Raw genomic sequence first — 70942 nt, 5'->3', positions numbered from 1 at the left:
TCATTCCTCACTATTTTGATAACAGCACCCTGATTTGGGAGATTTGAATGATTCTTCTCCTATTGGATATAGTCTGGTCGGACTGTCAACTATTGGATATAGTAAACTATTGAATATAGTCTGGATATATCCAACTATTGGATACAGTCTGGTAGGACTGGCAAAGCATGACTATCATGCTTTCCTCTAGTCAAGGGAGTGGCACATGACCCAAACCAAACCAGCTGGATCTTGAAGAGGTCAGCGCTTTACTGAACTCTAATGTGCATATGAATCACTTGAGGGTCTTGTTACAGTGCATATTCTGAGCCAGTGGGGCCTGAAATCCTGCATTTCTAAAAAACTCCCAGATGATGCCAGTGCTGCTGTCCCACAGATCACCTTTTGAGTAGAAAGGGAGTAGGGTAAGCAAACAGTACTTTCATCTAAAACTGGATGGAATACCTTCATTCAGATGGAATAGCCTTAAAAGCTCATCAGTCTACAATTGCTCTGGATCCTGTCCTCTCTGACCTGAATGTTCAGCCTTTCCTTCCATTTCTACAAGCTTTCTATATCCTTAGAGTAAATTATATTTCATATTCAAGATGACAGAATTTATTTCTGATATTTGCAACCAAAGTACAGAAGGAGAAGAAGGAATGAGGGAAGAAGGGAGAGAGAGAGCAATTTCCCTCCAGCTTGTAACTAGGTCAAAGTACCATTGTCTCTCTATACAGCTAGCAACTAGTTTTCAGCCTTTATGTGCTGCTGATTTCAGCAAAGACATTCTGTTTTGTGAACCTCTTTGGGAGACTATTAAGGATCTTGGGCTTCTTCAAAACAGTAGAAAGCTTCTTCATCTAGCAACAACTGAAGGAAAACATTGGGGAACTATGTGCATAGATGCTTGAATATTCATCTTGTTTTGGTGTTTTGATAAAGGAAAAAATTCTGCACATCACTGTGATTTTTTGGATTGATGTCAAAGTCTCCATTAATAATTGTTCAGGTTCATCAAATTTCTGGAAGGCCATATTTGAAGGAATTGGCATTATAAATGCTATAGCTTATTAAAGGCTTCCTGGCAGGAAGGAGATATGGTTAAGGATGATCTGAGCTTGACGTCCCAAACTCACTGTTCTCACAACTCAGGTACAAAGCTGCGAGACAAAATATGAGTTTCTCAGTGTGTACCTGAGAGATTGTTACTAGTTGATAAGAACAGTTCAGAAAGCTCCTCTTTAAAAATAAAAATAAAACCAGACTTAACATCTCTGCCAGGGTTAATCTTTGAATAAAGCCCTCATATGAAGCCCTGGTTCCCAGAGATGGAATGAATGCCTGAGGACATTGGCATTATTGTGGATGAAGCCCAGCAGCTGGGAATTCCAGGAAATGTTCAGCTCTGGTTTCTCCTAGGCAAGTAATGTAACACTCTTATAGAGTTTCCATCTAGGACCATATTTGGAATGGAGCAGAATCTGTAATGGATAAAGCAAAAATATGGATGAGTTTTGCTTGTCCACACTGTTTTCATAATCAATGGTTCTTGCCCGCCCAACATTTTGCCAAGATGACTCTGTTTCCAAGGCTCCAGAAATTTTCTGACAGCAAATAATATGAGGTATTATGTTCATTTGAAATTTGGTTTGTAATAGGCTTGTTATTCCATATCACATAGTAATTTGAGTTCACTCATAAGTAGCAAAATTTGAATCTATAAGACATCATTCATTAGTACTCAGAATGATATATTTAAGGGTCTCCTCTCAAAATCATTCTTGTAAGGTTGGCAGTTCAGCCCAACCTCATCTCCTCTCTTGTAACTGTGAGGGTTTAAAAAAAGTTTATTAATTTATTTGTATTTTTGGCTGTACTGGGCCTTAGTTTTAGCACACAGGATCCCTCGTTTCAGCACAGAGGCTTAGTTGCTCCCTGGCCTGTGGGATCTTAGTTCCCAACCAGGGATGGAACCTGCATCCCCGGCATTGCAAGGCAGATTCTTAACCACTGGACCACCAGGGAAGTCCACAACTGTGAGTTTTGATCATAAGTCTTTGCTTGCAAGTAACAGTAAGTGACCCTGGCTACCTTAAACAAAAAGGGAATTATTTCAAGGCTGGGGTCGAGAACTCACTGGATTGAAAGGAAGGCTAGGTAGACAGAAACCATTTAGCTACCAAGGGAACTTCAGAATAGCAAAAAATTTATTAACAGTTTTCCCTAGATACCGCTCCTAGAGTGAATGAACACCAATCATTTTTTCTATCTTTGCATCACTGTATACAAATCCCTGACATTCCAATAGAAGAATAAGCAAGGAAGATGGTCAAACCAAAACCAGATGGATTATATTCTTTGTAGCTGAGGATGGAGAAGCTCTATACAGTCAGCAAAAACAAGACCAGGATCTGACTGTGGCTCAGATTATGAACTCCTTATTGTAAAATTCAGGCTTAAATTGAATAAAGTAGGGAAAATCAATAGGCCATTTGGGTATGACTTAAATCAAATCCTTTACGATACAGTGGAAGAGACATAGAGATTCAAGGGATTAGATCTGATAGACTGCCTGAAGAACAATGGATGGAGGTTCATAATATTATACAGGAGGTAGTGATCAAAACTATCCCCAAGAAAAAGAAATGCAAAAATGCAAAATGGCTGTCTAAGGAGGCCTTACAAATAGCTGGGAAAAGAAGAGAAGTGAAAGGCAAAGGAGAAAAGGAAAGATATACCCATCTGAATGCAGAGTTCCAAAGAATAACAAGGAGAGATAAGAAAGCCTTCCTCAGTGATCAGTGCAAAGAAATAGAGGAAAACAATAGAATGGGAAAGACTAGAGATCTCTTCAAGAAAATTAGAGATATCAAGGGAACTTTTCATGCAAAGATGGGCACAATAAAGGACAGAAACGGTAAGGACCTAACAGAAGCAGAAGAGATTAAAAAGACGTGGCAAGAATACACAGAAGAACTATACAAAAGTATCTGAATGACCTGGATAACCATGATGTTGTGATCACTCACCTAGAGCCAGACACCCTGAAGCACAAAATCAAGTGGGCCTTAGGAAGCATTCCTACAAACAAAGCTACTATAGGTGATGGAATTCCAGCTGAGCTATTTCAAATCCTAAAACATGATGCTGTGAAAGTGCTGCATTCAATATGCCAGCAAATTTGGAAAACTCAGCAGTGGCCACAGGACTGGAAAAGGTCAGTTTTCATTCATTCCAATCCTAAAGAAGGGTAATACCAAAGAATGTTCACACTACCACACAGTTGCACTCATTTCACCTAACAAGGTAATGCTCAAAATCCTTCAAGCTAGGCTTCAACAGTTTATGAGCGGAGAACTTCCAGATGTACAAGCTGGATTTATAAAAGACAGAGGAACCAGAGACCAAATTGCCAACTTCACCTGGATCACAGAAAAAGCAAAAGAATTCCAGAAAACATCTACTTTTGCTTCACTGACTACACTAAAGTCTTTGACTGTGTGGATCACAACAAACTGGAAAATTCTTAAAGAGATGGGAATACAAGATCACCTTACCTGCCTTCTGAAAAACCTGTATGCAGATCAAGAAGCAACAGTTAGAACCGGATGTGGAACAACAGACTGGTTCCAAATCAGGAAAGGGGTACGTCAAGGCTGTATATTGTCACCCTGCTTATTTAACTTATATTTAGAGTACATCATGTGAAACGCTGGGCTGGATGAAGCAAAATCTGAAATCAGGTTTGCTGGGAGAAATATCAACAACCTCAGATATGCAGATGATATCACTTTTATGGCAGAAAGCAAATAGGAACTAAAGAGCCTCTTGATGAAGGTGAAAGAGGAGAGTGAAAAAGCTGGCTTAAAACTCAACATTTAAAAAATTAAGATCATGGCATCTGGTCCCATCACTTCATGGCAAATAGATGGGGAAACGGTGACAGACTTTATTTTCTTGGGCTCCAAAATCACTGCAGACAATGCCTGCAGCCTTGAAACTAAAAGACACTTGCTCCTTGGAAGAAAAGCAATGACAAACTGAGACAATGTACTGAAAAGCAGAGACATCACTTTGCTGACAAAGGTTCATCTAGTCAAAGCTATGGTTTTTCCAGTAGTCATGTATGGATGTGAGTTGGACCATCAAGAAGGCTGAGCACTGAAAAATTGATGATTTTGAATTGTGGTTCTGGAGAAGACTCTTGAGAGTCCCTTGGATGACAAGGAGATCAGATCAGTCAATCCTAAAGGAAATCAACCCTGAATATTCATTGGAAGGACTGATGCTGAAGCTGAAGCTCCAATACTTTGGCCACCTGATGCGAAGAGCTGAATCATTGGAAAAGACCCTGATGCTAGGAAAAATTGAAAGCAGGAGGAGAAGGGAACAACAGAGGACAAGATGGTTGGATGCATCACCGACTCAATTGACATGAGTTTGCGCAAACTCTGAGAGATAGTGAAGGACAGAGAAGCCTGGCATGCTGCAGTCTATGGGATCTCAAAGAGTCGGACATGACTGAGCTACTGAACAACAATGAACAGACCATTTGCAGAAAGTACAGTGGAGGAATGACTATATGAATAGAGATAGTCCCTGCCCACAAAGGGTCACATACACTATCAAGCTGAGTGCTCCCTAGGGCAGGGCCCTGGGCCCAGGGCCCACAGCCTTCTCAAGGACTCCCCATCAGATGCTTTGTTTATATCAGCTCCTTTAATCCTCACAGCAACACTGTAGAATAAGTATGATTATGTCCCATTTGTCCAACAAAGGAACATGCTCAGACAATGAAAATGACTAGCCCTAGATTGTCTAGATATGAGGTGGCAGAGCTGAGGTTGACCTTACACTGATCATTTTTCCTACACATGCTGCCTTGGCTGCCATACATGGTTGTGCAGTTTATGCATTGTACAAAGTGCCCAGTCCAGAGGGCTTCTCAGGCGGTGTTAGTGGTAAGGAACCCGCCTGCTAATGCAGGAGACATAAGAGATGTGGGTCCCATCCCTGGGTTGGAAAGATCCCCTGGAGGAGGGAAATGGCAACCCACTGCTTGCCCGAGAATCCCACCAGGCTCCTCTCCTCTGTCCATGGGATTCTCAAGGCAAAGATAGTGGAGCAGATAGCCATTCCCTTCTCCAGGAGATCTTCCCAACCCAGGGATTGAACCCGAGTCTCTGCAGTCCATAGAGTCGCAAAATGTCAGACATGACTGACGCAATTTAGCATGCATACCCAGCCCAGAGGGCTTCCCCAATAGCTCAGTTGGTAAAGAATCTGCCTGCAATGCAGGAGACCCCAGTTCAATTCCTGGGTCAAGGAGATAGGCTACCCATTCCAGTATTCTTGGAGTTCCCTTGTGGCTCAGCTGGTAAAGAATCTGTCCACAATGTGGGAGACCTGGACTCGATCCCTGGGTTGGGAAGATCCCCTAGAGAAGGGAAAGGTTACCTACTCCAGTATTCTGGCCTGAAGAATTCCATGGACTGTATAGTTCCATGGGGTCGCAAAGAGTCAGATACAACTGAGCAACGTTCACTTTCACTTTCACTTTCCAAGTCCAGAGGACTGGGGCTAAGCTGAAATCTAACCTGTGATTCACTCAAGAAGCCTACTGCCCCTTTGTAAACCTGTGCCTATCTGGAAGAAGGGGCTCATTTTTCTAATTTGTCCATCCAAGGGAGTGTCTTTTTCACTCTATTCAGGGAACAGGGCTAGTAGAAGTCTTACCTGTTGCATCTCTTTGAAGAAGGTGTGCAGAGGGGGTCGTTAGAGGTGGCTGAATAAGGAAGAGATGGCATAGGATGAGTGGCTGTTAGCTTGACAGAGGTGGAGGAAAACATGAAACATTGCATGAGACCCAGGAGGTACTCAGAGCAGGAACTTCTACATAGGGAAAAGGACAAACAAGGGGCATTGCCTCTCCCTGGTAATTTATTCAGGCTTATGTGAGCTTCTCAGTACAATCTTGGGGCTTGATCTGAGGGGCATGCAATCTGTGGTGTTCTACTTTAGGATCTCAGTTTGAAGGCTCCACTTGAGGGGACAGGGCTCAGTTTATAAGGCATAGATGACCCATCCACCATCCTGGCCTCTCAATTTTCTGACCTCTTCAGCTTTACCTTATCCTTCAGCCATCTCAACCTCCTCCTTCCATGGTCACAGCCTAGCCCTTGTCCTCAGTGAAAAAAGGAGACTCCTCCCTGAACCTCAATTTCAAATGTACCACTCTAATCATCATTTCCTGGTCCTCTAGTTGATCTACTCTTTTACCTACCGTGCATAATAATTCTTCGATCACATCTCAACCTCTGATTCTTCCACTCCATCACCCTTTCACTGCCCCTCACTCATCTCTTGTCCTCCCTTACTTTCTTAACTAGTGTGACAGGAAGAATTTTGAGATGACCTCTGTGATCTGTACTCACCTGGTATTACTCCTATATAGTCCCCTTCCCTAGAATATAAGCAGGACTTGTGACTTGCTTCTAACTCAAACCTGGGTCTCCTGCATTGCAGGCAGATTCTTTATCATCTGAGCCACCAGGGAAGCCCTTCTAACCAACAGAATATGGCAAATATGATGGGAATTTATATATTATGGCTCCATTTTGTTACCATGTGAGGAATGTAGCTGCAGGCCTTGAAGAGATAAGCTGCTAGACTGTGAACTTCCTATTGATAGGGCCACATGGCAGGAAATTTCAAGAAGACCATAGGATCTGAAGGCCTCAGCTCTATAACCCCCCCCCCAAAAAAAACGAAATTCTACCAATAATCATGTAAGCCTGGAAGAGAATATGGAATAATACATGGCTTCATATGAGACCACACCCCTGGCCAGTATCTTGATTTCAACTTGTGAGACCCTGAACAAAGAATTCTGATAAGTTGTGTCTGGACTTCCAACACATGGAAACTGTGAGTAATAAACATGTGTTGTTTTAAGTTGCTAAGTTTGTGGCAATATGTTCTGTAGCAATAGAAAACTAATATGCCCAGCTTAGGTTTTCATTATCCATCATTGTAATCACTCCCTTGCAAACATCCTTACTATTCTAGCCCTTGTGGCTGACAGACCCTAAAGTAACCCCCAGTAATCCCCACCACCTGGTGTTCATGCCCTGTGCAATCCCTTACCCTGAGCAGAACCTCTGAGCTGCTTCTAGCCAAAAGAATATGACAAGAATGATAAGATGTCACTCCCCTAAGACTCCATCTTATCAGACTAGAGTTTAAGAGACTCTTTTTTTCTAGCTTTCAGAAGTAAGCTGCCATATTGTGAGAGGGCCAATGGAAAGGACCACATGGTGAGGAATTTGGATTCTAGCAACTGAGAGCCATCTCTGCCTGAAAGCTAGCAAGAAAATTAGGACCTCAAAGACAAAAAAAATGAACAAAAAATAATAAAATAGGACCAAAAAAACTTAAAAAAAAAAGAAATTTAAAAAAAGAACCCCCCCAAAAAGAAAAAGAAAATGTGGACCTCAGTCCTGGAGCTTCGAGGAGATGAATTCTTCCAACAAGCTGAGGGAGCTTGGAATTGGATATTTTACCTAGTCAAGCCTCTGATGTGACTGCAGCCCCAGCTGATATTGGAGCCTGATGAGACCCTGAAAGAGAAGACCCAGCTATTTGTTCCCAGATTCCTGGTGCATAGAAAATGTGAGATGATAAATGCATATAGTTTTAAACCTCTAAGTTATGGTAATGTGATATGCAGTATAGAAAACTAATACAGTCTTCCTCTTCCATCTTTATACTGACTTGACCAAATATAACCCAGGTTGGCAAGAACCTAACAGAAGCAGAAGAGTTGAATAAGAGATGCAAAGAATATACAAAATAATTATACAAAATAAACCCAAAGATTTTAATGACTCAGATAAGAATGATGATGTGGTCACTCATCTAGAGACAGACATCCTGGAGTGTGAAGTCAAGTAGGCCTTAAGGAAGCATTCCTACAAACAAAGCTACTGGAGGTGATGGAATTCCAGCTGAGGCATTTCAAATCCTAAAACATGATGCTGTGAAAGTGCCACACTCAATATGCCAGCAAATCAGGAAAACTCAGCAGTGGCCACAGGACTGGCAAATGCCAGTTTTCATTCCAATCCCAAAGAAAGGCAGTACCAAATGATGTTCAAACTACCACACAATTGCACTCATTTCATATGCTAGCAAGATAATCCTCAAAATCCTTCAACTAGGCTTCAACAGTATGTGAACCAAGAACTTCTAGATATACAAGCTGGATTTAGAAAAGGCAGAGCAACAAGAGATCAAATTGCCAACATCCATTGGATCATAGAAAAAGCAAGGGAATTAAAAAAAAAGAACACCTACTTCTGCTTCATTTATTACATTAAAGCCTTTGACTGTGTGGACCACAACAAACTGTGGAAATTCATAAAGGTATGGGAATACCAAGCCACCTTACCTGCCTCCTGAGAAACCTGTTTGCAGGTCAAGAAGCAACAGTTAGAACCAGACATGGAACAGCAGCCTGGTTCCAAATTGGGAAAGGAGTACTTCAAGGCTGTACATTGTCACCTTGGTTATTTAACATATATGCAGAGTACATCACATGAAATTCTGGGCTGGATGAAGCATAAACTGGAATCAAGATGGCTGGGGGTGGGGAGATTGCCGGGAGAAGTATTAACAACCTCAGATATGCAGATGATACCACCCTAATAGCAGAAAACAAAAAGGGGCTAAAGAGCCTCTTGATGAAGATGAAAGAGGAGAGTGAAAAAGCTGGCTTAAAACTCAACATTCAAAAAACTAAGATCATGGCATCCGGTCCCATCGCTTCATGACAAATAGATGGAGAAAAATTAGAAACAGTGACAGACTTTATTTTGCTGGGCTCCACAATCACTATGGATGATGAATGCAGCCACAAAATTAAAAGATGTTTACTTTTTCAAAGAAAAGGTATAACAAATTTATGTTGTTGTTGTTCAGTTGCTTAGTTGTGTCCAACTCTTTATGACCCCATGGACTGCAGCATGCCAGGCTTCCCTTCCTTCACTATTTCTCAGAGTTTGTTCAAACTCACATCCATTGAGTTGATGATGCCATCCAACCATCTCATCCTCTGCCATCCGTTTTTCCATGCCCTCAATCTCTCCCAGCATTGGGGTCTTTTCCAATGAGTTGGCTTTTTGCATCAGGTGGCCAAAGTATTGAAGCCTCAGCTTCAGCATCAGTCCTTCCAATGAATATTCAGGATTGATTTCCTTTAGGATTGACTGATCTGATCTCCTTGTCATCCAAGGGACTCTCAAGAGTCTTCTCCAGAACCACAATTCAAAATCATCAATTTTTCAGTGCTCAGCCTTCTTGATGGTCCAACTCACATCCATACATGACTACTGGAAAAACCATAGCTTTGACTAGATGAACCTTTGTCAGCAAAGTGATGTCTCTGCTTTTCAGTACATTGTCTCAGTTTGTCATTGCTTTTCTTCCAAGGAGCAAGTGTCTTTTAGTTTCAAGGCTGCAGGCATTGTCCGCAGTGATTTTGGAGCCCAAGAAAATAAAGTCTGTCACCGTTTCCCCATCTATTTGCCATGAAGTGATGGGACCAGATGCCATGATCTTAATTTTTTAAATGTTGAGTTTTAAGCCAGCTTTTTCACTCTCCTCTTTCACCTTCATCAAGAGGCTCTTTAGTTCCTCTTTGCTATCTGTCATGAGGGAAGTGTCATCTGCATATCTGAGGTTGTTGATATTTCTCCCTGCAATCTTGATTCCAGCCTGTGATTAATCCAGGCCAGAATTTCTCATGTACTCTTCATATAAGTTAAATAAGCAGGGTGACAATATACAGCTTTGATGTACTCCTTTCCCAATTTGGAACCAGTTTACTGTTCCATGTCCGGTTGTAACCATTGCTTCTTGTCCTACATATAGGTTTCTCAGGAAGCAGGTAAAGTGATACGGTATTCCCATATCTTTAAGAATTTTCCATAGTTTGTTGTGGTCCACACAGTCAAAGGCTTTAGTATAGTCAATGAAGCAGAAGTAGATTGTTTTTTTGGGAATTCCTTTGCTTTTTCTATGATTCAGTAGATGTTGGAAATTTGTTCTCTAGTTCTTCTGCCCTTTCTAAATCCAGCTTGTACATCTGGAAGTTCTCAGTTCATGTACTGTTGAAGCCTAGCTTGAAGGATTTTGAGCATTATCTTGCTAGCATGTGAAATGAGCATAATTGTCCAGTAGTTTGAACATTCTTTGAATTTGCCCTTCTTTGGGATTGGAATGAAAACTGAACTTTTCCAGTCCTGTGGCCACTGCTGAGTTTTCCAAATTTTTTGGCATATTGAGTGAAGCACCTTCACAGCATCATCTTTTAGGATTTGAATGCCTCAGCTGGAATTCCATCACCTCCACTAGCTTAGTTCTTAGTAATTCTTCCCTAAGGCCCACTTGACTTCACACTCCAGCATGTCTGACTCTAGGTGAGTGACCACACCATTGTGGTTTTCCAAGTCATTAAGACCTTTTTCGTACAGTTCTGTGTATTCTTGTTACCTCTTAATCTCTTCTGCTTCTGTTAGGTCCTTACCATTTCTGTCCTTTATTGTGCCCATTTTTGCATCAAATATTCCCTTGGTATCTCCAATTTTCTTGAAGACATCTCTAGTCTTTCCCATTCTATTGTTTTCCTCTATTTTTTTGCATTGTTCACTTAAGGCTTTCTTATCTCTCCTTGGTATTCTTTGGAATTCTGCGTTCAGTTGGGTATATATTTCCCTTTGAAACAGGACAGAAAGGTGCAGGGCACACCTTTTGAAAGAATGCCATAGCCCAAGGACACAACATAAACTGATTAAAATCAAATGGTCCAAGATGGCAGACAACACAACTTTGACTAGATCTTTCTCCTCAACCAGCAAGCTAAATGACACACCCAGAGGTGCCATGAAAGTTCCAAGGCACCATCATAAGACCAAAAAGTGGATGGTGGCCCAATTCCTGGAAATCTCCACCCCTTCCCCAAATAGTTGGAAAAATCCTCCCACTCATTAGTTTATGAAATTACCCAGCCCATAAAAACTTAGCAGGCCACATTTCACGGCCGTACTCACTCTCTATGGTGACCCATAGTCTGTCTATGGAGTGTGTTTCTCTCTGAATAAATCCACTTCTTACCTATCACTTTGTCTCTCATTGAATTCTTTCTGCCCTGAGACATCAAGAACCTGAGCTTCATTACTGTGGGTTTTGGTTGGGTTCGAGTCCCAACTACATAGGTTCAAGTCCCAATAAGAGGTAAACGGTTTTACCTTTCTCCTTTGCCTTTTGCCTCTCTTCTTTTCTCAGCTGTTTGTAATAACAAACCTAGACAGTGTATTAAAAAGCAGAGAAATCACTTTGCTGACAAAGGTCCATATAGTCAAAGCTTTGAGAATAGTAGTCTTGTGAGAGTTGGACCATAAAGAAGACTGAGCAGCAAAGAAATGATGTTTTTGAAATTCGGTGCTGGAAAAGACTCTTGAGAGTCCTTTGGACAGCGAGGAGATCAAGCCAGTCAATCCTAAAGAAATCAACCTTGAATATTGATTGAAAGGACTGGTGCTGAAGTTGAAGCTCCAATACTTTGGCCACCTGATACAATGAGCTAACTCATTGGAAAAGACTGTGATGCTGGGAAAGATTGAGGGCCAGAGGAGAAGGGGATGACAGAGGATGAGATGGTTGAGTGGTACATCCATGTGGTGGACATCCATGTCTACCAACTCAATGGACATGAGTTTGAGCAAACTCTAGGAGATAGCGAAGGACAGGGAAGCCTGGCATACTGCAATCTATGGGTCACAGAGTCAGCCATGACTTATCAACCGAACAACAACAACCCAGGTTAATTGTAATGCCCTACCCATTCTGCATCTGTATCAGACCAGCTGAATGTTATCGGAGGAAACCAAAACCACACAGGTCAATTGATTTCACTCTAAATTATTGGTTGCATACCTCAGATGGGCATTGGTAGCATTGCAATTCTGCTATGCTCACAGAGAGAACTATTTCATACTTTCTCTTCTTCTCCCAAATCTCCCACATCCCAGCTTCTGACCTCACCTTTAGCTGATGACCACACATCACCCTTCATTAAGAAGATAGATGTATTCAAACAGGAATTTCCTTATCTTACCACCAGATCTACTATCCTCTCTATACACAACTTCCTCTTCACAGGGAAAAACTCTCCCTCCTCATATAAGACCAGTCCCTCCACCTTTGCTTTGGACTCCTCCCACCTACTCAAGGACTGCATTCCTTCAGTCAGTCCCATCTCATGTCATCATGCATGCACCTGCTCTATCATCTACCATCTTTAAGAATCCCCCTTGAGACTTCCCTGGTGGTCCAGTGGTTAAGAATCTGCCTTCCAATGTAGGGGTCTCAGGTTTGATCCGTGGTATGATGCTAAAGCTGAAACTCCAGTACTTTGGCCACCTTATGTGAAGAGTTGACTCATTGGAAAAGACTCTGATGCTGGGAGGGATTGGGGGCAGGAGGAGAAGGGGACAACAGAGGATGAGATGGCTGGATGGCATCACTGACTCGATGGACGTGAGTCTGAGTGAACTCCGGGAGTTGGTGATGGACAGGGAGGCCTAGCGTGCTGTGATTCATGGGGTCGCAAAGAGTCAGACACGACTGAGCGACTGAACTGAACTGACTGACTGACTGGGTAACTAGATCCCACAGGTTTCAGGACAACTAAGCACCCACATGCTGCAACTAGAGAAGCCCAAGCAGCACCCCCCTCAAAAAAAAAGAGTTCCCGTTGAATTCCACAAGCTCTTCCTGCTATGCATTATTTCTGTTTCTTTCATGGCAAAACTTCTCAAGATTACACGTTGATTTCTCCACTTCACCTCCCAGTCACTTTTCAACCAACTCCTGTTTAGTTTTGCACCACTCAGTGGAAATTGCTCTTGTCAAAGTCAGGAAAGACTATGTTGTCAAATCCAACAGACAGATACTTTCCTTTTTTCACCTTACTTGTCTCCCAATAGCATCTGACACAGTTAACCAGCCCCTCCTTCTTGAAACATGTCCATTTCTTCTCATTCTCCTTTACACACTTCTAAATGTTGACATTCTCTGAGCTTATAAACCTAATTGCCCCCTTATCATCTGCACTTGAATATCTCACAGGCACCTCAAATTGACCATGTCTAAAACAAAAATCTTGATATTCCCCTGAAATCTGTTCTTCCTGCTTCCTTTCCCTACTTCAGTACAACTGAGACAGGAGATAAGGGGACAGGAAACAACCTTTAGAAGAATGACATAGCCATTGAGGATGTGATATAACCTGGTCAAAACCAACTAGGCTCAAGATGGTGGAAGATTTGACTTCCAATGGACTTTGAGCCTCACTCTACTCTGATACATTAGCATATGCTAAATGACACACCCACAGGTACCATGACAGTTTTGAGGCTGATTGTAAAAGGCAGCAAAGTGGATGATGCCCCAGGTCCTCAAAATCCCTGACTCTTCTCAAAGATAATTAGATTATTCCTCCCACTTGTTATCTTATGAAATTACCCAGCACATAAAAACTAACCACCCCCACACTTTGGGCTGCTCTCCCCTTCTGAAATGGCCCACAGTCTGTCTGTGGAGTGCGTATCTCTCTAATTAAACCTGTTTTCACTTTACTATGGCTTGCTCTTGAATTCTTTCCTGCTCAAAGCCAAGGACCCTCACTTGGCAGCCCATCCAAGGGATTCACCAGAGACCTGGGATATGACTATCCTCTTGTGCCCCATTTTTCCTACAACACAATCACCAGTTATGGAACTAGAAAGCTGAGAATCAGGAACTCCCTGGCGGTCCAGTGGTTAGGACTCTGTGCTTTCACCACTGAGGACATGGGTTCAAAATCCTGCAAGCCATGTGTTAGAGAAAAAAAAAAAAAAAAAAAGAAACTGAGAATCATCTGTTTCCCTCAACTCCTCCATACTCAGTTCTTATTATGGAGTACTATTGGGTTTATCTCTAAAATTTATCTTGAATTTGTCCACATCTCTCTGTCTCCACTATCACTAACCTATACCAAACCACCATTGTCTCTTGTCTGAACTATTATAATAGCTTCCCAATGGTCTTTCTGTGTCCACTTTTGCTTCTTTATAATTAATTCCTTCTCTGTATAAATAGGTAGAGTGGTCTTTCAAAAAAAGTAAATTACATCATTTTATCCCCCTGCATACAACAGTTTCCACTGCATTTCAAATAAAATTCAAACTTCTTACCATGACTAACAAAGCCATTGCTGGGTGATGAGCCACACCTCATCTCCTGTAGGTCTTTTTTTTTTTTTTTCTTTCCTGTAGCTCTTTTCATCTCATACTAAGTTCTGATTCCCTGGCTTTTGCTCTTGTCCCTTTTCTTGGAACCATCTTCCTTGTCCTCTGTCTTCTCCTTAAGGGCACAGCTTAAATGTTATATTCTCAGAGGTGCTTATTCCCAGGTAATGCTAGTGGTAAAGAACCTGCCTGCCAATGCAGGTAGACATAAGAATTGTGGGTTTGATCCCTAGGCTGGGAAGATCCCTTGGAGGAGGGCATGGCAACCCACTCCAGTATTCTTGCCTGGAGAATGCCACGGACAGAGATCCTGGTGGGCTGCCATCCTTGGGGTCGCAAAGAGTTGGACATGACCTATGCTTGCACGCAGAGGTGCTTTCCCTGACCACCCTATTAAAAACTGTTCCTCTCTCCACTGTTATCCTCACTCACATTGTAAATCCTGTGAAAGCAGAGCCTTTGTCTGTCTTGTTAGCTCCCCCGTGCTTAGTGCAGTGCCTAGCATTCATTCAGCACTCAATTAATATTTGGTTAATGAATGACTGGATGAATGACTGAGTGAGGCAGTTTCTCTGAGGATCTGGCTACCTCAATGTGGTAGCCATTGTTGTAGCCTACCTCAATGAGATTGGCATAAAAGACAAAATGCACTGGACAATTAAGGAGATGATTTTATTCATGTTGGTGCAATAGAGAAACTGTACAACAGGAGAAATGTTTGAAAGAACAGGGATACTGGGATACTATGGAGGCAAGTAGACAAGGGTAGATGATTTGGGAGCTTCATGAAGTGATGAGGAAGGAAAGAGACAGGTTTTATCTGAGTCATTAAAGAAAGGTGGTGTTGAGCCTTATCTTGGACAACACAGGAGCAGGGAAGTCCTTTGCTGTTAACCCTTTCTTAGAGCCCAAAAGAGAGGGAGAATTTGGGGACCATGTTGCTTTACAGAAACAAAGGGCTCAGATAAGTTTCAATATTGTTGCTGTTTATCTCAGCTTTCCAGATGACACCACCCTAATGGCAGAAAGCAGAGAGGAACTAAAAAGCCTCTTGATGAAGGTGAAAGAAGAGAGTGAAAAAGCTGGCCTAAAACTCAGTATTCTAAAAACTAAGATCATGGTATCCAGTCCCAACACTTCATGGCAAATAGAGAGAGAAAAAGTGGAAACAGTGACAGATTTTATTTTCTTGGGCTCCAAATTCACTGTGGATGGTGATTGCAGCCATGAAATTAAAAGACACTTGCTCCTTGGGAAAAAAGCTATGACAAACCTAGACAGTGTATTAAAAAGCAAAGACATTACTTTGCCAACAAAGGTCCATCTAGTCAAAGCTATGGTTTTTCCAGTAGTCATGTATGGATGTGAGAGTTGGACTATAAAGCTGAGCACTGAAGCATTGATGTTTTGGAACTGTAGTGTTGGAGAAGACTGTTGAGAGTCCCTTGGACTGCAAGGAGATGAAATCAGTCAATCCTAAAGGAAATCAGTTCTAAATATTCATTGGAAGGACTGATGCTGAAGCTGAATCTCCAATACTTTGGCCAGCTGATGACTCATTGGAAAAGACCCTGATTCTGGGAAAGACTGAGGGCAGGAGAAGAAGAGAGCAACAGAGGATGAGATGGCTGAATGGCATCACTGACTTAATGGACAGGAGTTTTAGCAAAGTCTGGGAGATAGTGAAGGACAGGGAAGCCTGGCGTGCTGCAGTCCATGTGGTTGCAAAGAGTTGGACACGACTGAGTGACTGAACAACAACAACAATCTCAGGTTCAGTATAGGAGCTTAGCCTGAAGATTTCAATGTGAAAAAATAAGTTCAGGGGTCTAGTCCATGCAGTCACTCTGTGGACCTTTATTTGGGTTCAATCTGAACAACCCAAGTGGACCACGTAGGGCTATCATCGCATGTAAATTAATATGGAGTCCTAACCCTAGAGACTCAAACTTGGGGCCTCAGTTTGGCAGATCAATTTCAGGGACCTCTATCTGGGAATTATACTCTGAAGAACTCAATTTGGAGGCATCAGCTGGTCTACCCTGTTTACTAGGCATAGTTAAAGGGGGCTTTCCTGGTGGCTCAGTTGGTAAAGAATCTGCCTGCAATCAGGAGACCTGGGTTCCATCCCTGGGATGGGAAGATCCCTTGGAGAAGAGAAAAGGTACCCACTCCAGTATTCTGGCCTGTAGAATCCCCATGGACTGAGCCTGGTGTGCTACAATCCACAGGGTTGCAAAGAGTCAGATACAACTGAGAGACTTTTACTTCACTCACTGGATGTGAGAGACTGGTACTCCATCTGGCAGTTTATTCTGATGTTACTCTGATGTACCCTGAGTTTTGTTTTGGTGGGGGTTCAGTGTGGTCTCAGTATGGGGGTCTGAAACTTTATTCTGAAACCTAAATCTCTAGTACACAGCCTGGGGAACTTCTTCAGGAAGGTTAGGCAAGATATTTGTTCTGGAGACATCATTTTGGTGGTTTGACGTAGAAACTGTTTGAGTCACCTACCTTATGGTTGCCTGTCTAGGGACTCAGGCATTGCTACCTTAGTACCAGGATCAATCTCACAATACTGATCAATCAGGAGTTCTATCTGAATCATTCATTGTTGGGTGCTCAGCATGAGAATTTGGGTTTAGAGTGCTGACTCACTGTGGCTCAGATATCAGCCCATTCTAGAGGGTTCGGCATCTCATCAGAGACACTAAGGATGGTTTGAGCCATAAATGAATAGTTTGAACCATATGTGAATGGTTTGAACCATATGTGAATGGTTTGAATATGATGAAAGCCTTTATTTATTTCAAGTAAAAACAATCCCAAGGAACTGCCCCTCTCTTCTGTTCAGATCTCATTAGCCAAAGCCTATATATCACATATCAAATAGCTGTACCCAGTTGCAAGGAAGACTTGGAAATGTCTTTTAGTGGGGCTTGCTTATGCCCACTCAGCTAAAAATATGGATTCTGTTCCAAAGAAGGAAAGGGGCAGTGTAAGTTGGAGTGTAAAGCTAGCAGTCTCGCTACACAGGTAGCAAGAATCCTGGGATTCCCAGTCTGAATCCCTGGTTCTGTGAATACAATTTTGTGTACTGATTCTGAGGGTATGAACTTAAGGACTAGATGATTGAAAGCTCATTCTGGGGAATCAGTTTCATGATCACAGCTGGGGGACGTTGGTCTACAAACCTACTCTAAAGGATTCAGTTCAATTTCTGAATCTTTGGACAGTATGATAGATTCAGCCCACATAATCCCATTCTTGACGTTCATTTTATAGGGGGTTTGGTCTGGGGGTGCTCGAGATCATAGTAGTATTTCAATATGAGAGTTCAGGGGCTTTCCGGCAGTCCAGTGGTTAAGAATCCACACTTCCACTGCAGGGGAGCTCAAGTTCAATCCCTGGTAAGGGAACTAAGATCCTGCATGCCACACTGCACAGCAAAAAAAGAAAAAAACCATTAGAGTTCAGAGCTCAGTTTAGGAGCTTGATTATTTGGATTCTACCTGAGGGCTCAGTCCAGGGTCTGTCTGATCTATATCACCAGTCTGGTGCTTCATTCTGGGCTTTGGGTTTGTTTTATGGGCCCAGAGTTTGGAGGTTCAATCTAAGGAAAGTGGCTCAATTTGGAGGATTAACCTTCAGTCATCAATTTCAGGAGTCAGTGTAGGGTTCTCATTCTGGAGTGTTAGGACTCCCTCTCGGGATATTTGTCTAGGAATTCATTTTTGGATTATGTCATGACAGCTCAGACATTGGTAGCTGTCTGGGGGCTCACTGTGGGAGCTTCCTCAGTGGGGGTCTTAAGAGGAGCCCATTCAGTGGCAGTTAGACTGGGGGCTCAGTTTTGGCAGGTAGCCCTGTGAACCTAAGCTTAAAGTTTTCAGAGTGAGAATTTCATCCGGAAGCCTTTGGGGGTCCACCAGGCTCACTCCTTCTTTCATACAAGCCTGTGAGAACTCACTCAGACTGGGCTGTTAGTCTGAGACTGAGACCTTGGAAGTTCATCTGGGAGCGTGCTGGCTCCTGATCTCAATCTATAGGCTCACTCTGAAAATGGGAGTTATGGTTCTTAAACATTGACAGCTCAGTCTGGAGCAATTAACTTCACTGTCTCATTCCTTGGAGCTTGTGTTAGTTCTGAGAAGCAGACACTAAGATGGGGTTAGTGTCACAAAAGTGAGTACACGTTTATCAGGGGGGATGCCCATGAGAGAAAAGTCACTGGAACATAATGCAGTCTGATCCAGACTAAGAAGAGAAGGAGGGAAGGTTGAGTGAAAGAGCTCTAGAGTGCTGTGCAATGTATGGGAGATTTGGCAAGACTGTCTGGGATTCCTTGAACCAGTCACCAAAGTATCCCTGCCACACTCAGTCATTGACTGAGAGTAGCTCATGGGAAGTATGGTCTCTGCACAAATGAGAGGATGGATTTAAGAACACATCAGCTGGGGCTCTTGATCAATTATGCTTCCTGAAGTTCAAAGTCTATAAGATGCATCCTCATAGCTTTCATGGGGTGCATACTGGTTGTTCTCTCTGAGGATTCCCTCTAGGGCTCATTCTGGGCATGTTATTTGGGACATTAAGTTTTCAGTCTGAGGGAATCTGTTTCAGAATATGGGATTAGTTTGTACTTTTGGTGGGGGGATATCTGTGGCCTCAGTGTGTGAGGGGTCCTTCTGGGAACTCAATCTGGGCCCACTTCCAAGGTATCACCCCCATTCTCCTTCAAGGAGCTAAGTTTGAGGTCTTAGTTCTATGGCTCTGCCTAGAGGCTCATTATGGAGAACCTGACTTTGAGGGTTTAAATGTTGACAATTCACTCTTGAGACACCTAAGGATTCAATATGGGAGCCTGATTTGTGGTTTAAGATATGACTGAGCCTCTCACCAAGTGAGTGCCAGGCTCAGGGCTCAGTCTGGGTGGCTGAGTCTGGCTGGCTTTGGGAGGCTCAGATACTGGGGGCTCAGTCTGGGATATTTTAGCCTTAAGGAGTCATGCCTAAGGTATCTCAGTGTGATGACCTTACCTGGGAATTTCTGCCTGGTGGGCTGTCTTGGAATCCTAAGTAGGGTCCTTGACTGAAAATTTTCATCTGGAAATACACTCTGCATTTATACTCTAGCAGTTCAATTTGGCAGTTCAACCTGCATTTCAGTCTTGGAGCTCTGTCTGAGGTCTCATGCTGGGGACTGAATTTTGGTTTAGGTTTTGGGAGTTCAGGTTTTACCATATCAATATGGTCATCTTCATCTGAAGGCCTAAGGTAGCCTGAAATGTTCCCTCTAGAGGGGTCTAGGAGTATTAAACCTGGGATTCATGTATTTATAAAGCATCATGTATATAATTTGGAATGTCTATGTATATGGATGCTAAAAAATTTTATTTTCACCAACTTCCATTTGAAACTTGACATTTTTTCCATAATGAATGTAGGCAACTGAACACAGTAGTATTAGCAGTACATATGACTTGTCTGACAGAATGTGGTCCACTGGAGAAGGGAATGCAAACCACTTCAGTATTCTTGCCCTGAGAACCCCATGAACAGTATGAAAAGGCAAAATGATAGGATACTGAAAGAGGAACTCCCCAGGTCAGTAGGTGCCCAGTATGCTACTGGAGATCAGTGGAGAAATAACTCCAGAAAGAATGAAGGGATGGAGCCAAAGCAAAAAGAATACCCAGCTGTGGATGTGACTGGTGATAGAAGCAAGGTCCGATGCTGTAAACAGCAATATTGCATAGGAACCTGGAATGTCAAGTCCATGAATCAAGGCAAATTGGAAGTGGTCAAACAGGAGATGGCAAGAGTGAATGTCGACATTCTAGGAATCAGCAAACTGAAATGGACTGGAATGGGTGAATTTAACTCAGATGACCATTATATCTACTACTGCGGGCAGGAATCCCTTAGAAGAAATGGAGTAGCCATCATGGTCAACAAGAGTCCGAAATGCAGTACTTGGATGCAATCTCAAAAACAACAGAATGATCTGTTTGTTTCCAAGGCAAACCATTCAATATCACAGTAATCCAAGTCTATGCCCCAACCAGTAATGCTGAAGAAGCTGAAGTTGAACGATTCTATGAAGACCTACAAGACCTTTTAGAACTAACACCCAAAAAAGATGTCCTTTTCATTATAGGGGACTGTCATGGCACTGGTGGGTGAGTCATTTAGCATGCTAATGTGTTTCAATGAGCAAATAATGAAGCTCAGGGTCTACTGGATAGTCGACTATTCTGCTCTCTTGGACCTAGTTGGTTCCAACCAGCTTATGTTGTGTCCTCAATGGCTGTCATTCTTTTAAAGGTTGTGCCCTGCTCCTTCCCTCCTGTTTCATTAGTTGTTGTTGTTCAGTCACTAAGTTGTGTCCGACTCTTTTTGACCCCATGGATGGTAGGTAGCTCACCAGTCTCCTCTGTTCTCTACTATCTCCCAGAGTTTGCTCAAATGCATATTCATTGAGCTGGTGATGCTATCTAGCCATCTCATCCTCTGCTGCCCCCTTTTCCTTTTGCTTTCAATCTTTATTAGCATCGAGGTCTTTTCCAGTGAGTCAGCTGGTCACATCAGGTGGCCAAAGTATGGGAGCTTCAACTTCAGCTCCAATGAATATTACTTCCAATGAGTATTCAGAGTTGATTTCCTTTAGTATTGACTGATTTGATCTCCCTGGAGTCCAAGAGACTCTCAAGAGTCTTCTTCAGCACCACAATTTGAAAGCATCAATTCTTCAGCACTCAGCCTTCTTCACAGTCCAACTCTCATATCCATACATGACTACTGGAAAAACCATTAGTAGATCATGGTATTTAATGCATTAATAAGGAAATATATATACTGGGAATTCCCTGACGGTCCAGTGCTTAGGACTTGGTGCTTTCACTGCTAGGTCCTAGGTTGTATCCCTGGTTGGGGAACTAAGATACTACAAGGCATGCTCAAAAAGAAAAGTATGTTACAATAAATGCTTATAGTATTTTGGTAACTGTATTTTAATATAATTGGTTTCCTCTGTAACTCTATATTTTAGTTTATGCATTTAAAAACATTATTCTGAGAAAAAGTATACTGTCTACACCAGATTGTTAGATGCTAGATGGGTTCAAAGCACAGAAAAGGTGAAATTTGTCACTTTCAGTCTCACGGCAAAGTCTCAGGGTTCATTCAGAGGCCTTGGTTTGTTGGAGCCTAGAATTGGGCTCCCTATGTGGGAATTTCTAGTGGGTCTATCATGATATTGTGATTTATAATAAAAATATATATTGGAGAGTCCCTTGGACAGCAAGAAGATTAAGCAAATCAATCCTAAAGGAAATCAACCCTGAATATTCATTGGAAGGACTGATGCTGAAGTTGAAGTTGAAGTTTGGCCACCTGGTGGGAAAAGCTGACTCATTGCAAAAGACTGTGATGCTGGAAAAGATTGAGGGCAGCAGGTGGAGGCGACAGGGGATGAAATGGTTGGATGGTGTCACTGACTCAACGGACAGGAGTTTGAACAAATTCCAGGAGATGGTGAAGGACAGAGAAGCCTGGTGTACTGCAGTCCATGGCATCCCAAAGAGTTGGACACGACTGAAGGACTAAGCAACAACATTGAGTCTTCAGTTCAGTTGCTCTTTGAGACCCCCTGACTGCAGCACACCAGGCTTCCTTGTCCATCACCAACTCCTGGAGATTGCTCAAACCATTCCTAACACAGAATTCCTAAAACCTTTGGAATTTCCTCTGAGAAGAGAGTGATGAAAGGTGTGTTTTGTTATGTTAATGAAGTGACTTTTTTGTGGAGCCAACCACACGATTAGGGTTGGCACTTTCAGTCCCTCCCCTCTACCTCTAGGAGGGGAGAGAGGCTGGAGTTTGAGTTCAGTTACCAATGACCAATCATCTAATCAATTGTACTCTGTGCTGGAACCTCCATAAAACCCCAAAGGAACAGGTTCTGAGAGCTTCTGGGTTGATGAACAAGTGAAGATTCCAGCAGAGTTTCATGCTCAGAGAGCTTGGAATCTCCTTGTTCTCTTCCATGTGGCTGTTCCTGAGTTATATCCTTTTATAATAAACCAATAATCTAGTAAGTAAAATGTTTCTTTGAGTTATGTGAGCCAGTCTAGTGAGGTGAGGGTCACTGGGACTCTGATCTGTGGGCCTGGGCCTGTGGGTCAGAAGCACAGGTGACAACCTTGAACTTGGGGATCAATGTCTGTAGTGCGTGGTGGGGGGGTGGTCGGTGGAGAGGGTGCAGAGAGAGGCAGTCTGGTGACTGAGCCCTTAACCTGTGGGATCTTCTATGATCTAGCACTATCTCCAGGCTTCCCTGGTGGCTCAGACAGTAAAGAATCTGCCTGCTGGGTTTGACCCCTGAGTCAGGAAGATACCCGGAAGAAGGGAATGGCTACCCACTCTAGTATTTTTGCCTGGGAAATCCCATGCACAGAGGAGCCTGGCGAGCTAAAGTCCATGGGATCACAAAGAATCGGACACAACTGAGGTATTTTCACTTTCTTTCTTTCCAGGTAGATAGTATTGTTGCAGAAACCAGTAATCAAGAAACCAAGCACCACATTTGGAGAGTTGGAGAACTCAGGTTTATTATGCCAATGGGCCCAGAGGAGTTAACACTCTAAGCTCTGAGCCCCAAACAAAGGGGTTACAGAGTTTTTATAGACCTACTATAGTGGGCAACACTAGCTGGTAATAGGCTGGTTTAAACTAAGGAGTTTCACACAAATAGGAACAGCAGTCAAGATGGGGAGGGGGATGCCTGACCTTTACACGGACAGGCATGATTAAGCAGGTTGGCAGGGGCTGGGCAATTGCAAAGAGCAGGACCAGGGTGAGTGAGATAAGCTCCAGTTCCTAGTACTGTAAGTCCCCACTTTCTGAGACTTTGTGACTTAAGTGATCCAGACTTTGCAAGGAGCAAGCTGAGTTACAGAGGCAGAATGAGCAGAAGGTTATGTAAAATTTTAACTTTTCCTCTTCAGTATCAGAATTGAGTTGAATTGTAGGACACCCAGCTGATGTTGAAGAATTGCTTGGTGATGTGGGAAAACCCAAGACACATACACTGCAACTGGTGACTAGAATCTTACCTACTCTCTCTATGTACGTTTGAGGCTTTGGGAAGTCACTCAAAAGTGGGAAGTCACTGGGAAGTGCTTAATCTCAGTTTTTCTGTTTGGGCCTCTTTGAACTCAATTTAAGTTGGTGAGTCTGCAGGAATGAGTCTCTAGAGCCCCGTAGGAGTTGACGCCTCCTGAGATGATCAGTCTGGGAGTGCTCATGATTATCATCATACACCACATTATTTTCTGCTTCTGTTTTTTGGTATAGTTTTCTCAGCATTAAAGGCTGTTTCTTTTAGAAACACACTCCTATCCTCATCTATACAAACTTTATCACCTGGCAAAATTCCACTCAAACTTTGAGGTATTATCTCTCATAGGCTTACCATAATCCCCAAAGCTGGATCAGGAACCCCCTCTGCTGGACTCACATAGGCCCCCGTGCTCCTTTCTCCTCTAGCACTGCACAGAGATGGACTTATCATAGAACTAGTAAAATTTAGCTTCCCTAGTGGCTTAGATGGTAAAGCGTCTGTCTGCAACGCAGGAGACCTGGGTTCGATCCCTGGGTTGGGAAGATCCCCTGGAGAAGGAAATGGCAGCTCACTCCAGTATTCTTGCCTGGAAAATCCCATGGATTGCAGAGCCTGGTAGGCTACCGTCCATGGGGTTGCAAAGAGTCGGACACTACTGAGCGACTTCACTTTCAGACTTTCAGTAAAATTTAAGCCTCATCTCCTCACACTTGCAAAGACCACATTCAAGTCTTTGGTGGTTGAGCATTGTAAATTTGAGAAGTACTTAAGACTTGTCACTGTACAACAACAATCAAAATATCATGGAATTTTACACCTCACATGTAAAAAAAAACTATATAGAAGTTTTCCCAAATTTAACAACAGTCTCAAATTTTGTATTACTAATAATGAGCTGTGAAGTAGAAATTTTCCTAAACTACCAATAACAAAATATTTTGATCAGTTGAATGGAATTTAATTCAATTGAATTCTTTTTATTCTCTCTTGAAAATGTTATAAAATAATTGTTCTTTGCTTACAGAAGGATATCAAAGTGCACCCAAAAAGAAAAAAGGCAACATTAGTAGAGAGATGAGTTAGGAAATTAATAAAAATATTTTATTTTTCTAGTTTTGAGGATGTTTTGTGGCACTTCTCCATTTTTTAAATTGGAATTTGTAAATTTTAAAATTTGTTTGATAAATCTAAATTACTTTCACTCTAAATTTGTACTATTTTTCTTAAAGACAGCTTTCAAAATTCTGTCAACCTCAGGCCTTTCAAAATCTGCATTCACCATGAGCACTGATCATAGTCTATGGTCCTGACAATCTTGCATGCCAGGCTGTAAGCTCCTTGAGAATCTGACCAAACCCTGTGACCCAGCAGCACTCAGCATAGGACCAGACACAGAAGCATCAGTACTGTTTGTTAACCTAGTCTAGCCCAGAGTTTGCATCCTTTGCTGTGAGAGGGGATCACCTATAACTCTTTTATAAAAACAATTTTATTGGAATATTATATACTATAAACTTCATCCATTTAAAAAGTACAATTAAATGGTTTTTAGTATATTTTCAGAGTTGTGCAACTATATTTGTTTGCTAGGGCTGCCATAAGAAAATACTCCAGACTGGTGGTTTTAACAACAAAACTTTATTTTCTCAAAGTTCTAGAAGCTAGAGGTTCAAGATCAAGGTGTTGCTAGGTTTGGTTTCTTATGGGGCCATTTTCCTTGGCTTGCAGATGTGTGTTCACATGGTCATCTCTCTGTGCATGCATCTGGTGTCTGTCTCTGAATCGCCTCTTTTCTTTTTTTTGGCCTCACCACACTTCTTGCAGAGTACATGAAAGAAATGCTGGGCTGGAAGAAGCACAAGCTGGAATCAAGATTGCCAGGAGAAATATCAATAACCTCAGATATGCAGATGACACCACCCTTATGGCAGAAAGTGAAGAGGATCTAAAAAGCCTCTTGATGAAAGTGAAAGAGGAGAGTGAAAAGGTTGGCTTAAAGCTCAACATTCAGAAAACGAAGATCATGGCATCTGGTCCCATCATTTCATGGGAAATAGATGGGGAAACAGTGGAAACAGTGTCAGACTTTATTTTGGGGGGCTCCAAAATCACTGCCGATGGTGACTGCAGCCATGAAATTAAAAGACACTTACTCCTTGGAAGAAAAGTTATGACCAACCTAGATAGCATATTGAAAAGCAGAGCCATTACTTTGCCAACAAAGGTCCGTCTAGTCAAGGCTATGGTTTTTCCTGTGGTCGTGTATGGATGTGAGAGTTGGACTGTGAAGAAAGCTGAGCGCTGAAGAATTGATGCTTTTGAACTGTGGTGTTGGAGATGACTCTTGAGAGTCCCTTGGACTGCAAGGAGATCCAACCAGTCCATTCTAAAGGAGATCAGCCCTGGGATTTCTTTGGAAGGACTGATGCTAAAGCTGAAACTCCAGTATTTTGGCCACCTCATGCGACGAGTTGACTCATTGGAAAAGACTGATGCTGGGAGGGATTGGGGGCCAGAGGAAAAGGGGGTGACAGAGGATGAGATGGTTGGATGGCATCACTGACTTGATAGACGTGAGTTTGAGTGGACTCCGGGAGTTGGTGATGGACAGGAAGGCCTGGCGTGCTGCAATTCATGGGGTCACAAAGAGTCGGACACGACTGAGCGACTGAACTGAGCTGAACTGAACTGACACTTCTTGTGGGGTCTTAGTTCCCCGACCACGGATCAAAACCCCCTGTGTCCCCTACAGTGGAAGCTTGGAATCCTAACTGCTGGGCCATAATCTTCTCTTCTTCTAAGGTCACCAATCATGTTGGACTAGGGTTCACTGTATGGCCTCATTTTACCTTAATCATCTCTTTAAAGACTCTGCCTCCAGATACAGTCACATTCTTGGGGGTAGGGCTTGAATATATGAATGAGAGAGGGGTGCAGGGAGGACAAAACTCAGGCCCTAACAGCAGGTGTCACCACACCTAATTTCAAAGCATTTTCATTTTCACTAAAAGAAACCCTATACTCCTTAGCAATCAGGCCCCATTTCCTCCCTTCCCCTATTCCTGCTGCTGCTGCTGCCTAGTCACTTCAGTCGTGTCCGACTCTGTGCAACCCCATAGATAGCAGCCCACCAGGCTCCTCCGTCCCTGGGATTCTCCAGGCAAGAACACTGGAGTGGGTTGCCATTTCCTTCTCCAATGCATCAAAGTGAAAAGTGAAAGTGAAGTCACTCAGTCGTGTCCGACTCCTAGCGACCCCGTGGACTGCAGCCCACCAGGCTCCTCCATCCATGGGATTTTCCAGGCTAGAGTACTGGAGTAGGGTGCCATTGCCTTCTCCGTGCCCTATTCCTAGGCAACAATTAATCTATTTTCTGTCTCTATAGATTGGCTTATTCTGTACATTTCAGATAAATGATACCATATAATATATGGGCTTTTTTTGACTAGTTGGGAGTGATGTCACTTTTCATTCCTGATTTCAGTAATTTGAATCTTCTCTTTTTTCACTTAGTCTATCTAGCTAAAATTTTGTCAATTTTGTTGATCTTTCTTAAAAACACTACTTTTGGTTTTATTGATTTTCTCTATTGTTTTTCTACTTTCTGTTACATTTATTTCCTCTCCAATTTTATTTTCTTCCTTCCTTCTGCTTGCTTTGGGATTACTCTATTCTTTTTCTAGTTTCTGAAGGTGGCGTATCAGGTTATTCATTTAAGATTTTTCTTTTTTAATAGGGATGTTTATATCTATAAGATTCCATTTAAGCATTGCTTTAGCTGCACCTCATGAATTTTGGTGTGCTGTGCCTTAGTTTCAAGTTATTTCAAGATGTCTCGTTTTCCCTTGTGATTTTTTTTTTTTTTACTCATTTGTTATTTAGAAGTGTGTTAAAATACACATATTTGTGAATTCCACAAACGCCTTTCTGTTATTGAATTCTAATTTCACCCCACTGTGGTTGAAGAACCATCTTTATATGGTTTTAATCCTTTTAAACTTATTGAGGGCTGCTTTAGGACATAACATATGGTCTATCCTGGAACACGTTCCACTTGCACTTCAGAAAAATGTGTATTCTGCTGCCGTTGGGTGGAGTGTTCTGGATACATTATTAAATGCAGATTTGTAGGCATTGCTATCTGAGGTTGCTGTCCAAGGGCCTGAAATCTGCATCCTTAGTAAGTTCCCCACATCTTCTCTACGCAGTACCCTGTGTCCCGAATTCATGGACCTAGGGGTCCTCCACTCCTGGTTTCCTTAGATTTAATTATAGGTGAGCAACAGTGTTGGTGTCATCGATTCCTCGACAGACTTTTCTATTGCTCTTGTCTTGCTACCAGGTCAGCGGAAAGGCGAATCTGCATTCTCAGGCTCGGCTTTCGACTCCTTCTGTCTGGGCGGTACTGCGCAGGTATTGGCCCGCCTGGGCGTCACGTGGTCCGCGGCCGGATGATGGCGGACGCTGCTGAAGATTCTCGAGCGCTCTTCGGGGCGGCAGTCCGTGCGGCGCTGGAGGCCTGGCCCGCCTTGCAGGTGAGCGGAGTCGCGGCTGGGATAAAGGTTAGCGACCGGGAGAGAACAGGAGTTGGTTTAGCGAGCCGCCTGGGGCTTGGTTGGGCGGCATAAACAGCGGAATTCTGCGCCACTGCAGGCGGGCTCCCAGACTGACGTGATGGGCTTGGGTCTGTATTCGCAGATCGCTGTGGAGAACGGCTTCGGAGGTGTGTATAGCCAAGAGAAGGCTGAGTGGCTCGGGGGTGCAGTGGAGGAGTATTTCTTCCGCAATGGTGAGTGAATGTAAGGCTCTGGGACTTGTCTCTGTGGGGGCGTGAGGAGGCGGCGGCTGCCGATTCTAGTGAATCCGCACTTCTTGAGCAATTGTCGGTTGGTACCTGAGGGCGAGGTGGAATGAACGCAGGCTTTGAAGTCAGAATCCTGAGTTCGAATGCCTCGTTGGCCGTGCCATTGACTCAGGGTATCATGCTGGACAACTATTATCGCCCTGCCTCGATACTCAGTTTCCTAATTTGTAAAATGGATGTAAAAGTATCCACCAGCGTGATCCTATATATTAGTCGCGTCATGTAATTTAAAATTTTTCAGCCGCCACATTAATAAAGTAAAAAGAAGCAGATGAAATGAACTGCTCACCTCAATAGATCCAAAATATTTCAACATGTAGTCAGTATAAAGCGCTGTTAATGAGATGTTTTACATCCTTTTTTAGTATTAAATTTTCAAAATCTGGTGGGTATTTTGCAGTTTTAGCACGTCTCATTGTTTTTTTGCCTAGCCACATTTTAAGTGCTCAGTAACCACATTTGACTATTTGGACAGCAGAGATCTACATCTTTGATGCGTCTTGAGGGTCGTATAAGAACAAAGGGTCCTACAGGGAGTCTTTTACGAAATAAGGTTTTTTACAGTATTCTTCATTTAGTTTTTTAGTCTTGGAGGTGACATTAGGCAGAGTCCTTTCTCTCAAGGAAATTTACCATCTAGTGAGAGATCCAGATAAGTAAATAGGCATTTGCAGATAGGGTGATAGGTGTTCTAATAATGAGGAGCTCAGGATGCTTGGGTAATGTGAGCTGGGGGAGAAGCCGTCTTTCGGAGATCTTTAGGGAGTGGTGGTGATTGGGCTGAATCTTAAGGGATGAGAAGGAGTTAACAAGGAGGGGAGGCAGAGAGAGCAACACTCAGAAATAAGTCCTGTGGTATGAGGAGATTATGTGTTATATTTGGATAGTGGCAGGGAGCTCAGTGTTAGAATAGGGATGTGTGTGTGTGCTTGTGGGTATGTGGAAGGGAGGAATGGTGGAGAATGAAGATGGGAGATGGGGAAGCCCCTGGAAAAAGAGTGAGACATGGAAGGACTTATGTGCCTTTGATTTTTGTCCTTTAGGCCAGCGTTTGCCAGAATGCATGGTTTGGAAGACTAGTTCTATTAGATGTTCTGTGAAGAAAAAGCTTCTCCAGTCAAATTATATAAGGAAAGCTCTTTTCTTCAGCTCTTACTTAAGAGTCACAGTAATCATTAACATATTAAAGGCTTGGATAAGGACAAGAACCACCGAAAAGAAACCTGTTTACCTTTGTTTCCCTTTAGTTTTTTTTTTTAATAACTTCCCTTAAAATCAAGGAGGCCAGTTATTTTTCAAAAGCAGAATATGAAACACTGCAGTTAGGTGATTAAAAATTCATGAGCAGGATCTAATAGGATGGGGTTTTCTGGCTAGAAAGTTCAGAAAGTAGTCAGTATGGAGCATGGACTTTAGAGGGAAAGACTAAGGAGAGGGCTGTGTTTGTCTAGAGAACGATGAGGCCTGAATTAGGGCATTAGTTATGGGAAAGAAGGGATGGCTCTAAGGAAATTGTTTGACTGTAGAGGGGGAGGGAAAATGGGGCAGGTTTCTAGTTTCTAGTCACTGGGTGGCTTAGGTGCCTTTCATGGACTAGAAGAACACTGGAGAATGAAAATTAGGTTTGGAGGGTAAGATGATGAATCTGGCTTTGGATATGGAGGGTCTGAAGCACCTGTGGAACAGGTGGAGTGTAGCCTGGGTTGGAGACTGATTTGGGGGGTATTTGAATGGTAGGGAAAGCGAAGAGGGTGAATGAGCTCTCCCAGAGGGAAGAGAGAGCAAGGAGCTTTGTGGAAGACTTTCTTATTTTCTAATTCAGAAAAAGCAGAGCATGGGCCCCTAAGGTAACTGAAGCTGAGAGAGGAAGTCTCAGCTAAAGTCATACAATAGGACATTGAGGTCAAGGCTGTGATGATTTCATCATGGCAAGTACTGAACATCTGTTTCTTCTTACCTATCCCATTGGTGTGTGGCCTCCTGTGTCAGTGGAACCACAGTTGTGAAGTCTTTACATTTCAAAAACTTCAGCCCTTGAGTAATGGAAATGAACATGGATTTCCATTGTTCCAAACAAACAATGCCTGTCTAGGCATTGTTTGGGTGAATTCTCATAACAGACCTTCAAGGAGGTTACCATTAACCTCACTTTGCAGAAGAGAAAACAGTCTTGGAGATGAGTAACTCACATGCTCAAGGTCATGTGAGGAGGAGGCTGGTTAAAATAGGCCAGCTGAAAAGAGGGTGAGTGTGGATGGAATGCTCCAGGAATAGAGGACTTGGTAGAGTGCAGGTTGGAAATTAGGTATTTAATGTTTTTTTTTCTTTTTAAAAATCATGTTAAAACCTGGAATGTAGAACACTTTAGCAAATAAAAAGCTCATTCAATCTTAATCCACCAATCAGATGTGGATCCACCAAGTAGGTACTTAAGAGTAGTGGGCAAGGGTGATGAAGTTGGCTGGTCTTTGACCAGAGGACTTTATCCTTTCATACTCAGCTGACTTGGAGCTAGATGAGGTGGAGGACTTCCTCGGGGAGCTAATGATGAACGAGTTTGATACAGTTGTGGAGGATGGGAGTCTGCCCCAGGTGAGCATGTCATGGATACAACTACCATCTTCCTGCCTGCAGCCTTTCTTCTCCCTAGCTGTCTGTTTTAGATGAACACTTTTGGCTGTAACCATTCTTTTCTTGAGTCCTGTGCAAGAACTTGCTATGACCCCCGTTGCCTAAAGGAAAATCTAGTCTTCCCAGGCCTTTCAAATCCTGCTTGTGTTATTTCTCTCCATGTATCATTCTCAGTCAGGTCTGTTTGTCACCTCCATCTCAGGGGCACACCATGCAGGTACATTTCCAAATGTTCTGGTTAAATCACTACTCCTGCTAGTATTGCTTTCCCTTTTTACGTCTTCTGTCTTTCAAACCCAGTTCTAGTGCCTTCTGTGGTAGGAGGGCCTCCTTCAACACTTCAGGCCCTTAATGAGCCCTTCATATGTGGTTGCTTCAGTAGTGAACTCCTTGGGGAGGAAAGATCCCCATTCTCTTCTGGAAAATTCCAGACCCCTCCCCACTCTTGTTGCAAACACGAGCTGGTTGTATTGTAGGTTCTCTAGAAAATCGAAGTTGGTTGAATGTTTTCTTGGTAGGTGAGCCAGCAGCTGCAGACCATGTTCCACCACTTCCAGAAGGGTGATAGGGCTGCTCTGAAGGAGATGGCCTCTCTCATCACCCAAAGAAAGTGCAAGGTCAGAGCCACTGCACTGCCGACAGCTGGAGAGACCGATGAGGATGATGATGCAAACAGCGTGGAGGAGATGGAGGTGAAAGGGGTGCAACTCTTGGGTGTGGAGATGTAGATATTTTCAGTCTTATGGGAGATCAGCTAATTTCGCAGGGAAGTGATGGGGGGTGGTGGTTGTATTATCCATAAAGGGCAGGAAATTTTCCCAAGGTCTCATGGCCAGTCCTGGCAAAGCTAGGAGAGCCTGGGTCTCCATTGGCCATAGCTGGGGGTTTATTTAGCTCTCTCTTGTATTTCTCCCCTAGGTTGCAGCTACGAATGATGGGGCAGCTACAGATGGGGTCTGCCCCCAGCCTGAACCCTCTGGTCCAGACTCCCAGACTATTAAGGAAGAGGATATAGTGGAGGATGGCTGGACCATTGTCCGGAGAAAGAAGTGAATGGGGCTGGAAATGGTCTGGGTCCTTGTATGTTAGTTGTTTGGGATTTGTTTGTAGGGTTTTTGTTGGAGGGTTGCAGACCTGTGGACTGGTTATCCCATATCCACCCTCTCCCCATTCCCTTGTCCAGCTCCTTCCAGGGGAAGAAGAGCCCAAGGGTCCTTGGACTTGGGGTGGTCTGAGTGATGAGGCCTGATTTCCTAGCAAAGTGCCTCTTGGGTGCAACCAGTGTGAAGAGGGAGGGATGAGTGGGTGTGGGAATGACTGGAGGAGAAGCTAAATGCTGGTTGATAGTAGGCAGGTGAATGTGTGAAGGGGGAGAGCCAGCAGGAGAACCAATATTCCTGCTGGGTAAGGAGTGGTGAGATGAGCTTGCAAATAGAAGAGAGATCAGTTGAAGATATGAAAGTAGCTGTGGTACCTGCTCCCTCCCAACCCCCACACAGAACAGCTCTGTGCTCCTGAACCTCCCAGGGATATTTCCTTCCTGCAGCCCAGGGTCTGGCCCTAGGTTCCTTCAGGATGTCTAAGACCTTGTCTAGGCAGTGAGTTCAGGGGACCTGGGCTTTGTTTTCTGTCTCCTCCAACCTCTTTCCAAACACCTCATCCCATTGAAGTCACCTCAATAAATAATACCTTATTGTTTAATTTGTGGCTTGACCTGTGAGTAGTTTTGGAAGCATCGTTCTGGGAGCTGAGCTTCGGAGCTCAACAAGGGAGCAGTTTCTGGGCCTACCCCAACAACCTGTTACTTTGGACAAACAAACAGATGGACAAATGGAGCACAGCTGCGCTCTGAAAGTTTCTGTAAGCTTGAAATAAACTGTATTTTTCTTTAAAAAACAAAACAGAGTATTCTTTGTCCTCCCCCGTGTTCCCCTGTCCTGCCCAGTGGCCCTGCCATGGGTCTAGACGATAAAATACTGGGTAGCCCTGGGGGCCAGGTAGAAGCTGTAAGCCATGGGAGAGGCAGGAGGGGTCTGGTCACCACCCCACATAGCATCATACATATGAAGACACTAGTTGAAGGGGCAGGGGTGGGCCAGGGCCATGGGGTCTGTGGCAGAGCTGGCACTTGAATCCAGATCTCCTGCCTCTGGTGCTTTGGAGGGAATTGGGTGGAGGCAGGATCTGTAGGGTATTGAGGGGTTGGGGGAAAATGGCCTAATTCAGGAAGGTCTAGCAACAGCCCCCACCCTCCCTGGGGGGACAGGGTTTAAAAAAAATTAACCACACTGTACGAATATTTTTTTTAAAAGCCCAGGTTTTGTGAAAAGATGAATTAAAAAAACCCGAGACCCAGCATTCAGGATTGAAAGTGCCCATGATGGGAGTTCAAGTATTGACTGAGCTGGGAGGGTGGGGGCTGGGGCCCTTAATTGGACATGGGCAGCTAGAGTGTAGGGCAGGGGGTACCAGTTACCCACAAACCCCCTAGGTCTTATCTCGGGTCTGGGGGGCTTCGGAGGGTTCAGCAGTGGCTCCTGAAGCTGCCACTGGCACCTCTTCCATCTCCCTGTCCTCAGACAGTGTGGGCCCTGGGCAGAACGTGTCCCCACGGCCTGCCCGGCCAAGCACAGCCATCCAGCGCCGCTGTAGCTCCTCTGTCTCAGGACTGAAGTACCAGCTCAGGTGGCTCTGGGTGATCTTGAAGACATGCCGTCTGTCAGGCCGCTCCCCAGCCTCAGGAGCCCCCACCTCAAAGCCAATGAGGGGCAGGCTGCGCTGCGCTTTCACATCCTGGGGGACAGGGACAGAGCTAGGGTCACCTTGGGGTTGGGCTTCTCACTGGTTTTACATCTTCTAAACCCCTCTTTTTCTTTCCCTGCTCAAGAACCTTAAATGGTTTAACTGAGCAATAGGAAAATGAACTGGGGCTAGAACTGCAGGCTGATTCAAATACCTCTTTCCTTCCACACCCCAAGCCAGCTAGGCTAGTTTAGAGCCTATAATGTTTTCAGGCCTTTGCCCTCTTCTCCATCTTGCTCACTCCAAATTGGATTAAGCAGTATCTCGTCTCCACTTCAGCTTCCTTCCCCCATAACTCACCCGACTTATCCTTACATACGTTGATCCATAATCACTCCTTGTCTCGAGCCTGTCTTTGTCTCATAAGGGTGGGGGCTTCTGATTTCCCCTTAGGTTCACACTATCCTCCAAGGCCAAGGAGAGGTGAAGGACTGAGAAGAAAGGAGAGTAGCCTGGCTTTGCCAGGTGGCTGAAAGGACCAGGAGTAGGATACATACCTGAGGGGCTCCGTAGATGTACAGCACCAAGGGTTCGTTCTCAGGGACCACAAACCATGCCTTGTGCCAGCCTTTTCCACCCTTCTCCATGTAGTGTAGGAAGCTGCAGATGACACTGTTCTCCGCAGCCACTGAGGCCTGTTTCTGTGACCAGAGACATGAGGGGCATCAATATTGATAGGAGGCCTACCTTGGCTCCAGCACCACCTCAGCATAGGGATTGCTATTCACATGTCTCAGGAGAATATTGAAGCTCAGGTGGCAGGAGTGATTTGCCCACTGTCAACCCAGTGAGGGAGAAGGCAATGGCACCCCACTCCAGTACTCTTGCCTGGAAAATCCCATGGATGGAGGAGCCTGGTAGGCTGCAGTCCATGGGGTTGCTAAGAGTCGGACATGACTGAACGACTTCACTTTCACTTTTCCTTTCATGGAGAAGGAAATGGCAACCCACTCTAGTGTTCTTGCCTGGAGAATCCCTAGGACGGGGGGAGCCTGGTGGGCTGCTGTCTATGGGGTCGCACAGAGTCAGACAGGACTGAAGCGACTTAGCAGCAGCAGCAGCAACCCAGTGAGAGTTGAAATTCAAAGCCAGGCTTATCTGCTGGATTCGGGCCATGGCTACTGCCTCTAAGGCTTGGTGGGAGGGGTGTGTAACTCTCAGTGGAAGCCCCTAAATGTCAGTCAGGCATTCTTCCATCAGTCCATTTATTCCTCAAGTCATTTATGCATTTACACTTCATCTTTTTTTCAGTCTTCCATCACATGCATTCCCTATACTCAGTGAGAAGCAACTTAGCACTGTGGTTAAGGGGTTGGGTGGGTGGGTGGGTAAGGTAGTCAGGCTCAGAATCCCAGCCCTAGATGGAAATGTTGACTTGGAAGGAGAGCATATAGGGCTGTTCTGAGGATTAAATTAGTTACTATATGTAAAGTGCTTAGAAGAGTGCCTGGCATGGAGTTAGCTTTCTTTAAGTGTTAAATAAATACCTCAATTTAGTTACAAAGCATAAGTTTATGTATGTGCATGTATCTAGAAAGATAGGAAGCATAAGCATTAATGGTGGTAATCTCTGGGTCGAAGGAATTTGTAGTAGTAGTTTAGTCACTAAGTGATGTCCAACTCTTTTGCGACCCCATGGACTGTAGCCCACCATGCTCCTCTGTCCGTGGGATTTCCCAGGTGAAAATACTGGAGTGGTTTGCCGTTTCCTTCTCCAGGGGATCTTTCCAACTCAGGGATTGAACCTGTGTCTCCTGCATTGGCAGGTAGATTCTTTACCACTGAGTTACCAGGGAAGCCCTGGGTTAAAGGAATATGGTATTTTTATTATTTTTGGTTATGATGTCTAACTTTCTTCAATGCACATATCCATTGTAATAAGAAAAGGTATTTTGTTAGTCAAAAGAAAATCCCAGCTCTGCCACTCACTGTGTAACTTGGGCAAATATACCTCCCTGGGCCTCAGTTTCCTCCTTTGTAAAACAAGAATAGGAAAAGCATTGATAGATAAGTTACTGTGAAGATTAAACATCTAAAGCACTTAAATAAAAATTACTCTTTGATTCACTTTTGTACTCATTTTATTCACTCGAAGCCTGGGGTCACTTGTTCAGCGCATGCACATGGTATTACAATTTCAGAGATGCCCAGGCCTTAGTCACCACTGCATGAGTGGCTGGTGCCCCTGTGGTCAGTTGAGGGGCCTGGGTCTTACCTCCAGGATGGACCTCCGGCGCTGGGGTGTATGCTGGCTGCAGGCTGGGCTGCTCCCGGGTACCCCATGCAAGGCCACGTAGCAGTCAGTGCACACACGGTTGGAACGGTTGTTGTCATAGACAAGGCGAGCCCGGAACTCGGAGCACTTCCCACAAACCACCTGGGGTGGCAAGTGGGTAAGAACAGCCTGATTCCAGTGGGTCTTCCCCTTCAGTGTACCAACTCCCACAGTGAACTTCACAACCTCCCCCCACTTAGAGGGTGCCCTCTTAGAAGTGGGCCTTTGGGTTGCCAGCCTGTCTGTTCCATAGCTCTGCCCCTGCCTCTCAACACTTACATGTCCACAGGCCTTGCAGTGGTGCCTGCGTTTTGTGATGGAATTGAAGGGCTCCTGGCAGCGCATGCACATGGTGACTTCCTTTTCTCGGATGGGCGTAGGTGCCCGCTTTCCAAGATCCACATTCTGGAGAGAGGGCCAGGTCTCCAGTCAGAGAGTCAAACTCAGACTCCCCAGCCCAGTCCATCCAGCCCTCGCCCAGGCTTGGATCATCATTGGTAGGCAACCGACAGATTCCGAAGACCTGCCTTTGAGTCCTGGCTCTGCTCTACTTCACTGTGCTATTGAAAACCTGTCACTTGTACCAATACTTTTCGGGCATTAGTTTCCCCAATAATTTCTCTATGACCCTACCAACAGAAGCCTGTGCTTCTGCAGTCATCTACTGCCTCTCTGGGAAGAGGAGAGGAGTATCTCAAGGTAAGGTGGGCACCTGGAGGTCTGGAGGGGATCCTGGTGCAGAAGGAGGGGATGTGGACTCTTACCGGAGAGTTGGGGGGTGTGTCTTCATCTTCCCTGTTTGTGGAGTTTAACAGCTTGAAGGTCTCCAGCGTCTGTTCGTGCTTCAGGAGGGTAGAGTTGATGGCCTGGGAGAGGTATAAGAAATAAGAGGTCAAAACCCAACTATCTATTTCCACCCTTACCTCACTGTCCTATAAACTAGCTTGGAGTCAGAAAAGTTGGATTCTAGACCCAGCTCTATACCTTGCTAGATGTATGACCTTGGGTAAGTCCCTTCCCAAAATCCAGGTCTCAGTTCTTATATTTGTGAAATGGGGGAAGGGGATTGATCAGTGGCTGAAAAGCCACAGAAGGCCTTCCTGACAAATGTCTGGGGTTAAATGTTTTACAGGGCTTAACTCACTGAGGTTACACCTTCAGAGGAGCCAGCTTTCTAAAGAACTGGGTAGTTTCTCCTTAACCTCTGGACCTCAGTTTGCTTATCTGTAAAATGGGGATGGTAAAATTTATTGGAAGGCAGATGTCCAGGCCCATTATGGTCAGATGTGAATATTAGGGTTGAGCCCCCCACCCCCAGAAGACCTGTTAATACTCTTCCAGCCCCCTACCACAAAGCCTTCTTAGATGTTACCTGGACCCAGTCTTTCTTCTCTTCCTCAGTCCTTGGGTAGGGAAGGTGGTGGGGGCAGGGGGAAAGAAAGATGTTGGGTTAGGCAGGCCAACCAAAAGCAATTGGAGTGGTAAAGAGCAGATGTTTTGGAGTTGGAAAGATCTGAGTTTGACCTTCTTGCTCCTTCACTTACCACTTATGTGACCTTTAGGCAAGTCATATAACCTGAGTTTACTTATTGAACAGTTATTAATACTTTCCAGACCCTGTGTTAGGAGCCTGGGCCTCAGAGCAGACCCTACATCAAGGAAGGAGCTCACGGGGGCAGACATGGACAATACAGGGGAATCAGTGCTGTGACAGAGGGAAAATGGGGCTGAGGAGCCCAGGAAACCTGTCCCATCCTGGAGTTTGGGTGGGGGCTACTAAAGATGTTTTCCTCAAGGAGGTGCTAGCCCTCAAGTAGAGGGGGTTAGGTTGAAGTGTGTGAATTAGCATATAGAATGTACAGGAAACCATGAACAGTTCCCTGTTTGTGCTAGAATGTCAAGTTTGAGAAAGGAGGGCAGTTTATTTTTCTTCACTTGTAAGAATGGATGATAATTATCGGCCTGGGTTGTTCTGAGCAGTAACTGGAAAGTGAAAGTTGTTCAGTCATGTCTGACTCTTTGTGACCCCATGGACTATACAGTCCATGGAATTCTCCAGGGCAGAATACTGGAGAATTTCCCTTCTCCAGGGGATCTTCCTGATCCAGGAATCGAACTGGGGTCTCCTGCATTGCAGGCAGATTCTTTACCAACTGAGCTATTAAAGCAGTAACTGAGGTGATGTGTAAAGTGCCCAGCACAATCCTTGATACACTAGGTGCTCAGTCAGTGTGTTGCTCCTTCCTTTTGCCTTCCTTCCTCAACTCTCCTGTCTGCCCTGGTGCAGGCCCATTAACAGCTCACTAGGAGTAGGAGCCAGCCTCTTGGCTGACTCCCACCTGGCCTCCTCTAATCTCCTTCCACAGTTACACTCCAGTGAAAGCCACTCAATCATGTCCGACTCTTTGTGACCCCATGGACTATACAGTCCATGGAGTTCTCCAGGCCAGAATACTAGAATGGGTAGCCTTTTCCTTCTCCAGTGGATCTTCCCAACCCAAGGATCGAACCCAGGTCTCCCGCATTGCAGGTGGATTCTTTACCTGCTGAGCCACAAAGGAAGCCTTTGTTGATAGACTCTAGACATCAAAAGTGTTTTTCTAATATGAAAATATGACTGTATCCTTAGGATCATTTCATGAAAAATCAAGGATGTGAGTCAATATTTAGCTACAAGAATATCCACTGCAATGCTGTTTTATTGTCATGAAAAATTAGAAGCAGTCTATGTGTCCAACAACAGGGGCTCAGGTTTTAAAAAAAGAAATGATAGTATATATCACTACTTCCACACAACATAAGTGAAAAAGCTGTTTATAATATGTTAACTCAAAGCAACATATATAAAATAAACATAGCATTCCCTTTTTGTTTAAAAACACATGTGCCATGAGTGTTTACATTTGTCAGAACTCATCGGTGGTACACTTAAGACCTGTGCATTTCACTCTGAAAATTTGCCTCAAGAAAAAGGAGGAGATCTTAAACAAATATTGAATGCTAGTTAACGATATGCATGCCAAAGTCTTTAGGAGTGAGGTGTATGATATCTGCAATTTACTTGGTGAAATGCATTAAAAAAATTGGATTGGTAGGTGGATGAAATGATAGATTTATGATCAAGTAAATATACCACAATATTAACACTTGAATCTACATGGTGAGCTTGGGTGTTCACTGTATTTAAACTTTCCTTTATTTTGGAAAATACTCATAATAAAATATGGAAAGGAAACATTGTGTGTTTCTGTGTGTGTATACATATGCAAATAGAGGAGAAGTCAGAAAGACTTTCTGCCAACACATCAGCACTGACTGTCTCTGGGTGGTATGGTTCTAGGGGATTTTACTTTATTCTGATTGTACTCTTTTTTACAAATTCTTTTTTATTTATCTATATTTTCTAACTTCTTTGCACTAAACAATATTGCATTTGATGTTTAAGAGCCACAATAGTGTTTTTGGCAGTTCATACTTAAGTATATAGGGGTGAAGAGTCATGTCTGTAATTTACTTTAAAATGGTTCAGCAAAATATTTATATGGCAAAAATATATACTGATTCCTAAGTCAGTGGTTCTAAACCCTGGTGCCAAGTTGAATCATACGAGCAACATCACCTTCTTTGTTCCTGCTGGCAGAGCAAAGTGAAAGTAAAAGTCGCTCAGTGGTATCTAACTCTTTGCAACCCCATGGACTGTAGTCCATGAATTCTCCAGGCCCTGGTGCACATAATATTAAAATCATTTGGGGAGCTTTTGAAACTCCCCATCTTCAGGCTATACCCCAGACAAATTAAACCAAAGTCTCCAGGGGTGGGTCCCAGACATCAGTATTTTTTAAAGCTCCTCAGTTGATTCCTATGTCACCAAAGTTGAGAATCAGTTAAGTGGTGGGCATATGAGTGTTTGTATTTCTACTTTTGTGGTTATTTGAAAATTTTCATTAAAAACAACTTTTTAAAGGGCAAAAAAGCAACTGCAAAGCAAACTCTCCATGCCTTCCCTCTGCTACTAGGAGAAAACCCTACACTGCTCGGTGCACCCTTCTGGGCCCAGTATCCCTCTTCAGCCCTCTCCTTCCCATCCTAGCTGATGACCTGTCCCAGTCACTTAGGCTCTGTTGAGCCCTGACTGGGCCCCACATCTGCCCTCCCCTGGCTGTGCCTGTTGTCACGTTTGTTCTCACTTTTCTGGCTTCAGGCCTCTGAGATGCTTAGTCTCTCAGAGCATCAAACCCAATTCCCTTCTCTCATCTTCCAGGACACCCTCTAGCCCACATTCATCTCTTTCTCCTGCCTCCATGCAGTCCCAGCAATGAGAGTTCTGACTCTGATTTCTTAATTCTTTGCTGCCTCTCAGAAGTAGATCATCTACCCACGTGCATTCACTCTCCAGCCCTGACCATGGCCTCGATACCCTATCACCAATTCCAGCTCTGCTTCTTTCTAGCTGTGGGATCTTGGGAAAGGTGTATAACTCTTCTGTGCCTCAGTTTCCTCATCTGTAAAATGGGGTTGATAGTAACAGAGGCTACTTCAAGGGTTTTGAGAGTTCAACTATTAAATTTAAACTTAAGTTAAAGTTAACTTAAAACTGTGCCTCTGGCACAAGAGCAAGTCTTCATTAAATGTGAACTATTATTATAATCATTCAAGTAGAGAATGGATATGAAGGCCCCTTTGTTAAATGGCTGGAAATTATTCTAAAATTTGTTCTTTAAAGATTTTTTATTATGCAAGATTTCAAGCATACAGAAAAGTAGATAGGATAACACAAATACATTAAATATATATTCACTAAATAGATGCAAATTTAAAAAATATTTTGCTATATCTTATACATATGTGTGTGTGTGTATATATATATATATATATATATAGGCTGATATAAATCATTTAAAAATAAGTTACAGATATCATGATACTAAATCATCATACATCACCAAAAAAAAAAAAAAAGGCCATTCCCCTATATCCTCGTATACCATTATCACACCTGAGAAAGTTAGCAATAATGCCCTGGTAGCTAATGCCCAGTTCATGTTTAGGATTTTCCCTACTGTCTTGAAAATGTCTCTTAGGGCTGTTTTTCTCAAACAAGACTCCTATCATGGACCAGGCATTGCATTTGGTTGTTATTTCTCTTAAATCTCTCAATCCACAATAAACTATTTGTGCTCCTGTTACTCATGTTTGGATTACTATCTCATTCTTCCCTCTCCTCTAACAAAACCCATCAGAAGAGCAAGCATCTTTGGGGAAAGGGACCCATCCTTTCTCTGGAATACTCTCTTCTCTAGGGAGGTAGCCAGTGCCCTGGCACTAGGTCTAGAATGCCTCAGCATATCTGAAGGCAACAGGAGGCTGGAGAGAAGATATAGGCAAGGGCAAGTACCTGGCCTGGAGCTCCAGGGAGCGCTGCTTTCCTGACACCAGGAAGGTCCGAGGCAGATTGAGGTTGGAACTTTCCTTCAGCTGGATGGAGAGAGAAAAGGGCTTGGTGAACTACTGAGCTCACCTACTGAGCTCCACAGGGCCCTTGCCCTCTGCACACATGCACACACTTGGGGTCAGAGTCAGAACATCTTTGTTTCTCCCAGCACCAAGGTCCCACGCCAGGTTCCCCTTCCCACCTCCCGGTGCTCACCTCCATGCCATCTACATCAATGCGTGCCCGCACGCTAAACTTCTGGCCAAGGAGCCGCAGCCTGGGCACACAGTAAAGGAGGCGGTCGTTGAACTAGGAAGGAAAAGGTTTTGGATGTATGTGTGGAGGCCCCACAAGGCCTATGGCTCAGCTCCTTTCCCTTACAGGACTCCTGAAGCTTTACTGCTGGGGACTCAAAGCAATAGATGGAGAAAACAGACCAGATTGCGCACAAAGGTTGCAAGGAAAGAGCCTAGGCATGGGAGTCACTTCCTAGTTGGTTGGCCTTGGGCAAGTCAGTTCTCTCTAAGTCTTAGTTACATAATCTGTAAAGTTGAGAAAAAAAATGCCCAGTATAGGTGGTAAAAATACAGTGCATTAGTAGAGGAAGGAATGGAGAGCAGGAAGTACAGCCTTGAGTGAGTACCGGGTCAATGTGGCATGGCAGGGTAGGGGTGGTGTAGCCCACTTGCACCCCTACCCCTGGCACTTACTAGTATGAGGTATCGGTCTTGAGTGGTCCCATTCTTTGCTGACAGCTTAAGGATGTGGCCTTCTTTTATGAGCTCTTTGGTGGGGCTGACAATGTCTTCCTCACCTCCTAGCAACTCGTATACCTTCAGCAGCTTGTGCATTCGCTCCTGGTAGTGAGTAAAGGGCAAGGTTTGAGGTTCCGGCCTCCCCTCAGATGTCCACAAGTTGCAAGCCTCCCACTCCCCAGGATGGAGATAGGTGGCTGGCCAAGGAAAGGCAGGGGCTAGAAGGGCCACTCACCATTTTGCGGATGGCAGCATTAGAGTGCTCTGCTGCTGTGGCTATCAGCTCCAGAGACTCTGCAGACAGAGTGGGAGGTCAGATAGGGGCTAGCAGAAAAAAGGCTTTGGGAGCTTTTCTGCTCCCTGAATACCTCCTCCTGGCCTGACCACACCCTCCCCATTCCAGAAAGTGCGAGCCTCAAAGATGTCCATAGCAACATCACTTAAAATCAGAAAACGACTCGATTAATGCCACAGTAGTAGCAGAACCACAGGACATGAAATAGCTGGCAGCCAATAAAATGGAAGCTTAAGATTATTATTACCACTAACAAAATAACTGTAATAGTTACATCTGTAACTGGAAGGACATATACCCATGTTTAACAAATTATCTCAGGAGCTTCCCTGGTGGCTCAGTGGTAAAGAATCTGCCTGCCAATGCAGGGTTTTATGGGTTTGATCCCTGTTCCGAGAAGATCCCATGTCAGAGGACAACTAGGCCCATGTGCCATAGCTATTGACTTGTGCTCTAGAGCGGTTAGCTGCAACTACTAAAGCCCACGCACCTAGAGCCCATGCTTTGCAACAAGAAAAACCACTGTAACTAGAAGCCTGAGCACTGCAGCTAGAGAGTAGCTCCTGTTCACCACTAGAGAAAGCCCACCTGCAGCAAGGAAGACCCAGTGCAGCAAAAAATAAATAAATAATTAAAAAAAAAAAGTTGTCTCTGCAGCAAAAGAGACACAGATATATAGAACAGTCTTTTGGACTCTGTGGGATAAGGCGAGGGTGGGATGATTTGAGAGAATAACATTGAAATATGTATATTATCATATGTGAAACAGATCGCCAGCCCAGGTTCGATGCATGAGACAGGATGCTCAGGGCTGGTGCACTGGGATGACCCGGAGGGATGGGATGGGGAGGGAGGTGGGAGAGGGGTTCAGGATAGGGAACACATGTACACCCATGGCTGATTCATGTCAATGTATGGCACAAACCACTACAATATTGTAAAGTAACTAGCCTCCAATTAAATAAATTAAAAAAAAAGTTGTCTCTGGATGATGGGACTATGGGTGATTTCACTGTCTTCTTTTTCCAAATTTTTGACAAAGAATACGTATTAACTTTTATAATCAGAAAACAAGTCATATAAAGAAACAGAGACAGTTCTATTCTTTGTCTCAATAATTCTGATGATAGGAATCTATACTAAGAAAATACGTGTTCTGTGTACAAATACACTTTGTTGCAGTGGTGTTTACAGTAATGTCAAACCAGAAATAATGCAACTGTAGGGGTTCAGTTAAACAGAGTAATGTGCATTCATATAACACAATACTAAACAACCTTTGCAAATGATGCTTTTGTAGGATTTTTCGTGATCTGTGAAATGCTCAGGGTATTTTAGGAAAAGGAAAGGATACAAACTTGTGTATACCACATGATTTCAATGCCACAAATATATGTATAAAAAATACCAGTAAGGAATTATGTCAAAATGTTCCTCACTCTTATTCTCTTATTTGTATCATAGATGATTTTCTTCCTTGCCTCTTTCAGCTTTCCTGTATTTCCATACTTCCTATTGTGACTAGGTATCAGAAAAAAATACGAAATAAATCCCTATGCATCTCCACACACTAATGAATCTTGTCCATGCTTGAGGCCCAGCTGCACTGTACCCCACTCTTGTTTGCATGGTGCTGGATTTTCCCATTCAGAAAATATGCACAGGTGCTTCTGAAGAGAGTCCACATGGTTGACCAAGCAAGTGTTATTTTCCCAGGAGGCTGTCTCTCAATGACCAAGTCTTGGTGCTCAAGATCTGTGATCCCTAACCCAGTTCAGGCCTTTCAGGTGCCAGTCTCCAAGTTCCCAGCCCTTTTCCACCCTAGCTGTCAGAGGGCGCGTTTTTACACACAGCTTGCTGTCACTCCTCTGTTCAAATCTGTCAGTGGTTCTCCTATGCCTGCAGGGTAAAGACCCAGTCCTTTAGCCTGGCATTCTAAGCCCTTGGTCAACAGAGGCGTCTGTTGACCTCTCCAGCCTTCTCCACTTGCACCTCCCTAAACATGTCCTGTCTTGCTTCATCTGGCCAACTCAGTCTTCTGGATTCAGCTCACCTCCTCCAAAAAGCCTTCCCTCAGTACCCAGGCTGGGTTAGGACACTGTCTGGGTTCCCACCTTCCCCTTTGCTCCCTTCTGTCCTGCCAGTCACACTATGTATTCACCATGTATTTACCTATCTGTATCCCTCAGCAGACGAGGAGCTCCCTAGGATGGGGAAAAGGTTCTACCACCTTTTCCTGGGCTCCTGAATAGATGCTTTGCCTAGCATTCTTCAACCCTCATAACAACCTTATGTGCCTTGTTTGTCCAATGAGGAAACTGAGAATCAGAGAGAAGAGGTGCAACCCTAGGCTGTGTGCCCCAGGAGGCAGCAGAGCTGACATTAGAGCTGCCCTTTCTTCCACACATTCTGCATGGAGTATGCTGGGTCGTGGAGGTGGGCAGTGCCCAGGAAAGGGGGCAGGAAGAAGACTCTGGCAAGCTGTGGTCATATAAGCTCAGGCCTGTAGAGGCCACTGGGCTCAGACTAATTTGTTATCAGGAACTCTGTCTGGAGGTATCCTGTGTGAGGGTATAGATGGGCTTTTCCAGGGGTCCAGTGGGTACAGGCTCTGTCTGGTGATTCAGTGTGGGGATTTCAGTCCAGGATTTCTTTTGGGGGTTCAGGTTAGGGAGTGTGGTTTGGGGAGCTTTGTCTAGGAGCTTGGTAGTTTGATCTGGAAGCTCTGATGGGGCCTGGTCTGGGCTGGGCAGTCTAGGATCTTGGTTAGAGTTCAGTCTTGGACTCGGGGGTTGCTGCTCAGGCCAGGAGTTCCAGCTGGCCTGGTTTGGGGAACTCAGTCTAGGGTCCAGGCTCCAGAGTTCAGTCTGGGAAATATAAAGTAGGAAAGTCACTGTGAAATCAGAGATACAATTCAGTGGGGCTCAGATCTGGAGGCACTTTCTGGGGCTCTACCTGGGGATTTTAGTTTGAGGGGTAAAAAAAAAATAGGGAGGTCAACTTAAGATCTTGGACTGGGGAGCCTAGTGAGCACATCTCAGGCTGGCTGTCCTTCAGAAATTCTCATTCTGAGCACCTCAGAAAACTGGACTGGGAAGTTTTCTGAGAGGCTCATCTTTGGGCTCAGTGTGGGGAGTTCAGCTGGCCAAACTCAAGCTCTGAAGTTTATTCTAGGAACTCATATAGGGCTGAGATTGGTATAAAACAGGAAACTAAGTTAGGTGAACTCAATCTGAGGGCTGATTTTAGGAACTCTGTACCTGCTATTGCTTCTGCCTGGGACATGCTCCTCCCTACTCAGCACATGGCTCTCCTCTTCTTATTATTCAGATTTGATTCAAATATCCTCTCTTTTAAGAGGTCACCCAGTCTAAGGTTGGCCCCCCCAGTCATTGTCACATCACCCTCTCATTCTCTGAATCACACATAGCACCTATCTAATGTTCTCCTGTGTATTTATGACTTTTGTCTACTGTCTATCTCCCCGACTAGAATACACATTCCCTGAGTGAGATCAAGGACCTTGTCTGTCTTGTTCACCTTCCATATCCCCTGTGCCTAGGACAACGCACAGAGCACCAAGGTACTCAGTAAATAGATGAAGGAATGATCTATTATGTTAATGAAGGAATAAATGGAAATAACAGTCTGGGGAGAGAAAGCTGGGAAGACTCTGGGGAGCACTCTTGGGGTATAACCCTGAGGAGTGGGTCTCATATTGAAAGAATCAGAATGAAATCCTTGCTAGTGGTTCAATGTGTGAGTACTTGTCTAGGGAGGTGGTATTTTAGCCTAGAGATCCAAATCTGGGAGGCAGAAAATATGGAGTCCAGTCTGGGGTACTCAGTACTAGGGAGGTGATTTTATGGGGTTCTGATGAAAGACTTGGAGGTTCTTTTGGGAGGGTTATTCTGGGTAGTGACTGGTGGGTATGGAATGAAGCTCTAAATGTGGAGAATGGAAAGTCAGGGGCTTGATGAGACACGTCTCTTTCTGGGGAGCTCAGCAGTGGAGATTCAGTAAAGAAAACTTGGCGTGAGAGGGTCAGTCTGGGCTCTTAGCCTGTTGGCTCAGTCCCTGAGGGTTTAAGCTCAGCTTCATTTTTGGATTGGGGACAACTTCATTTGAGACCCAGTCAAGGGGTCAGCCTTGGGGTCTTAACCTAGGGAAGAGATCCCTTTAGGGGATCTTTCTGAGTACACCCATCAAACTCTGGAGTTCCAGTTGGAAACTTCAGGCTGGGGGACTCATGAATGTCCTGTCTAGGTGCTCAGGCAGAGACCTCAACCTGGAGGTTCATCTTGGGGTCTCATTCCAGACACTCAAGGTGGGCTTTTCAGTTTGGAGGTCCTACTCTGAGATCTCAATTACATGGCAATGGAAGGCTGACCCTGTTAGTTGTCTTTGGCGGGGGTGGGGTGGGGAGGAGGGCCCAGTTGTATGTACTCACTTTGGGCGTCCTTGCTGTCTGGGGAGCCATGGGGCAGCTTTAACAGATAGTCCTTGAGAAGCAGCTCATAACGGGGGATGCGCTGCACGGGCTCCAGCATGTGGTGCTGCAATGTCAGGTTGCCACAGGCTTCCTCCTTCTGTGACAGGCAGAAGCAGGAGGGTTCAGGTCTGGCCCAAAACCCCTGACCAGGTCCCCACAGACTTGTCCATCTCAGCTGGTCCCATCCAGCTTCACTGCTTACCTGCACCTCATGGATGATCACTTTAAACTGGGTGGAGCGCTCTGTCCAGGTGTTGACCAGCTCCACAGCTCGGTCAAAGTTCTTCACATACTCGCCATACATTTTGAGGAAGGGTGCCAGCTTCTGCAGGATGTCTCCGATGCGTGGGTAGCGGTCCCTGGGGTGGAAACAGGGGCTGACCTGGTTCTGCTGATCCTTGTCCCACACAGTGCCCCCACTCTACAGGCTATTCTTATCCCAGTCCTGGAAATCTACTTCTCAGCCAGTCTGTTCCTTTGGAAATGCTGCTTATATTATAGAATAAGTAGGCTGAAAGGCTCAGCATGACCTAAGACCACAGCCTGGGCCCACCCACCCCAACTCTGCCCTGCCCTGAGCACAAGGGAAGACTCGTCCTGGGATACCTGAAAGGGCCACTTCATACACTGCCTATTGATTCTGTGCCCAGCCTTGTACTGGGTTATTCTGGTGACACAAATAAGCCACACTTAGCTGATCCCTGAGAAGGTCATGGTCTGGTAGGGGAGTCAAAGTAACCAGACCTGGTTGCACTCCTCAAGAGTCACAGTCTATTGGAGGACACACAGAACCAGACCTTCATTGGTCACAGTCTGCTGGGGGAGACAACAAGAAGTGGCCTTGGTTCAGCCCTCAGTGGTCATAGTAGTTGGGGAGATGTAGGAAGTGACTTCATGTAGCATGAACATGCACTTTATCCTGTGGGTGTGGGGAGCATGGAGATGATTTAATCAGGAAGTAAAATGGTCTGGTCTGATTGTTGTTCAGAAAGACCATTATGGAAGGTGGTATAGACACTAAAGGATGAATTGGAAGAGGCGAGCCTGGAAGCCAGGAGACTGCCTATGAACCTTGCCTTTCTACCCCAGGACTCAGCTCAGATCTCACCTCTTCACTGAATCCTTTGTTAACCCCTAAGCTAGTTTTGGTCCCTTTGATTCCCACAGCCTCCCATTCTCAGCTCTATCATAGTACTGATGTGAAAGTGAAACACGGCTGCTCAGTCGTGTTTGTGACCCCATGAACTATAGCCCACCAGTCCTCTGTCCATGGAATTGTTCAGGCAAGAATACTGGAATGGGTAGCCATTCCCTTCTCCAGGGGATCTTCCTGACACAGGGATTGAACCCAGGTATCCTGAATTGCAGGCAGATTCTTTACTGTCTAAGCCACCAGGGAATAACAACAACAACAATCATAGCACTGATTAAAAAATGGCTCACATTCACTTCAGTTCAATTCAGTCACTCAGTCGTGTCCGACTCTTTGCGACCCCACGGACCGCAGCACGCCAGGCCTCCCTGTCCATCACCAACTCCCGGAGTCTACCCAAACTCATGTCCATTGAGTTGGTGATGCCATCCAACCATGTCATCCTTTGTCGTCCCCTTCTCCTTCTGCCTTCAATCTTTCCCAGCATCAGGGTCTTTTCAAATGAGTCAGCTCTTCGCATCAGGTGGCCAAAGTATTGGAGTTTCAGCTTCAACATCAGTCCTTCCAATGAACACTCAGGACTGATCTCCTTCAGAATGGACTGGTTGGATCTCCTTGCAGTCCAAGGGACTCTCAAGAGTCTTCTCCAACACCACAGTTCAAAACTTAGCACTTAACTATATACTGGGTACTATTTTAAGCTCTCTACATGTATCAACTCATTCAGTCCTTAAAATAACCCTACAAGGTAGGCCATTATTATTACCCTCATTTCACAGCTGAGGAAACTAAAGCGCAGTAACTTAAGAAACTTGCTTAACATTACAAATTTAGCAAGTGGCAGAATTGGAATTTGACCCCAACCAATTTGGCTCCTAACCTTATACTTTTTAGGGCTTTGCTATTCTGTTGTAATTTTCTGAGTCCTGATCTTGTTTCATTCTAGATTGAGAGGGCCTGGAAAGCAGAGTTCAGGCCTGATTCTTTTTGTGAAAGGCGATGAGGGGAGAGGGCAGGTAGGAACAAACTCTAGTGCACACATTGGGCCTGGGCTCAGCAGGCAAGTGGACAGGAAGATGGGCAGCCTAGATCTGGGGCCCCTCACCATTCCTCCATGCGCTTCTCTAGCTCAGGCAGCAGGAACTGCTGGTGGAAGCAATAGATGGAGCAGATGTTAGAGAAGATGCCGTGGACGACGTCAGCTGGGAAGGAACTGCGGTTCCGAGCTTCTTCTAGCAGCCGAGCGCAGAACACCTGTGGGGCAGGGCATGTGTGCTCAGCCCAGTGGGGCCTGGGGCTTGGCTGGGAAAGGAGCAGCTTGCAGGTGAGGGCAGTGTTTGTGGGCAGCTCTATGGAGCTTTGGGATCAGCACTGATCTTGATACTGAGGAGTGGGGGAACGGAGTGAGGCTTGTGTGTGGGGTTGATTTCAGGTTGTCAAGGTTAGGATCTAGAGGTAGACATTGGAACAATTAAGTCAGGATCAAGGTCAAGGTAAGAATTTGACTCAGGGTCAGAGAGAAGGTTGGAATTAGATCCATTCATTTAACAAATATTTTTGAGTGTCTACTGTGTGCCAGGCAGTGAACAGACAAAAATTCCTACCCCTAGGGATTCTAGTGGATTTGGGGGTCAGGAATAGGGCCAGGTTTAGAATGAGGGTCAGAGTCTGGTTCACAGCCAGGTTAATTCAGGATCTGGATTAGAGTTGTAGTTAGGGCTTAGGAATGAGGGTTGATACAAAGATCAAGCTTAGGGTGATGAATCAGAGTTGGCTTTAGGGGGACAGGATGGGGGTCAAGGTCAGAGAGGAGCCTTACCACCTCTAGATTCTGGCCCCACTGATAGGGTTAGGCTCAGGCCCTCTCACTTCCTCTTTGGCACCCACCTACCAGATCCTGGTGCCCTGGTGCCCTTGCAGGACCATTCACCTGATCCAGGAGATGGAGCCTGGAAACGTAAGCCTTCTCAGTTTGCAGGAGTTCATTGGCAATGTGGAACACCTTCTGCTGCACAGTCAACTGAAGAGAGAAGAGGCAACTGCTGGTCTATCATCCTGTACCCTAACCTTCACCCAAACCCCTAGAATTCTCAGAATACCATAAATGCTGCTCTATACCTAATGCCACTTAAAGATAACTGTACCTCCCATCCCTGAAGCCATAAGCCCCACAGCTTCACTCCAACTCCCCTGTGTGTCATAAAGGCCACCCCTCAATTCTGATACTGTGTACTTCTCATTCAGCCACTCATTCACCAGGCCACCTGCTCCCTCTATTCACTCTGCATAGTGTAGTGGGTAAGGTGTGGGCTAGAAAGTCAGACTTCCTAGCTAGGTTCAAATTGTAGCTCTGCCATTTACTAGCTTGAATAAGTTGTATAAATGTTCTGTATTTAAGTTTCTTCATCTACATATACAGATAATAATAGGACCTAAGTCCATTTTTAATTTAGTCAACTAAATGATTTAATGTAAGTGAAACATAGCACGCTATGGATTAAGTAGACTATAAATGTTAGTTATTCACCCACTCAGTTCATTGTCAGTAAAGGCTTGCTGAGTACCTGGGGTGCGAGGAAAACCCAAAAGAATAAAAGTGTATAAAACTCATTGCCTGTTGGCCTTCTTGCCTGTTTACTGGACACACATTTGCTGAGTCCCAGACCTTGGCTCCCACATCTGAGCTGGGTTCTGGTGACACAGGTATTCTGGCTATGACCTAATTAAGTGCAAGGATACCTCAGAAGCAGTGTTAGGCTGCTGGGGCACAGAAAGGTATTCCTGCTGCCAAGAGCTTTTGTCCCACAGCCTCAGGCTCCTAGGGGGCTCTAAGTTCTTGTGCCCTTCCAGAGGCCAGCTGTCTGGAAGTCTCTCTGGATGTGACTTTCCATTTTACAAATAAGGAAACTAACATTATGGTGGGGCAGCAGAGACTTGCCCAACCTCACATAGCTACTGAATCTGGGGATTGTCCAGCTGGAGCAGGACTCTAAAGATCCCCAACCAGAATGCCCATCTTTAAGATGGAAAAACTGAGGCCCAGCTGGTGGTTCTCAGATGAGGGTACAATTTTCCTCATGGGCACTTGGAACTGTGAATGGTCATTTTTGTAGTTACAGTGATGCAGGGACACGGTACAGGTCTGCTACTGATATTTAGTACCAGGGAACCAGGGAAGCCAAACATTCCAAGTGGAAACAATGCCCTATTTTGAGAAATACTGAGCTGGGGAAAGAATCAAGTGTAAAACCCAGGCTTCTGGTTTCTCCACACAGTCCTGCCTCTCAGTGAACGTGGGTCAATACCTCCACGGACTCCTGTCTCTCCACCAGGGGTGCTGGGACTTCTCTGTCCTTCTCATCCTCCTCCTCGTCGTCCTCCTCCTCCAGGTCACTATCAACCTCCTGGGAGCTGGGCCGGTGGGGGTCGGCCAAGGCAACAGGGACACTGGCCAGGGCAGGGGGCCCAGGGCAGAGGCCGTGGCTAGGGGGCCCGTCATCACTGATGAAGCAGGTCTCCTCGCTGTTGGATGGTGAGCTGATGCTGTCAATGCCGCTGTCCCGATTGGGTACCTTCTCGCCATCCCGGGGCCCAGGAGCCAGCAGGAACAGGCAGCGGGATGCCTCGCCCTCGGGGAGCTGGGGCACTGGTGGCTGTGGGGGTGGCTGTGGCAACATGGCTGGCTCTGTGGGACTTGGGCTGGGGCCAGGGGCTGGCCTATCCGAGGCAACAATCACAGGCTCTCTGAGGTGGGTGGTAGACACACATGGAGGCAGGGCATGAGCTTGACTGAGAGGCCTGTCTTACAACTGTCCTTTCTATTCCAGGCCCACCCTCCCCCCACAGGGTCCCCTGGGAGCTGGACTCACCTTTCAAATTTCTCAATCAGTGAGGATACTGCTGCAGAACTGGGGCTGGCCTCTGTCCTGGAGGCCAGGCCCTTGGCTACTCGGGGGTCTGCAGGCAGTGGGCGTGATGGTGGGGGTGGGATGGGCTCAGGTGGTGGGGGCATCCGGGGCATCTGCAGGTAGCTGGGCTTCGGGGGGACTAGAGAGATGGATGGGATAAAGAGGGGAGATCCCAATAGGCTGAGTTTGAAGTTGGCTGTTGCAGCCAGGCCACAAGCCCCTCCACAAACCCCCGGTCTGCACCTTTGCCTGAGACAGGCACAGAACTGGCCTGAGGTGAGATGCCAGTATGTGCTCATTAGCTTTAGGTCATAGCCCTCTGCTCCTAGACTGTGGTGCTTCCTGTCCTTCTAACAAGCCTTCTCCTTGGCCACTGGCAAACCTTTCCCTTCCTCTGTCCCCTCTCCTGGGACATTTCTTTATCCCCTCTCTGGAACCACTTACCCTGTGGCTTTGGGCCCGGTGCCCGCTTCAGTGGCGAAGGACGCTGGCTGGGGGTTTCAGTGGGGGGGCCTGGGTCTGAGCGAAGTCGCTGGGGACCTTCTGGATGAGGCTCAAGGCCCTGGCCAGGGTCAAGGGACAAACTTTTAACCAAGATCCGGTTTCCCTGGTGCATCCCTGCAGAAAGGGAGAAACTGTGCGTTAAGCAACTGATTATCCCAAAGGAGACTGGAAAGTTGTATGTCTTAGCAGGTACCTGTGGTATCGAGTTCCTCTGAACCCCTCTCCTGGCTACATTGTCTTTCTGGGAAACCTTTACTCCAGCAGTCAGATGGGGAGCCAGGCCCAGGGTTGTGGCTAGCTGTTTTCATTAATAGACAAGAGTTCTTTGTGGTTAGTACATTGATTTCTTGTATGTCAGCAGGCATCATTACTAGGGAGTTTAACCAGGCTGGGGGCAGGCACGAGAAGCCTACGGTTTGTGTACATGCTTGCACCGTTTTTTATATAGTCATAGTGAGATGCTGAGCCTAAACCGTTCTTCACATTTTCTCTTCAGTTCCTGAGGATATCTGGACTCCCTTTTCTACAATTTTATATAGCTGAAAATAATGAAATTATATTTCATGAATAAAAGTTTTGCTTCTTAAAATCCAAGCTTCTCACTAATCTGTACTATCCTCCTCTATTTCCACACCTACACACACCCACACACAGCCAGCACACAGAGTTCAGGTTACAGGAACATCTTTAGGACACCAGGCAAAAAAATTCAGTAAAGTGAGGCCTTTCTGCATTGTCCCTCTTCCTTCACTGTGGGGTCCCTAAACCCACCTCTGTCTTTGGTCCTGGGGGAGATGATGGTCACCCTGAGGTGAGAAGATTCAGTCTGGGAGGTGTGAGGGGACCTCTGCACCCAGAGATGACACATTCTAAGGCAAAGAGTGTGGCAGGGATCTGTGTGTGGCAGGTCTCAGATGATAGAGAAGTCAGGGAGGAAGCAGAGTAGAGAGGGCAAGCCCCGGATGGCAGTTTGATGAGCTGGGTGACCAGCCTGTGGGCAGAAGAGAGCTATGAAAGACCATCGTGTAGGGAAGGATGCAGCAAATAGGTGTCAGGACAAGAGAGGGAGTGGCAGCCAAGAGCCCCCAGAACTCACACCCACACATGGTGCCAATTTTGCCATGCCACAGTCACATGACCTCTCATAGCCACCGAGAGTCTGTTACCCTGTGTCACAGTTTCATACGTGACCAGTCACAAATGGGTTCACTCAGTCACAGAGACACAGGTGTTATTCACACTGTTTCACTGAACTTTGGGGACACAAAATTCAAACATCCAATCGTGCCAAAACGCTTCTGAAAGCCTGGTCACACATAGTCACAAAGATCCACAGTCACAGCTTCACATATTATCATACACCCTCACAGTATTACATGCACTGTCAAACATGGCCATGCACAGTCACAAAGACATAAGTCACACAGTGGCAAATCTACAATTTCACACATAGGCTCATATAACAATCACCTAACCACTTACCATCGTATACCCACTTATATACTCCTCAAATATGGTTCCACTGAGTCACAAAGATATACAGTGCCATTTACACCGTATCTCACAATCTCAGGGCCACAGTGTCATACACACCAGGATATGGTGTTACAGGTTTACACCTGCAAATGGTTCACACAGTCACAAGACTATAGCCATCGGGGGTTATTATACCATGTCATACACAACCTTGCACAATGACTAAACAATACAAAGTCACCTGCCACCATGTACCCAAAATCACAGACACACAATCACACATGGCGTAACTTACTATGTCATACTCATGAAACAAACATGTCCGTGGAGCCCCTGGGTCTTAGGGGCTGAGGTATACACACGACATTTGCCTCCTGGTCTATATAGTCATGGTGTCACATGCAGCCTCTGTTGCAAAAACATACAGCTACAACACAGAAATACTCTACTGGGTCACAGGCAAAAAGAGGAGCAGGAAATTTCAGGTCTCCTAGTCCTGGAGGGAGGGAGTAGCCCAACCTACAGGGTTCCAACAGGTTCCCAGGGTCTCTGACTCCATCAGGCCACAATCCAGTCACAAAGACCCGGGGGTCTCAGGCCATGGTCCCCTCCCAGCCCTGAAGGAACAAGGTGCCCTAGGCCCTGAGCTGAGCCCCCCTCCCCCACTCAGTACCTGGCTTTGGGTGCAGTTTCCTCACTTCCTTTCCCATAGCAGGCAGGGCCCTGGCTGGGAGGGAGGAGGTGCTCCTCTCAGCTCAGCTGGGCTGCTTACCCTGCTCTGCTCAGCATATCCTGGCCTGGTCCTGCCCTGCCCTCCCCCTGGGCGTGGGGTTGATGAGGATGAATCACCTTGAGGGCGGCACATACAGAGACATACTTTGAGAGACCACATGGCCAGAGAAAGTGAAAGACAGAGAGAGAACAGCTGAGAGGTCCAGAGATCCACAGAGCAAAGCCAGACACCCCACCATGCAGACCCCTCTCAGGGTAACACACACGGGTGCCAGGGTCCCAGCAGGTACCTTTTGTCTGCCTCCTTGGGCCTGGAGGCACTCACCTGGCCCTGTCTCCATACCTCAAAGAAGGCAGGCCTCCCTGGGTAAGCCCTCCCTACCCAGTCCATCCAGGGTGGTCAAGCCCCTCTCTAGTTAGGACCCCTCTCTCTCTCTCCACTGTTTGTCCTGGGGATAGGGTAACCATGCCACCCTCTGTGGCCCTGCTCTGGCTCACTCTCTGCTCCCTTCCCACCCACTTCACCTGGGAGCTCACAGGTGAGCTTGCCTCTCCTTTCTCTCTGTCTCCTTGCAGGCAGCCCTGCAGAATGGGACTGATATATTCAGGGACACCCTGGATTCCTAGGTGAGAGGGGCAGATTCTAGCAAAGAGACGAAGGCAGTGAGAGGAGCAGTGACTTGCCCAAGGTCACAAAGCAAGTCAGTGACAGACTTGCAGCAGACTGATCTGAGACCAGACTTCTTAACTCTGCTTTCCAAGAGGTAGCTGGGAAAGAGGGGAACCTACAGGGGCAGAGGTGTGCCCCAGTGCTTCAGAAAGTCAGGAGCCAGTGCAGCTGGTGAGAACAACACCCCCAAGCCTGCCCACAGATTATGACAACAGGGTTTCAATTCAGGAGCCTGAGCCTGGCCAAGAACCAGGCAGGGCTCCACTGAGGGAAGAAGATAGAAGATCCCTCTCTTTCCTATTGCAGTGTTCCCTCCATGTTCCTCTGCCTACATTTTCCTGTCTCCTCCTATGTTTCCCCTTAGTGTCCCCCATGGCTCCACGTGTTGCTCCCTGTAAGTGGCTAACGGACCTCCAGCTCAAGTCATACCACTTATCTGCATAAGAACCTGCCATGAACTCCCCATTGCCCATGGGGAAAATAGAAGCTTCCCAGCTAGTTCTCTATGGCCCCTCACGACCATGCTGAACTCTCTGGCTTCCCTTGGCTTAGTTTAGTCTCCCGAATACTTCTGAGCCCTGCTCTGATCCTAGTAGACTAGGTGCTGGAGAAGGTGAAAATTCTATCTCTGCCTTCAGGGAGCTCCCAGGGGAGGTCTTCCCCTGCCCTAGATACCAGAGCTCTTCCCACTGCCCCATCCCATCCCCACCCCCTTAAGTCCTGCATTGATTTTCTCCAGTCCATTTTTTAAATTAAATTAATTTTTTTGGGCCAAGCTGCTTGACATATGGGATCTTAGTTCCCTGACCAGGGTTGAGACCTGCACCCCTTTATTGAGAGAGTAGCATTGAAACATATTGAAAGCATTACCATATGTAAAATAGATAACCAGTGGGAATTTGCTGTATGATGCAGCAAATTCAACCCGGTGCTCTGTGACAACCAAGGGTGGGAGGTGGGAGGGAGGTTTAAGAGGAAAGGGACATTATATATACCTGTGGCTGATTCATGTTGATGTGTGGCAGAAACCAACACAATATTGTAAAGCAATTATCCTCCAATTAAAATTAATAATAAAAAAAAACCCACCTGTGCACCTTGCAGTGGAAGTGGAGTTTTAACCACTGGACTGCCAGGGGAATCTTCCAGTCCATTTTTTATGGTTGATAATCCATAATATTCTCTCTCACACTTGCACCCACACCCACACACCTGACAAGGTCTTCCACCAGCACTGTCCCTTGACCACTGGGTTTACCAGAGCCCCCAGTACCCATTAGAACAGAGGCCACAAAGGGCATGCCCCCATAGAAAGTCACTTGACCAAAGGCTTTCACTGCAGGGGTCACAGGTTTGGTCCCTGGTCTGAGTGGGGGGACAGTGAGGAAAATTGCAAAGACCCATTGAGAACCACAGAGCTGCTCACAGGTCCACATGCAACGTGTGCAGCACAGGGTGTGCACACATACTTATGCTCAGACATCTCTGGTTGCTAATGGGAAACATGCCCTGGGCACCCTAGGATGCCTAGGTGCAGCCCCTGCTCTGCTGTGGGATGGGGCAAACCCTCCAACAGGCCCTCAGCAGGCCGAAGGGCAATCTTGATCCTGACCCTCAGGGAGCTCCCAATCTCAAAGACAAGAGACTCTCATTCAGGAAAAGCTAAGTTCGGCTCAGGAAGTGCAAGGGGGTCAGCCTGTCGGGACTGGGGAAGCTCAAGGGAGGGAGAGGCCAGGGACAGGATGGCCAGATAAAATACAGGATGCTTGGTTACGTCTGACTTTCAGATAAGCAATGAATAATTTCTTAGTATAAGCATATGTCATGCATACTTAAAAATGTATTTGTTGCTGTTGTTTATTGTTTTAGTCGCTAAGTCGTTTCTGACTTTTTAGCGACCACCATGGACTGTAGTCCACCAGGGTCCTCTGTTCATGGGATTTTCCAGGCAAGAATACTGGAGTGGGTTCTCATTTCCTTCTCCAGGGGATTTTCCCAACCCAGGGATAGAACTTGCGTCTCCTGCATTGGCAGGTGGGTTCTTTACCACTGAGCCACCAGGGAAGCCCCAAAGTGTATTATGCTATACTAAAAAATTTTTGTTGTACATTTGAAATTCAAATCTACTTTTTTGGGGTGAGTTCCAAAAGCTCTAGTCAAGAAGGGATTCTAATAAATGAGGAGAAGCCAGGCCTCTGAGGTGGCATGAGGCAAGCTGTGGGTTCTACCCAATTTCCCTTCAGTGGGTGCCTGAATGCTCATGACAGTGACATTATTTCAGGTATAACCTTGAATCTGGTCTTATTTACTAAAAAAAAAAAAAAAAAGTCAACAATTTAAAAACCTGTGGTACTTGACTATTCCAAAGAAGGGTGGCCTGATCACACTTGCTGACCAAACTGCATGGATTAAGATGTTGTGAAGCCTTCACTAGGAATATCTGGCTCAAGAGTAACACAGACCTCAGTTAAATCCTAACACCCTCACTTACTAACTGTGTGACCCTGGGCAAGCCTCTCCATCTATCTGAGCCTCAGTTTCCTTGTGTGGAAAATAGGATAACAATCACAGCCCCCTGGTTTTGAAGAGTCCATGAGACAAAGAAGGGAAAGCACATAGTGCCCCCAGCCCCCCAGCAATGTGGCTTGAACTTGAAAGCCAATAGAACTGCACATCCACAAAGAAACAAAACTATGCACACAGATATATAAACCCAGGGGCCACAGGCTGCAACCCAACACAAAGCTATCAACATACTGAGAAACATGTGCAAACCCAGTCACAGATGAACACAGAATCCAGCCCCACTCTCTGACAGTTCCTCAGATCAGGGCAGGATTTCTACTAGAGACAGAGTGGCAGAGAAAAGACAATGGTACCCCATCCTCCATTCAAATTCAATTAAAATATAGAAACCAAATGCAATCGTAAGTTTCAAGAAGTATAACAGAGTTTGGAATTTTCTCATGACAACTTATTGGTACTGAAATAGCAAAATCACTCCAGAAATTGTTTCTGGTAGCTTCACGGCACTGATTGGCAGGTGCCCTGAGCATGTGCTTCTGGGCTTACTGGCAGAGCAGGTCTACCCCATAGCTGAGTTTGAGGACAAGGACTTTTCCACTGGAACTGGACCCTCACCTCTTTCTGGGAATTTCAGCTCCCAGTTCTCCCCTTCCTGGCCAGCAGCACCCCCTCTCCCTTCTCCCAGATGTAGCCTTGGCTTAATCTCAAGACAGCTAATAGGGCTGCAGACTGGAACTCAGCCATTAACTCCCTGGTGACCTGGGGGATTGCTTCACAACTCTGGACCCCAATTTCCCCATCTGCAAAATGGGGAGAGTATGTGTGTGCTTCTCATTGTAGGAACTGGTGAGATGCTACTGTGGGCAGAAGCCAGCCCTGGCACTCAGGCCTCCTGACCCCCAGTGCATGTTTCTCTCAGCAACCTCCAGATCCCTGCCTCTCTAGGGTGTGAGATAGGCCCCTGAGACAGCTGAATTCCTGGGGGTGGGGTGGGGTGGGGAAAGAAGAGGGAGTGGAAAAGAACAGCAAATAAGAAAGTGTCCTTTGGGAAGCCAGCTCTGTTGGGGGTGGGGAAGGGGAGCCCCTCAGCTTGAGAAAAAAGCAGAGGATAAAGGTGGGGTAGCTGCCCCACCTCTTTCCACCAGCCCCTTGAATGTGAGGTCCAGCCCAGCTGCACTGCTCTGCTTTTGCAGCCAAACTTGTTTGGCCTGGCAGATGTTCTCTCTGAAAGTTTCAACACAAAGCTCTGTCAAGTATGAGAAGTGCAGGGGGAGCTGTCTATAGGAACCCTGTGGCTAGCTCAGAGTCCTTCCTTGAAGTAGACTGGTCTTGTGAACATAAGGACTCTGCAGAAAAATGGAGGCATCTTCTGCAGAGTGAAGGCATTTTAGGAAAGTAGGAGCCATTCTGGCAAGTAAGGAGCTTCCTAGAGTGTTCCCTTTTGAAAACTGGAGAAACATTCTGTAAAATGGAGGTCTCTTTGATAAAAAAGGAAAAAAATTTTTTCAATTTCTTTGCAATATTCCATTTCTGCAATGTGGAGAAGGTTTCCTCAAAGTGGAGTGACATTCTATAAAGTGAGGAGCGTTCTATAAAGACCCTTTTGTGAAATGCACGACATCTGTAAATGGAATCTGACGAAATACAAGACTGTTCTGTAAAATGGAGGAACTCTTTTGTAAAATGAGATTCCTTTTGTAAAGTGTGGATTCTTGTGTAAAGTGAGGATCCTTGTGTAAAGTGAGAACCTTTCTGTAAAATGGGACAACAATAGAGGATGGTGAGGGTGGTGGTAAACTAGAGAGCATATGCCTCACTTAAAGCAGGGACAGCAGCTTCTCTCCTTTATCTAATTGTCACCTTGCAGTAACAGGGCCCTTACATTTTCAGGTCTTCCAATATTTCAAGAAAATCAGAAATCCAGATTTTGTGTGAAATTTCCTAATTTTAAAAACACTGAGTAGGTCAAATGAAATTTGTGAGTTAGATTCAACTTGTGGGCCACCACTTTGCAATATCTGAGTTGGATGGTCCCTAAGGCCCCTTCCACATCTGCTGTTTACTTCCTGCCCTATCTGACATGCTATGGCCCTGGGGCAGCAGCTTTGGAGTCTCTCCTCCACCCTCTGGAAGGGCCCAGTCTCCTAGGGACCTGAGGAGTTTCAGAGAGCTGGCTCATGCAATACTTGTCAGCAGTTCCCTATTCCTTCAAAAGAAATCCCAGGGCTGATCTCCTTCAGAATGGACTGGTTGGATCTCCTTGCAGTCCAAGGGACTCTCAAGAGTCTTCTCCAACTCCACAGTTCAAAAGCATCAATTCTTTGGTGCTCAGCCTTCTTCACAGTCCAACTCTCACATCCATACATGACCACAGGAAAAACCATAGCCTTGACTAGGCGGACCTTTGTTGGCAAAGTAATGTCTCTGCTTTTGAATATGCTATCTAGGTTGGTCATAACTTTCCTTCAAGGAGTAAGCGTCTTTTTTCATGGCTGCATCTCACCATCTGCAGTGATTTTGGAAGTGATGGGACCGGATGCCCCGCTTTTTCTGAAAATAAAGTCTGACACTTTCATTTCTTTTTAGTTCTGTTTCCCCATCTATTTCCCATTTTACAGATGAGGAAGTGATGGGACCGGATACCATGATCTTCGTTTCTGAATGTTGAGCTTTAAGCCAACTTTTCCTCTCCTGAGAAGGAACACTTAACATATACAGACCTAGAGACACACACAGACACACATGGGTATATAATAACATACACATGGAAATACATAATAACAAGAATATTAAGATATACACAAAACAGACCCATGGAGACAAAAACAGTTAGGCAGCCAGGCACATGTGCCCTCATGTGCATACATACACACACACACACAACAGCCATAAGGGAGCACAGACAGCCTATCTCTCTTCTAGTTTCTTGATTACTGTGAGGGCCTAACCAACTCCTCCCAGCGTCTCTGGACCTGAGGCCAGAGAAGGCTGGGAGTGGTAGCTCCACCCCCAGGGAGGGGCTGGGGACTTAAGAGGACAGGAAGGGAAGGGAGTGGAGCTGCAGCTGGGAGCACTGGGGGCAGTAATTACCCGGTGCTGGGGCTGCCACGCTGGCTGGGATTTCCCTCCCCTTGAGGACAAAGCCACTGGGGAATGGCCCCTCTGACCCCTGCTGTGTGTGACCCCAGAGCCCCCAACACTTACCCATCCCTCCTCCCCACTTCCCCGAGACCCAGTCAAAATTGAGATTTCGTGACACAGAGAAATCATGAGGGGAAAAAGACAGAGAGAGACCGGGACAAAGACAGGAAAACTACAGAGACCCAGAAATTCGGACAGCTAGAGAGGGAGTCAGGAAAAAAGGGGTGGGGCGAGTCAGAAGAGAGACAGTGACACTGAGAGATGCAGGCCCAGAGAGGCAAAGGGGACAAAAAGGGCAGACCAGGGCCACTTGTTGAACATGGCTACAATGTGCTCTACTTGTGGCATTTAATCCTAACCACCCTAGGAGGTGAGGATGCTAACTCCATTTTGTATATGAGAAAACTGACGTTCAGAGGGGTGAGGTGATTTGCTCAGGATCACATGAAAGTAGAAAGTGGCAGAGCTGGGGAGGGGGCTCTCACCACTGCCTGCCCCTGCCAGGGACATGGGAGAAAGGGGTTCTCCGGAGACAGAAGCTGTCTGGAGACTCAAAGTCCTGAACTCCCAAAGAGATGCAGTGTGAAAGAGCCCAGCACCTTCCCTGCCCCCCTCCCCTGTGTCCCCGGTGGGGGAGGGGGCCGTGGCTACACCTGGAACGCATTAGGCAGGGAGGCCCAGTCTAGGCGAGCAGGGAAGCTGCAGAAGGGGGAGCAGGGAAGGTGAAGGTGAAGTTGAAGGCAGCAGCGTGGGAGGTGGCAAGGGCCTAGAAGGCCCAGGCAGAAGAGCTTCTGTGCCAGCTTGAGCTTCTTGGGGCTGTGCTGCCAGTCCCGCCCTTCCCGCTTTCTTCAGGAGCCCTCCCTCCCTGACTTAACCCCTTCTCAGTGGAAGTGCCGCTGAGGGCTGAAAGCTGCCAGCAACAGCAATGGGAAAAGCCTTCAGTTCCCTCTCTGGGCCTCAGCCACACACCTGTGCCCCTCACCCTCCCGTCCTTAGTCTGGGGCCCAGATGGACACAGTTGACACTGACTGGGCACTGCCACACAGATGCCCCTTTTCCAGGCTCCTCACACTCAGTGCATTCTAAACCCCAGCTCTACCCCAGCTCCTAGTGGCTCCTCCTCCTGCTTCCCCACCCCAGGAACTGCACCTCCAGCCACCCAGTTCCCAAAGCCAGAGATTTGGCTTTCTTTGAGACTCCTCCTGCTCCTTCAACTCACTTGAGTCCAGCCAGACCCAAGTCCTGTAGACTCAACTTCTTTGGAGGGCAGGAATCCATAGGCTATTTTTCCCAGTCCAGCCTCCTAACCGGTTTCCCTCCCATCCTCAGGGTCCTCCTGAGGTATTCTCCACACCACAACCAGCTTATGAAAACACAATCCCCTTCAATTTTTGCAGCCTGGTGGTGGGCTCCCATTGCCTCTGGAGTGAACTCCAAAACTGAGTGCAGGGACAAGTAAGGCCCAGCTAGAGAATACTTCCCCACCCCCACCCTCCAGGCACAAAGGCCTCTTGTCTGTTCCTCGAAAGTGCTCTCCTCTGCCTGGGGCTTTGGCACATGTCATTCTCGTGGGCCTGAACAGCTTTTCTGCTTCTCCTTACCTCTGGACTCCTATTTATCCTTCAGATCTCAGCTCAAGTGTCCTCTCTTTTACCTGCCTGCCCCCTCCTCATCTGTTCCTGCAGCATCTGTGCTTGGAATTACCTGTCATGTCTTCCCTGCTAGAAAGGAGCTCCACGAGGACAGGGACTGAGCCTGCCTTGTTGTCCAGCCAGCAACTCAGAGGGCCAAGCAAAAAGTAGGTACTCAATAAACATTTGTTAAATAAAGAAATGTCCTCCTCCCTCCTCTCTTTCACTCTGCCTTATCTGCTTACCAAGAACTTATTGATGCCCTATTATATACCAGACAAATGTGATGAACAGGTCCTCCTTGTTACATATGGGGAAATGAAGGCGTTGTGGTGGGAAGGGAAGCCTGAGGGCACAGTGAATTAGGAGTGCTGAGTTCCTTCTGCTGCTAGCCTCATCCCTGTCTCCAGTCCTCTGTGTTGTGGTAGCTTTTGGAGACGTCATGCCTTCCAGGTCCAAGGAACTGGGTATTGGACCCTGGAGAGGCTGGACTCACTATTCCAGGGAAGACTGCTCTCTACAGTTGAGGGCAGTTAACTCTTCCAGGCTGGGCATCAGGAGACTACACTTCCTGTCCTCTTTCCAGACAGGTCCTAGCCACACCCAGACAGTGTCTGGCCAGCTCCACATCTGCCTAAGGCATTTAGCTAACTGGCCTCCAGAAAGCCATGGCTGGCATCTGTCTGGGGCACTGTTAGCTACCACTCACCCTTGAAGGACGAAGTAGCCCCAGCCAGGCCGTCCCCTAGAGGCAGAGGAACCTGAAAGGGTGGAGGAATGGGGGCGCCAACCATCTGCAATTGGAGACTTCAATTCTTTTAGTCCTTTTTGTAGCTACCTTTGTTGTATTTGTTTGGGAGGTCCCAGGTGACTAGGAACTAAATCTGGGTCCTTTCTCAGACACTCCTCTGGAATCTCAAACTGCTGATCTCCAAAAACCACCAGCAGAGCCCACTGCCCCCTCCTTTCAGGAGTCCTCTCTTCTTTCCATGAGTAACCTTCCTCTAAGGCCTCTCAGGATGCCCTCATCAGGGAAAACATGGAGGGAGTCACAGGAATTTACTAATGTTTGGTTTGCTTTTCAGGAATACTCCCTTCATTCTGTGCAACAGCCAATACCCTGGGTATATGTGAAATGGATCTCAGCTTTATGCAAATATACTTTAAAAACTGCTCCTCCCCCTATCCCAAATGGCATTTCTAAGGCAAATTTTGGGCAAGTAACAAATGATTCACCAGAAGGTGACTCTGCTGACCTCACTATCTATGTCTTCAAGGATGGGACTGGCCCCCAGAACCATGTACACTCTCCCCATGAGCTGCTGTGTGGCTGGTGGTACTCATTGGTGGTGGAAAAATGCCCAAACATCTCTGGCCTAGAACTCTCTTCAGAGCTTTCCAACCCTACATCCAAATGCCTGTTGGCCACATCCACCCAGGTGTCCCTCCAGGACTCTCAAATGCAACAGGTTTCAAATGTACCTCAGTATCTTCCCTCAAACCTGCTCCTTCTCTTGCAAGTAGGTGGCCCCACCACTATCTACCAGGTCACTGTAGTTGATTTCAGAAAACAACTCAGAAACATCCTGGACTTTTCTCTCTTCCTCAGCCTCTACATCCAAGATCTGTCCATGTTAGCACCAAAATACCTCTCAGATCTTACCTTCTGCACCTGCCATTTCTCTAATCCAAACTATCATCACCTCTTGCTTGGATGACTGCAATCTCTACCTGCCTGTCTCCGACCCCACTCTTGTGGGGTCCTACCATCCACTCTTCCACATACAGCCATGGAGAATTCTTAAACACCCATATCTGAGCACATCAAAATTCCCCTTTGCCATCAGGATAAAGTTCCTTCACCAGCCTTATCTTTCCGCTTCTCCCAATGTCAGCCCCTGTGCCAGGATGCCTCATGTCTCAGTGCCTTTGCTCATACTGAACTTCCTACCTGAACTGCCTCCATGTTCCTCCTAGCTCTGAAAACCTTGCTGACACCCTTCTAGAGCCCTTCCTTTGGGCCAGGCCTTGTGCTGGATGCTGCTGATACCAAGGTTTCCTCTGTCCCAGAGTCCCAGAACTGTAACTGCCTTCCAACTTGAATGGCCAAATGGCAGCCATTCACAAGAGCTGGGCATAAAGGGTAAACTGAGGCTCCCAGTGTCTGTGCTTATATGGGTGAGAGGTTGACTCACTCCCTTTAGCTTAGATCCCATGCCTCCCTTCAGGGTTGGAAGTTATGGTGAGGTGGCCAAAAAAGGGCCCTGGGAAAACAACGTCAGAGTAGAGGCTGATGTGGTATCCTAATGATACTGACTCACTGTAGGATCACAGCTAAACTGCCTCTCAGAGTCTCCATGGTCCCAGCTCAAGAATGGTGCCCATTCTAGGCTATATATCAGAATCACCTGGGGAGTTTTCATAATTGATTCCTGGGTTGCAACCCCAAGATTCTGGAGCTCTGAGGTAGAGTCTGGAAATCACATTTACTTTTTCAAAGTCAACAAGGGATTCTGATTTTCATCTAGTTTAGGAAATCCAGGACCAGACTGTGACAAGGGACCTTTCCAGCTCCAATTCTAACTCTTAGTGTGTCAGATGATGCCCTAGGCTCCAAATCAGGAGAAGCCAGCCCCTCTTGCTGCCTCCCTCAACTCAGTCCTTCCACTACCCACTTTAACACCAGGCTTTAATGCTTTGCAACCCTTTCAACCGAGCTAAGGTCAAGTCCCAAGCTATCTCCCAACCAGCATCTAGAAAGATATTCCCAAAGCTGAGGAAGAGGGTAGGGTTCTTCCCAAATCTCTATGAACAAACCTATACCTGGGAACTCCTTTCTGACTCTCTCAAAGCACTCTCTTGTATCTCAGAGAGGTTATCTCAGTAACCCAATAAGGCCTCACATTTTATTAACCTGGGAAATGGGCATAAAAACAATCATCCAACCCCTGGATAGGAATCAGGGTAACTAAAAGACAAAGCACTTTGAAGCAATTCAAAGCTTTCCCATGGATAAGATATTAATATATTATTTTAAAAAGCACCCCCCCCGCACACATATACCACCAGGATGGACCGCTGGCTCCTAAGGATGGTGATTCTATAAAGGCTTCAGCAGTCTGAGGGAGGAAGCCAGGAGGCACACAGAAATGTTAACATATGGACTAAAAATGTTTCAACCCTTTAATTGAAACTTAAGACTCTCTCTCTCTCTCTCTCTCTCTCTCTCACACACACACACACACACACACACACACACCCTACAATCACCAACCCTGCCCTCTTTGGGCCAATTATAGGCGAGTCCTGTAGAGAAAGAAGCAAGTCACTTGTGCCTACTCCTGGGTTGGCCAGGCAGTGGGGGAGGAGGGCTCTCACGCCCCATGCTGCTGTGAATCACATGGCTCAGTGCTTGTCTTGCCAGGGCCTGAGTAATTCCTCCGCCTCCACTTCAGAAGGTTTTTCTTTTTTTAAATTTTATTTCATTCTGCAGGCTTTGCAACCACTATCTCATAGACTCCTCATGGCATTCTATAAATGAGGAAATTTGAGGCTCAAAGAAGGAAAGTCACTCACCCAGGGTCCTACAGTGAGTTAGTGAGGAATGGTTGAATGAGAAGTCAGGTCCTTCCCTGACACCTTTCTTATTCCCACTTCTCATCTTGAAGTGAAAAAATAGAAAAAGACACCCACCAATGACTAAGGCCTTTTAATACTGTTTGTCAGTCCTAAAAGAAATCAGCCCTGAATATTCATTGGAAGGACTGATGCTGAAGCTCCAATACTTTGGCCACCTAATGCAAACAACTGACTCATTAGAAAAGACCCTGATGCTGGGAAAGACTGAAGGCAGGAGGAGAAGGGGCTGAGAGGATGAAATGGTTGGATGGCATCACAGACTCGATGGACAGGAGTTTGCACAAGCTCCAGGAGTTGGTGATGAACAGGGAAGCCTGACATGCTGCAGTCCATGGGGTTGCAAAGAGTTGGACACGATTGAGTAACTGAACTAAACTACTAAGGCAGGGACTTCATTGGGAAAAAAGAGTGTAGGAAATTTGTGCTGCTTTTTGTGGGGAGGAGGGGAGTGATTCATGATGGGTATTGTGATTGTAATTTGGAAGGACTGGTGGAGTGGGAAGAATCACTGCTGTGTATTGATCAGAGGCCAGAGACCAGGGGCCCAGATGCTGCCCAGCTACTGACTCCCATACCAAGAGTATCTGGAGGGCAAGAGTTCAGTTGTCCTTCTCTTAGACAAATAGTTACTGAGCTCCTACTATGTGGCCCCTTTGTATCTGTTTAGGCATTTGTTCAACAAGGATTTATTAAGCATCTATTGTATGCTAGCCACTATGCCAGTTGCTGGGGATCCAATGATGAACAGAACAGATACAGTCCCCTTGCCCTCATGGAGCTCACATTCTAGTTGAGGAAGACAGGCAATAAATAAGTAGACACATAGAATAAGATAACTGCATATGTACCAAGTGCAAGGATGGAAGTGCACTGGCAACTTCGATGGACACCCACAAGGGCCCCTACCTAAAGTGATCAGGGAAGGTCTCTCAGAGGAGTTGACATTTGAGCTGAGACCTGAAGGGTAAGAAACAAGCCAGGTGGAGAGCTGGGGGAAGAGCTGCCAGGCAGAGGGAAAAGCAGATGCAAAAGCCCTGAGGTGGGAGTGCTTGTGGCATGTTTTGGAATCTGAAAGAAGGTGCTGCAATAAAGTGGGTGAGTAACCTGCTCCACACAGTGTCTGTCAAGGGGAGTTTGGAAAGTCAGCAGGAGCAACTTGCAGGCAGGGTGTTAAAGGCCTATTGTTAGCTGATTTATCTCCAGCCCATTTGGAGGGAGCCCCTGAGGTTCCACGACTAGCTCAAGGTCACAAGAGCAGCAAGGGACACAAGTTGCTCATACTTATATGCTTTGCTAATGGTACTTGGTGCTGGTCCACAGTCCCCTAAATCTGAGGAGCCTGGGATGTGGGCCCTGGGAGGTCCCAGAGGCTCAACAGCTCCTTCATTGTTGCCTAGTGGAAGGCACTGTTCTTCCTCCATGGCTCCTGGGCTCAGGTCCACATGGTATGTTCCCAGATAGAGGAGGCCCTGCTGGACTCCTCAGACACTCAGGTCTTTGCAGCATGAAGGCCTCTCCAGGCAGTGGTCAGTGGTCCCAGCTTGACCTAGAGCCACTCCAATCTGCAAATTCAAGTTCAAGCATCCTGACTTCTCACAACCAATCTTGTAGTCCTGCACCTCTCCAGCTCTGCTACAACTGGCTTTTGCACCGCCCCCTCCAACCATCACCACCTTTCTGCTATCTCCCTACCTATCACCACCTCCAGCCCTTCCCTCCAACTTGATCTCCAAGGTCCACCTCTTAAGACCACCTTTCTCTCTCATCAGCACCTTTCACTCCCTCCTTCCCTTGTCCTCCTGCCATACACACTGGCAAAACCCCAACCTTGGATCAATCCACCATCCCTCTTTTTTTTTTCCACTCATACTCCAGAGCTGCTGAATAGTACAGGAGAAAATCACATAAGCAGAAGGCTTGGCATTACTTTCATGGTCTCCAAGCTCAGTTTGGGGAAGCAGAAAGACCATAGACTTTGGACTCAAACAGATCTGTTTTGGAATCCTGTCTCCATACTAGCTGTGTGACCTTGGACAGGTTACTAAACTTCTCTGAGCCTCAGTTTCCTCACCTACAAAATGGGGCTAATGATATCCACTTCACAGGAGGCTCCTGAAGATGAAATAAAAACCCATGTAAAGCATCCAGCCCGGTGCCTGGCACAACGTAGGGTGCTTGGCAAATGGGAGACTCCTTTTCTCCCATTCCCCCAAACAAGCCCCGGTTCCTCCAACCAAATCCCCCTTCCTGCCTTTCAATCCTACCCTTTTTTCTTAGAGTGCTCCCTCTCCCATTAGCCTCAGCAGATAGAAGAGAAGGGGGTCGCAATGGTTGAAAGGGCACAGCGGACAGAGAGGAGGCGGGAGTTGAGGGTGGGGGTGGGACTGGGGTTGAAAGAATTAGAAGGCCAAGGAGCGAGGGAAGGGGTTGGAGGTTGAGAAGAGTCGAAGGGCTGTGGTGAGCGAGCCGGCCCTGAGAACAAGAACCCGCTCCCAGGCCCACGGCTGGGGCTCCCATTCTCTCTCAATCACTCACCAGGCCGGGGCTGCGAGCCCTCCAGGTGGTAGGAGAAGCGTAGGGCCCGGTGGTGCTGTGGACTGGGGCCGCAGGGCAAGACCCGGGGGCCTGGAGCGACGCCCAGGCTGGTGTCCGAGGGTCCGGCAAACTGGGGATCCAAGAGGCTGCCGAGAGCCGAGCCTGAGCCCCTGGGCACCGGCAGTCCGGGTTCCGAGGCTCCAGGGTCCGAGTCAGCATAGGCCGGTGACGCGGCGCCGGGGGAGTTCGCGGTTGGGTGTTCGGGCTCTGAAGGCCCGGCGCCCCCCGGGGCTCGGTGGCCGTGCATGGTCCGGGCCTGGGCGCGGGGCCCGGGCTCCCCGCTTGGCTCCAGCTCCTGGGGCGGAGGCACGGGCGGAGGAGGCCCGGCGCCCGGCGGAGCAGCGGCCTCAGGCTCGGGGGGCGGGGCTGCGGGCTCAGCCCCACTGCGGAGACTCTAGCCCCCAGCCCGGGCCCGGGCCAGCAGCCGTGGCAGCGGTGGCAGTACCAGCAGTAGCCGCGGCCACCGCCGCGGCGGTGCCAGGCATCGCCGGCCCCGGCCCCGCGCAGGGAGTGGGTTCGGCGGGGCCGGGGGCCCTCTGGGGAGCGCTGTCTATGCGGCAGCGGCTGAGTGAGGGTCGGGGGGTAGCGCTCGGCGTGGGCTCTCTCGCGAGCAGTGAGCCACTTCCGTGGCCCAGGGGCGAGTGGCCGGTCTGTTCCGAGTTCAGGGTCTCTTCTCTCTCCCCAAATGGGAATCGATCTAGGCTCTCTTGGCTGGTCGGAAAGGGTTCTTCCTCCCGCCGCAGCGGAGGCTAGGGGGCGGAGGGGAGGAAAGGAGAGGGAAGGGGAGGGAGGGAGGAGAGGATGGCGGTGGCGGGGGGCGCGCCTGTGTGCCGCGCGCTCGGGCTGCGGGGCTCTCCCTCAGCCAATGTCTCCAGACGATGCTCCAGCAGCGGGGGCAGGGGAACAGTCTAGGCCCGGCTCCACCGTCCTCCCCAGCCTCGGCCTGGGTCTCTGCGGTGGCGGGCGGGAAGGAGCCTGGAGAAGGGGGGTGGAGAGGCGGGAGTCGTCGCTGATGCAGCCACAGCCACAGCGGCGCTGGGACCCAGTTGCCTCAGTCCCGCCCCCTTGCTCATGATTTGAGCCTGGCCACGCCCCCTAACTAGGGCCGGCCTCTATTCTCGCTACGACCGCCCTCTAGGCCCTCCTCCTTAAAAATTCCGGCTCAGCCTGCCGTTCGCATCACCCCCTGGTACAGCATAGGCAATTCAATGGGCTCAACCGTCCCAAATCTGCCTTTCTGTCCCATCTTGGGTCTGTCTCTCTCTGCTCATCCTCAGTCTCTTTTCTATCAACCTTTCCAAATGTTCCAGTTTCTCTAGAGCTTGGCTCATAGGGGACTTGCCTTTCATACTCTTCACTCAGCTCAGATCAGACCTCGTGGTCATTTTACCACCTTTGACCAATAGCCTCAATTCCCAGGATTGTCGCATCTGCCTGGCAACGTCCCAACCTCGAATCAGCCCAACTGTCCATCTTTTCTATGCCTGTGCCCAGGCAACTAAACACTGCGGGAGAAAACTGTTCAACCTCACAGATTTGTGCCACTATAAACTCATGGTTCCCAGCTTCTACCAGGTCTTCCGTTCTGATCCACAACCCTTCTGTGCCTTCCCGACAGCCCCCTCTCCCATGCTCCACAACAGCCATTTCTAACGTCCCTTCTCCTCAATCCCCCTTCTTCATCTAATCCTTGACCCTCAGCAGATGACCCCACCTCCTACTTCATAAAGTAAACAGAAGTCACCAAAAAAGGAAGTTCTGGACTTTTTGCTACCAAACCTACAGAGTCTGTCCTTTGCTCCTTCCTATTAGCATTTAAACATACTCAGGTCTCTTCCTTCTAAAAATAATTACCAAAACATCTTCCTCTCCAATCACCTCCCTCTCTTCTCTCTATAAATGTCTCAAAAGAGTCACCTGCACTTAACTGTCTTAATTTTCCCACTTCCCACTTATTTTAAAACCCACT

The 70942-nt window shown here is 46.3% G+C and overlaps 2 protein-coding genes across 2 annotated transcripts; one reads left to right on the top strand and one right to left on the bottom strand.

Moving 5' to 3' along the window:
* The first annotated feature begins 27835 nt into the window (after positions 1-27835).
* Positions 27836-32792, top strand: TSR2 (TSR2 ribosome maturation factor). Its single transcript, XM_005897659.3, has 5 exons — positions 27836-27988; positions 28152-28242; positions 30818-30909; positions 31467-31640; positions 31867-32792. The coding sequence occupies exons 1-5, from the start codon at positions 27905-27907 to the stop codon at positions 31999-32001; spliced, it is 576 nt and encodes a 191-aa protein (XP_005897721.1). The 5' UTR covers positions 27836-27904; the 3' UTR covers positions 32002-32792.
* Positions 32793-32829: 37 nt separating this feature from the next.
* On the bottom strand, positions 32830-70021 carry FGD1 (FYVE, RhoGEF and PH domain containing 1). The gene is made up of 18 exons (XM_070365347.1): positions 68914-70021; positions 52504-52677; positions 52021-52198; positions 51457-51895; positions 50082-50171; positions 49257-49405; positions 47201-47357; positions 46957-47095; positions 42447-42505; positions 42167-42313; positions 41673-41765; positions 41421-41500; positions 37398-37428; positions 36790-36891; positions 36305-36430; positions 35966-36127; positions 34248-34391; positions 32830-33741 (listed from the first exon to the last, which is right to left on the bottom strand). Exons 1-18 carry the CDS (start codon positions 69218-69220, stop codon positions 33436-33438), a joined length of 2883 nt encoding a protein of 960 aa, XP_070221448.1. The 5' UTR covers positions 69221-70021; the 3' UTR covers positions 32830-33435.
* Between the last annotated feature and the right edge of the window lie 921 nt (positions 70022-70942).

The sequence above is a fragment of the Bos mutus genome, chromosome X, assembly GCF_027580195.1.
Source record: "Bos mutus isolate GX-2022 chromosome X, NWIPB_WYAK_1.1, whole genome shotgun sequence".
NCBI lineage: Eukaryota > Metazoa > Chordata > Mammalia > Artiodactyla > Bovidae > Bos > Bos mutus.
The sequence above is the reverse complement of the archived record's forward strand: the minus strand, read 5'-3'. Positions and strand labels throughout refer to the sequence as shown.

Excerpts from the sequence above, each read along its gene's own strand:
- FGD1 (XM_070365347.1), bottom strand. The coding sequence starts at position 69,220 with ATGCACGGCCACCGAGCCCCGGGGGGCGCCGGGCCTTCAGAGCCCGAA. Across the intron at positions 52,678-68,913 it reads GGGCTCGCAGCCCCGGCCTG|GGATGCACCAGGGAAACCGG; the intron begins GTGAGTGATTGA and ends CCCTTTCTGCAG. Across the intron at positions 42,314-42,446 it reads ATGCTGCCATCCGCAAAATG|GAGCGAATGCACAAGCTGCT; the intron begins GTGAGTGGCCCT and ends ACTCACTACCAG.
- TSR2 (XM_005897659.3), top strand. The coding sequence starts at position 27,905 with ATGATGGCGGACGCTGCTGAAGATTCTCGAGCGCTCTTCGGGGCGGCA. Across the intron at positions 27,989-28,151 it reads AGGCCTGGCCCGCCTTGCAG|ATCGCTGTGGAGAACGGCTT; the intron begins GTGAGCGGAGTC and ends CTGTATTCGCAG. Across the intron at positions 28,243-30,817 it reads GGAGTATTTCTTCCGCAATG|CTGACTTGGAGCTAGATGAG; the intron begins GTGAGTGAATGT and ends TTTCATACTCAG.